The 72,089-nt window shown below is 41.6% G+C and overlaps 1 protein-coding gene across 2 annotated transcripts; it reads left to right on the forward strand.

Annotated features, from left to right (window-relative positions):
- The first annotated feature begins 9,601 nt into the window (after positions 1-9,601).
- Positions 9,602-55,013, forward strand: ERG (ETS transcription factor ERG). 2 transcript variants are annotated; one of them, XM_089512001.1, is made up of 9 exons: positions 9,602-9,814; positions 28,870-29,021; positions 34,594-34,797; positions 35,591-35,671; positions 42,424-42,495; positions 45,773-45,841; positions 46,762-46,818; positions 48,443-48,490; positions 52,721-55,013. In XM_089512001.1, the coding sequence occupies exons 1-9, from the start codon at positions 9,675-9,677 to the stop codon at positions 53,239-53,241; spliced, it is 1,344 nt and encodes a 447-aa protein (XP_089368127.1). In that variant the 5' UTR covers positions 9,602-9,674; the 3' UTR covers positions 53,242-55,013. The 2 variants fall into 2 exon arrangements, with proteins under 2 accessions (XP_089368127.1, XP_089368128.1); XM_089512002.1 differs by lacking the exon at positions 35,591-35,671.
- The last annotated feature ends 17,076 nt before the right edge of the window (positions 55,014-72,089 follow it).

The following is a 72,089-nucleotide window of genomic DNA, read 5'->3' on the forward strand; positions in this document are numbered from 1 at the left end:
AGATGACACCATGGTACTAGCAGAAAACGTCAAAGACCTAGAACACCTACTAAGGAAGACCAAAGAAGAAAGTACAAAGGTAGGTTTAATGGCCTGGGACAGACCACCCCCAAAAGGTGGCCTACCGGCGGCCTATTTCCCTCCATAGGGATGCTGCAGCCACCAAACCATGCAGCGTCCCTCTGCGGTAAAAAGAACCTGGGAAAACTGGGTTCTTTTTGGGCTGCTGGGCAGATGTCACAAGTGAGCCAATGGTGCACTTGTGACGTAAGCGACGGCAGCTATGTGTATATGCTGTGCGTCACGTCAAAATGTCGGCACCCATGTACATGGGATGCCGCCATTAGTCTGCCGCCACTCCGTATTAGGGTTAGGGACCGTGTGGTTGGTGCATGGTCCCTAACTCTAGAATCGGCGGCGGCACGGCGCTTTGGGACCGTCTGACCCACGCCAATGTTGAACAAAAGAAAACAAAAATAAATACCACCGAGGACCTTCACAAGTTGATGTGTCATGCATAGGGTGTGTGTATGATGTCGTATGTGTAACTTGAGGGTGACCAGATCACCTAACCACAAAGGAGGACAAGGAATGGCAAAATGTAAGACATTCAAGAAACATGCAGGACATTACACAATAAAAGCTAAAAACACTAACATAAATATAATTTCATGATTCTTGGTTATGCTCAAAATGGAAGGCATTCTGCAATTACTCCTGGATGGAAGGTTGAAATGTAGGACATATCCTGGGAAAGGAGGACATCTGGTCATCCTGTGTAACATACACTAGTAAATTTTATCAGTTTTTTTTTTTTTCCTCTTTGGACTGTTAATGTACAAGCTGTATTCATTACACTAAAACCAAGCTGTTTATCATCCAGAGAGATTTACTGGTTTCTAGCCCAGTGTTGTTCCTGGAAGCTGAAAACCCTTAGTGTGCTACAGTTGGGCTTCTGGGTGATTTTAAAACCTCAAAGGCTTTGAAATCATTCACAACATGCCTGCTGTATAGCTACAGTTACACATCTCTTCCCATTTTACTTGTAAAGTTCCTCTTTCCTCCTCCCCCTCACTTCAGGTCTCTTGGCAAAACCAAAACAGCAGGTTCTTTCTTCTTGGTACATTGCATTGTGCTGTGGAAGTGGGTTGCTTGGAGTTCACACTTCGTTTTCCTGCTGTTTTTCTGGGAAGTTGGCTGTGGTGCAAAAGATATGGGAATAATTTGTAGGAAATGGGTTTGTTTAGGGAAGCAATAAAAGAGCAACTGTTTGCAGGCCTTCTAAATGTAGGTGTTAAAGCACAACAGTGCTCATTGTAAGTAGCCTGAAGAAAATTATTGGTTCTTTGAGCACCAAAATTTTATTGTTATTTTTTTAAAAATTTACTTTGTTTTCTAACTTTTCTTCTTTGATTTTTAAGAATAGAAAATAAACACAATAGAGAGTATTTGTCTTTAAATATATCTTTTAAAATGTATATGATGACAGAAATCCAGTTAGTCTCACCTAGAGTAGAATTCTTGAATCAAAGGAGATATTGCAAGTCAACATTTATTTAAGTTCCAGTGATCCAAATGAGTTTACTCTGTTGGAACTAACAACTGGACTTGGAGATGAGCAAATTGTGGCCTATGGCCCACATGCAGCCCAAAGAAATTTTATGTCCCAAGTATCCCAGTGTCTTCCCAAATTGAGGGTGCCCTCAAATGGCCAATGATGTCTTCAGCTACAGAGACATTCTTATTTATTTTACCTTGTTTAGGGGCTTTGGGAGCCCCACTTGCCTTTTTTGAGTCTTTCTTCTGGGCAACAAAGGCCTTTGTTGAGAACAGAAAATAGCCAGAATGGGAAGCGTGTTCACTTTCTGGATTGAAAAAAGGATCTGCACAGGCTTTTTAAATAGACAATGAAGGAACATCTGAAAATGAGGCAAAAATGGCTAGTTGAACCTTCCTGCCCAAGGCTTTAGTATGCTATTGGCTATTTGGGGTCAAAAATTAATTTCAGGGATGTTCCAATTTGGAGGAAACAGAGAGAGTGACAGTCAAGCAGTGCAACCCTCCATGGCCTACAGGTCCTCAACCTCTCACAGTGCCCAATTTATCTGGTGCTATTTGTAAAAAAGGAGGAGGAGGAGGAGGTTTTTTAAAACCAGTAGCTGTTTTAAAATAATGCAATAGTTATTATTTTGCATTCTTGTTGTGTTGTGTCTGTACTCTTAGCTATGACACAGCTCCTACAACCCAAATCAAGTACCTGAATAACTTCCCAATATAAAAACCCTTCTTCTATATGGAATGCTAATATGCCAAGTTTGGGTGTGTTGTTTTTTTTGAAGTGTGGGAACAATGGTGCGTTACAGACCGCCAAAAAGCGGTGGCCTGTACCCGCCCCTTTCCCCGGGGTATCGGGGCCTCAGCGGGCAGAACGGCAGCTGCTGAGGCCCGGATCCGCAGCTTTCCAGGCCGCGGGGAAGCGGCAAAAGGCTGCTTCCCCGCAGCCTGGAAAGGGGTGTCCTTGGGGCTTCAAGCCCCAAGGACACCCCACGGTGTAAGGGAGGAGGAGAAAGGGGCCGCTTGGCCCCTTTCTCCCTTGCGTTGCTGGGTGCAGCCGTCTGAAGGCTGTGCCCAGTGATGCAAAGCAGCACCGCAAACCAGGAAGGAGCTCCGAAATGGAGCTCCTTCCTGCTCCGCGCAAAAGGCGCACTAAGCGCCCTCGCATGGAGCGACGACGTCACATCTGCGCCGCCCCATATAGAGGCGGCGCGGTCGTGACGTCGTCATGGCGGCCCCCATGTAGATGGGGCACTGCCATTTTGTACGGACTCAGTCCGTACTAGGGTTAGGGGGGTGCGGAAGCACCGCGCCTTCCTAACCCTAGTACAGACTGACTCCATACTAAAAGGCCCGTCTGTAACGGGCCAATATTTTTTAAAAGCAATTTTTTAAAAAGGTGAGCTTCACCTCAACCTCACTCTAAACTACATTAAGTAGTACAGTGGACCCTTTGCTGGGGTTTGATCCCAGGATCCTCTGTGAATAGCAAAATCTGTGAATACTCAAGTCATTATATACAATGGGACAGTAAAATGATGCTTCTTATATAAAATGGCAAAATTCAGGTTTGCTTATTGGAATTTATTTATTGGGGGAATATTTTCAAGCCATGGATGCTTTAATCCGTGGATATGGAGGGCCAACTGTATAGTGAAGAGTCATCTTTTTTCTGTTTATATAAACAGTTTAGCGGTACTTTACATTTCTATACCACTTCATAGTGAACTAAGCACTCTCTAAGTGGTTTACAAATGAATTAGCCAATTCTTCCGAACAAACTCATTTTATTGACCTGCAAAAGGATGGAAGGTGGAGTCAACCTGGAGCCCTGCAGGACTGAACTCACAATGTTGTGGCTGCAGTACAGACATTTAACCACTGTGCCACCAGGGCTCATGATATATTATATGCTAAACATGCTTTTAGATCCTGGCTTGTTTTGAATGAAACAAACAGTTGTGCATATTTTGATGTAACAAAGATCTAGTCAACATTCCATCCATAAGGTTTCAACTTCTCTTATCTACAGAAGTAGAAACAAACACATTCAATCATTCCTGTTACAATAAACCATGGTTTGTGATGTATGAAACCAGGTTTCTCTCATGCATATAAATCAGATCTTAAACTGGCAGCCACTGGCAGGCTGTTCTTTGGTTTGGTCATAAGTGGTAGTGATAGGACTACACTCAGCCTTTTTTTAAAAAGAAGAAGAAGAAGAAAACTGTACATTCATGTACATTTGTGAGTTAAGCATTCAAAGATTTAATTTTTTTTGCAGACTATTGTATTTGCCACTGCCACTGCCCTATATGCAACTTTTTAAAAAAGTTCTCTTTAGACATTTCTTCCAGAAGATCTAGAAATTCCTATAGAAGCATTCTCGCAGGGAAAAAAAATCAGGCTTATATTTTCAATTTATCCACTTTCATGGGGATCCTGCACCCCAATCCCTGCAAAAGTTGATGTCCAACTGTATAGCTTTATTGTATTTTTATATTATATATTTATTTAATTTTTAAAATTAAAAAATACTCTTCACCCCCCCCCCCACACCCCCTGAGAGGCATATTTCACCAACATTGTAAGTACCCACAGACCATTTTAGTGCCGGTAGAGCCTTCCTTTCCAAAACTGATAGTGATCAAAAATTCATAGAAAGTTGGGGGGGGGGGGGCTGTTTTTTATATGGGTTTTGCATACGATACCTGAAGAATTCCCTTTTCCTCTGTTTTACTACATCTTTTTAAAGAGCATAACTCTTGCACATATTTTGAAGTAGGAAACATGTAACTAGCAGGCTAAAGGAAGAGCCTTATGGCTACTCAGAAGTTTTTCTTTTAGATGAACAACCCACATCATCTAAAGCTAAGGAAATTGTTGCACATGCATTTTTTTCCTGATCTGGGCATGGGATGAGATCGGCCTGCCAGAAGTCCCTCTGGTATACAGTAAAATAGGTGATATCCCCATCCCGTTCCCTTCCCACCTCCTTCCGTTCCACACTGGGCCCATTCCCCAGGTCCCATGCGATGAGGTCCAGAATATAAAACAATTCCAGTATTCCGCTTTTTCACAAAGGAATCAAAGCAGATTCCAACAGTATAAATAAAACATCAGACAATTAAAAATTACAATTTAAACCCCCCCAAACCCCAACCCTCCCCCCAATCATAAAAATAGTGATCAATCCATAAAAAGAGATTAAACATCCAAAAATTTAAAACTATCCAATAGAAATACATTAAAATTTCGGGCAGTAAGTGCCCCCACATGGGGAGGATAGATTTTTCTCCCTACCAAAACTCTGTGGAATCCTGTCTATTAGCACTACCCCTATTAGAATCCCAGGACAGGATCTTCTTGTGTTCTGTCATCTGTGAGTGCTGTATTTTCTAAGTATTCTGTATATTTGCTATGTGTTTTATATGCATTTTCATGTGTCTATTCATAGAAGATTAGTTTTTAAATATCAGGCCTTACTAAGGATCCTGCCTAGACCTTGCAATGTTCCATTGACATCATCTGAAGTTATGAGTTAAGCATTTGGTGATTAGGAGAGAGCTTTCTCAGTTGTGACTCCCTGTATTTGAAATTCCTGTTCTAGAGCTATGTTTTAATTCAACCTTTTCAGTGAGAGGCAAAAAATACTTAATTTTATTTTCTCAGGCCTCTTAACACATTTCATAGTGTGCACCCAAATTGATTAAAAACATCAGAAAGTCCCACATTGTTATTCAGTTCTTATCAATTTTATTTTGGAGATTATACAGTCGCCCTTCCTTTTTCATGGGGGATCTGTACAAGCCCCCCCCCCCGCAAAAATAAAAAAAAATCAGTGCATATTCAAGCCCTATTGGCTTGAATGGAGCTGAGCTTGCATGGGGGTGTGCAAGTGTGTTCCCATGGCACATGCCCCATTTTAACTCCCTCCATTCACCCCCACAGATAATCGAGCGGTGTGGATTCCAAGTCTGCAAGAATGGAGAGAGGACTGTATGTACTGCTTATTCCAAAATATTTTTATCTGTTCCTGGTACAGAGAGTTTTTTATACCAGCTCCCCAGGTCAGTTGATTTTAACCCAATATAATGGCCCCTTTCACACCAGCACTTTTGCCCTGGGTAGATTCGGGCAAATTCGGGAAGCCAATATCCAATCTGTCAAGAATTGATGTTCCCACTACCCTTTACCCTGATGAAACTCCCTGGTGCAATTTACCCTGCTTGAAGTTCGCACTTCAAAAATAGTGATAAAAGATGGAGCCTCCTTATAGTTCATTGCTGTCAGTCAAATGATTTTCATATTCACTTCCACTGTCGTCAGTGGTGACATGTCTGGTATCTGCTGCAGCCTTTCGTCAATAGCATGGATGCTTCCCCCCCTTTTAAAAAAAATCTAGCAGCAATGTTTGTATATTCTATCAGTTTGTCAAAAAAAAAAAAAAAAAAAAGCAATGCCGGTCCCCGCAACATCTGAGAAAAACTTTTATTTTGGCTGCAGTTAGCTCAAGCATTCACATATTCTATCAATTTGCCTATATAAAAAAAAACAAAAAAGCCCGGCCCCAGCAACATCCGAACAAAACTTTTACTTTGGCTTCAGTTAACAAATGTTAGCACAAGCATTTGCATATTCTAATAATTTGCCTAATATATACTGGCCCCAGTGACATCCAAGCAAAACTTTTATTTTGGTTGCAGTTAGCAAATGTTAGCACAAGCATTCGCATATCCCATCAAAAAATGAAAAATAATTTTAAAAAAGCAAAGCGACCAGTGCAAGAGGGGAGGCATGTTCCACTCTGCTCACCCTCTGACCTTTATCCCTCCCCCTAAATGACCCGATCAGTTCCCATTGGCCAGCACCATGAAAGAAATGGGTTTTCTGAAAAGAAACGAGGGAAAATCCGATATCGCTGAGGAGAATTTGCCCCTGGTCGGGTGTGCAAAACTCCAATCCGGATGTGCAAAAAGCAGCACCAGTTGGAACAACCCAGTTATAAACTGATTTGCGATTCGATGGATAATGTAGTGTGAATAGCCCCAAAATTGGAAAAAACAGGAACAAAATCGGGGACTTTCACATCAGTCTGGACATGCCTATAGTTGCTTTTAACTTTCTTTTCCATTGTTCTTGGTTGTTGTTGTTGTTGCATGCTTTCAAGTCATTTCTGGCTTATGGTGACCCTAAGGTGACCCTATCACAAGGTTTTCTGGAGCTGAAAATATGTGACTCACCAAAAGTCACCCAGTGGGTTCCCATGGCTGAGCAGGGAATCAAATCCTAATCTCCAGAGTTGTAGTCCAGTGCTCAAATCACTACACCATGCTGGCTATTAATTAGTTGTGGCTTTGGCTCTCTGTGATTACTGAGGTATTTTGTTCTTTAATATGTAGCACTATTATATGGAAGGGCAGGCTATAAACGGAGAAAATGAATAAATATATATTTTGTTTCCAAATTAAAGCAGTGTCTTGGCTGAGCCTAAAGTGACAATTTTAAATCAGTGAGTTATATTTTCCAAACTTGCAAATATATTTATATATATATAGGGATGTGAAGACAACATCTGTCTTTCTTGCTTTTCATGGCAAAAGTTTTTGCTGTTCATCTGCTCTGTAATGAATATAGTACGTGGCACTTTATCTAATGTGATAAATTAGTTTCACTGAAGTAGAATATATTCCAGATGTGTGGGAACTCTTGACACAGGTGCTTGTATTTTCAGATTTGTTATCTGGACACATACTGGCCATTTTCACAAGTAATCCTTAAATTGTAGTGTATGTGTTGCATTTTATACATACATAGTTCATATCTAAATCCTAGATGGCTAGAATACATTGGATTAAAAAAAAAACTATCTTCCACTTTCTGTCCTACATAAACACTATTCACACATGTTGAATCTTGATTGTCTCAATAAAGATATCACTTTGTGGATTTTAGATGATCTTGTACTTTGCTATATGGCCAACATAGCTGCCACAGGATATGATAACACATGATAATTTGAAGAACATTCTTTGTATTACTTGTGGAGATGACTAGTATTGCAGACTTATTGTTCAATTCAAGGACATAGCTGTGTTAGTCTGGAAAATCAGTATGCAAAGGGATCTTGTAGCACTTTTGAGACTAACTGAAAGAAAGAAATTGGTAGCATGAGCTTTCATAGACGAGCCAAACATGAATCTGTGGAAGTAAGCTCAAGTCTATGAAAGCTCATGTTACCAACTTCTTTCAGTTTGTCTCAAAGATGCTACACCATCCCTTTGCATATGGACTTATTGCTGTTTGGTAACAGTGGGGGAATGGGGAAGATATGCAATATTTGATTTCATGTCAATTTAATATAATTACATTTCACCTCATTCTGATGAAGTCCAATCCATGGAAAAGTTATATCACACATTTATTTATAAGTAAATATTTGCTTTATTGATTTGTAAATATATATGCAGTAAATAGACATTAATGCTTAAATATCTCAGCTTGGGTAATTTTTTTAAAAAAAATAAATCTCCCCATAAGGCACCTACATCAATGAAGAAACTTCACATTTGTTAGTTTGCTTATGTCTAGCGTTACTCATAATTGAAAGGCTTTCACAAGCTCTGAAATAGCCTTGTGCTTCAAAAATGTGTATGAATGACAGTACAAAGAGTAAACCACAACAATTCATTTTGGGAGTGCTTCACAAGGAAAGAACTGAAATAATACATTTTTCATAATGGAGAGACACATCTGCAGCATCTGTTCCTGTTTAGTTAACACCTTCAGTCAAAAGATTTGGATTTTTTCCCTAGACAACAAAGGAATCCATCCTCTTCAGTCAGAATTTGTAATGCAGAATAATTTCTAATACTTGATTTGCATGCTTTTTTGTTCTTCAGCTATTTGTTTGATGGTCTCCTTAATCACTGAGGAAGTTTTTATAGGGTTTGTTGTTGCTGCTGCTGGGGAGGGACAGGTTTTTGTCCAACCTCTAAAACTGTTGCAAAGTGTAGTTCAGAGGTTTGGTATACACTGGAATAAATTTTTGCTAAAGTCTAGATTGCCAAGCAGATAGTGTCAAACATATATTGAACATATCAGAGATTTCAGTGAAGTTCATTAGACTTGGGCACAGATTTTAATTTGTGGGACTCATAATAGATGACTCAAGTAATAAAGAACCCCATATATGTATACCATATTATTATTATCTTTGCTTTTCTTCCTGTCAATTCAATGCAGCCCAGCAGCCCATGGCTTCATTCTGCAGAATACCTAGTCCTGGGCTGTGCCACACAGTGAAAATATGCCTGTCCAAATAGAAACTGTTAGCCAGAAACTGTGGAGGTTGCAATTCCTGGTAGACCTTGACAGATGCACTTGTTGGATGTGCTCTTCTCTGCCAGACAGGGACGTAGCCAAGGGGAGGGGGTTTCTTGGGGTCCGGACCCCCCTTCCATTAGAAAAATGAATGGTGTGTGCTGCTGCGCCGCCGCCGCAGCCAAGCCCCATTATAATGGTGGCACTTAGTCTGGACCCCCCCCCCCCTTCCTAAAATCCCGGCTACATCAAAAACACATTTAAAACAGTACAAATTAAATGTGATATAAAAGTATAAAACATAAAAAACAAGCAATTTAAAAAGTTAAAAACATTATGCATTAAAAATATTAAAATGTATTAAAAACTATATACAAATCTTAATCAGGGCTGAGGAGTAGTGGTAATTTTGAGGTTACCCCTTGTCCTACACTGGAGTAAGATTGTTTTCCCTTACTCCTGTAAAAACCTCTTACTCCTGTACTCCTTATTGCTGCTCCCCAGCCATAAGGAAAAGCCCCAGTTGTTTTGCAAGGCTGGTGTGTGTGTGTAAGAGTCTCTCTTTGCCTCCCAGTCCTTCTCCAGTGCAATATAATAAAAATGTTCAATCTATAAAAATAGAATGAAGCCTTAATAAAATGTCTGCTGTCTGTAAACTGACATGATGTAATTTACATTTATTCTTTTCATTTTGGTGCTTTCTCTTCTCTGGATTTCAGGAAGCATTATCAGTTGTGAGTGAAGATCAGTCTTTATTTGAGTGTGCCTACGGAACTCCCCACCTTGCTAAGACAGAGATGACAGCCTCCTCTTCCAGTGAATATGGGCAAACATCAAAGATGAGTCCACGTGTCCCCCAGCAAGATTGGTTATCACAACCTCCAGCCAGAGTAACCATAAAGATGGAATGCAATCCAAATCAAGTTAATGGTTCCAGGTAAGGAGGAAAGGTTTCATGTAATGAAATTCTCCTAAGATCTGCCTCGGGAAAAATTTCTATGGCTATTCTACTGAGTGTGGGATTAATAGAACAAGCAATAGAAATATGCTGAGTGATATATAGTATACTTAGGAAAAAACAAATAATAATCAATTGAGCTGCCAATTAAACAAATAGGAATGTTGTTTGTTTATCTACAGATTTTGTGTAAAGCCATATGCTGATAAGTTCCTATGCAGTTGGTTTTTCAAAACATTTCTGCAGAGACAGCTTTCCTTAGGCGGGATACAGACGGGCAAAAAGGGGTGTATTCATGACGTCATGAAGGTAGAGCCTTCAGACGGCCCTTACCTGAATGCCGTCATGAACGCGCCGCCCGCACGCCCCAAGCGGGAAGAAGCGGCATTAAAAAGGTGCTGCTTTTCCCTGCTTCTTTTTGATTTGCGGCGTACGTGCGCAGCTCCGTCTGTAAGCTGCTGCACCGGTACGCCCGAATTGCTACGCCGCAAATATAAGTTGCCTGATTAAAAGCTCCGTGTCAGCTGCGTCGCATAATGGGTCGGGGTCCGGGACATGCGTGGTTTGCAGTCAAGCTTTAATTGCAGCGTCCGCTGCCATGCAGCTGTGGAAGCTGTGGCACAGCTGCGGCGCATTTTAAGGCTCGTAACCCTAACCCTAGAGCTCCATGTGCGCATGCGTTGCTGGAATCGCGGGAAGTTGTAAGTTTTGCTGGCGGATGTTTTGGTTGTAGAAAGTGATAAGGGAAAGTTTGGAATTTAAAGTGACCCCCTACACACATTCCTGCGCAATTTTCACCTGGGAACGGGCACAGTTCGGCTGCTCCTGGCACAGCTGTGCGGCAGCTCCCCTTTGGCACCAGGCAGGATGGCACAGCCATCCACCAGCACCCTGAAAAAAGGCAGGGGGATGTCTTGGTCTCATGCGGAGACGGCTGACCTCATAGCTATATGGTCCCAGCCAAACATTTTGCAGAAACTGGAGCAGTCCTACCTGAATGCTAACACATATTGAGAAGTGGAAGAAGCCATGAGAGCTGCTGCACCGGTACGCCAGAATTGCTACGCCGCTAATTTAAGTTGCCCATTTAAAAGCTCCGTGTCTGCTGCGTCGCATAATGAGTTGGGGTCTTGGAACATGTGCAGTTTGCAGTCAGGCTTTAATTGCAGCGTCCGCTGCCATGCAGGTGTGGAAGCTGCAGCACAGCTGCAGCGCATTTTAAGACTCATAACCCTAACCCTAACCCTAACCCTAACCCTAGAGCAACATGTACGCATGCGCTGCTTGGAAAGTTTGGACTTTAAAGTGAGCCCCTACACACATTCCTGTGCCATTTTCACCTAACAATAAAAACCGCTAAAACTGTAAATATTTACATATATACAAGGGAGGTAATGGGGGATGGCAGGGGGACAGCGGTGGCAGCGGTGACAGCTGTGGCTGTGCATTGCAGATTCAGCAGGAGCGCGGGGACCAAAGGAGAGGAGGCATCCATGATGCTGTTGACGCTGGCAAAGTGCAAGCGGACAAGTATGCCAACACCAGCTGATCACCAGCTGGCAGGAGACCACCATTGTTCTTGGGCAGAGCGGGGGAAAAAGTTTTAAAGGGGCTTGGGCACTTTAAATGTGCCCATAGGCTTTCTGCCGCCGCTGCTTAGCGCTGCAGCTGCGCAGCTGCGCATCCGCCAGCCGGCAAAGGAAAAAAAAAAGCCCCGTTTTTGGCCGCCCGTGAGGAGGGGCAGACAGTCCCACAGGGAGCTCATGGAAAGGGCACTGGGATTTCAAGAGACGGCATTAGGATTTCAAGAGAGGACACTGGGAGTTCATGAGAGGAACCTAGAAGTTAATGTGAGGGCACTGGGATTTCAAGAGAGGAACCTAGAAGTGCAAGTGAGGGCAGTGGAAGTTCAAGAGAGGGCCGTTCAGAACCAGGAGAGATCAATAGACAGGTCAGACCAGGAGCAGAGGCGACTCAACACCACCTTGGAAGCCCAGACTGTTCTGAGGGGCAAATACTGGAGATCATGAGGGGAGGGCAGGGTGGCCCGAGACGCAGAAGGGTACGTAGGGAGCAGGGTGGAAGAGGCAGGGCTGTCCCCAGGGTCGTGGAGGAAGTGGTTGAGCAGCAGGAGCCCCCAGCAAGAGGTGGAAGTGCCAGGGCTGTCCCCAGGGTCGTGGAGGAAGGAGTAGGGCAGCAGGAGCCCCCAGCAAGAGCAATCCTTCCAGCTGAGGAGCAGGGAGTTGCCATGGAGGTGGAGTTATCTCAGCAGCCTCTTGCTGGGCCATCCTCCAGCCTCTTCAGTGACTCTGTGGCAGTCCCACCGCCCACACCCCGCCCCCAAAGGCAAAGGGCAACTAGAGGGGGCCTGGGATCAAGGGGCAGGGAGCACTGACAAGGCACTAGGTCCCATGATGTCCCATAAAGACATCATTTCGCCTCCCAGGGCATGTGTTCCCTCCCAGCCCTATCTACTCTAGTCTACCCTTCCTGTTCTCTCCTCCCACCATGCCTGGCTCACTGGTCCCCAAACCAGCAATGTCCAAACTCTGTCCTTCCAGGTGTTTGGACTTCATCTCCCAGAATCCCCAGACACCTTGCCCTGTGGTCTGGGATTCTGGGAGATGAAGTCCAAACGCCTGGAAGGACAGAGTTTGGACATTGCTACCTCCCAGCACTCCTGCCTAGCTTTAGACTGCACAGTTGTGCCTAAGCTGTCACATTCACACTCACAGCCACACTGCCGCAGTTGCGCATAATGAACCACACAAATTTTTTTTAAAAAATAAAGTTTTTTATTAATAACAACAATAAAAATCTTATTTACAACTATTTACAAAGGGAAGGGGGAGGGTGAAGGGGGTGGTGGTGAAGGGGGGATGGCAGAGGGGGCAGGGGAGGGAAGCTGCTTTAGGGAGGGGGAGGAGGCGGTGGGGCGGGCAGCCGGCGGAGGATCTCTTGCAGAGTCTCCTCCATGGAGGAGACTCTCTCCGCCAGCTTGTCCACCTTCTCCTCCAGGGCAGCGAACCTCCTCTCCGTCCGGTTCTCTGTGGGGGGAAAAGAAAGAGGATGGTTAGGGTCAGCCTGTGGAGCCCATCACCCACTCCCACAGGCAGGGTTTCTGGGTGCCCCCGCTCCCTTCCCTGGGTTCACCTCTGCACTTACCTTGCTGCCGGGCTTGGAGGACTCGATCCAGGGTCCTGGCATCGAGGGCCAAGTCCCCTGGCTCCCCTGGCAGGCGGCAGCTCGGGCCAGGCTCCTCAGCGGCGGCGACAGCAGCAAGGACTTCAAGCCCTGCAAAAGAGGAAAAAAAGGCCCAAGTTACCATGCTGGCATGGCAGACGAGGGCACAAGTGTCGTGGGGGCTGCAGTCAGGCAACCCCCACCCCTCACCCTGGGGACCTACCTGCCGCCAGAGGTGCCTGCTCTGGCTGTGGAGGGGCCACAGCAGCTGGTCCTGGCTGTGGCCCACCCTCGGGGACATCCTTGTCCCCCGAGGATGGTGGAGAGGGCGACCTGGCACGGTGCCCTCCCTCCCTCCGCCTCCGCCTCGGCCGCACGCCTGCAGAAGGGAAGAGGAGGGATGGCATTGGCACCATGCAGGAAGGAGAGGAGGGCAAGGGAAGGGTCAAGGAGGGGAGGACAGGGCATGGCAAGAGCTCTGGCTTACCTGGAGGATGGCGATCTTCCGGTCTGGGCCTATCTCCCCTGACCCACAGGTCCTTCAGCCGCTCAAAGAATGGTGGCCGCCTGTCAACCGGGGGGTGCTCCCCAAAGTCTTCGAGGGTTTCGAAGAAAGATGCCTTCAGAGTTTTAAACTTTACTCTGCACTGATGCATCTTTCTTCGAAACCCTCGCTCTTCGAGGGCACGGGACGCCTGGAGAAAATACCCCCGGTTCAGCTTGTTGGTGCTGGCCATCACCCTTCGAGCGGCTGTCTGTGGCATCAGGGAGTCCAGGAGGATCCCGACCTCCTCATCGGTCCAGTAGGCGAATCGGACCGGGACCCTCCTGCGTGGCGCTGCCATCTTGATCACCGTCCTGGGGTCTTGCACAGTTGCGCACGGGTATATATGGGCACCTGTGGCTCAGGGCCGTTAGGCCAAGGTGGTCCTAGGCCAATGAAAGCTTTCAGAGGAGCAGTTTGAATCTCTCCCCCAATAGATGCCCTCTGGGTGCCCTATTGATACATTCAAATGAGCCATTAGGAAAGCTTGAATTTGAGGGGGATTGATACATTGTCAAAGGGGCAATTGGCAGTTGGAGCTGATGTATCTTTTTGACCCAGGAAAACAGGCGCCAGGAGACCTTTTGTGTGTGTGTGTTTGTGTGTGTCCCCCTCAGGCACGTGGCAAAACATGCCCACAGCACAGATCAGGAATGATAGGCAGACTCAAACTGTGGATAATGGGATACATTTATTCATGTGCTTATGCTATTACAGGACATTGCACTCTGACATCACAGATGATGGCACAGGAGCCATCCTTCAGATTCTCCTTGTCAGAAAAAAATCTGCCAGGGCATTCCTCACATCCTCCCCTGCTGCCTTCTTGGCATCCTCTTCATCCGCCGTGATTGCTCCCAGGGTGGGCAGCACAAAACGGCGCCTATATCGCATGCCCTCATCCAGGACCCTGCCCTTGGTCTCACAGATGTTGTGCAGAATGACACATGATGCCAGGATGGGCACCACGTTCTCCTCTGCCACCAGCAGTGGGGCAGTGAGACAGCGCCATCTCGCCTTCAATCTGCCAAACGATCTCTCCACGGCCCCCCTCACACGATTCAACTTCTTGTTGAAGAGCTTCTGTTTGGGAGTGCGGGGGGTCTTAAACGGTGTCATGAGCCACTTCCGAATGGGGTAGGCACAGTCAGCCAGTATGAGGGGCCCGATCTGCTGGCCTCTGATGTTGATGCTGGGGTTCCCTTGCACATAGATGCCAGCCTCCATGGCCTCGTAGATGAGAGAATTCCGTGCCACCCTGGCATCGTGGGCTGACCCATGCCATCCGAGCTCCACGTCCATGAACCTTCCTGTGTGGTCACATGTCCCTTGCAGGATGACAGAATAGGAGCCCCTTCTGTTGACATAGGCATTCCTCAGCCCCAAGGGTGGTATGATCAGGCAGTGGCACCCGTCCATGAGGCCAACCACTTGTGGGAAGCTGCGCCGACCAAAGGCATCCATAATCTGTGGGGGAAAGGAAGGGAGAGAAAGAGAGGAATTGAGATGACAACTCTTTTACACGTGCGCAACTGCACCATAGCAAGAACAGCAAATGTACAGTGAGGGGGTGACACTTGACACAGAATATCACAGAGCTGCCAAAGATGAAAGGGAAGGTGGTCTGGCTGTCCCTACCTCACGTGCGTTCCCCAGGTACACGGTCCGTGACAGCAGCAGCTTCTCCATGGCCAGGGCAAACTCCACCACGATCTCCCCCACGGTGGCAACGCCAGTCCCAAACAGCGCCCCCGTCACAATGTAGCTGGACTTGTGTGCCAGTGAAAAGACACCAATGGCCACTCTCTTCTCCACCGGGATGGCTTTCCTCATCACTGTGTCTGCCTTCTCCAGTTCTGGGCGCAGGATGCCCACTAGCCTGTGGAAGAGGGCACGGGGCATTCGGAAGAAATGCCTACATTGCTCATCAGACCATATGGTTGACACAAAGTTGTCCCACAAGTCTTGCGATGCAGGGACCTTCCAGCATCGGCGGAGGCGTGCCACTCTGGCCAGGGCCATGGCACTGCCAACAGTAGCCTGATGAAGTGCTATGGCAGCCACTGCCGTGCGCTGTTCTGTGTCATCATCATCATCACTGCTTCTGTCATCCAAGTCTACAGCTGTTATGGTTGTGGATGATGGGACCTCCATTGCAGTGGCAATGGAGGCGCAGGGGCCGGAGGGGGCGGAGGGGGCGGAGGAGGCGGAGGAGGCGGAGAAGACGGCGGTGGCACCGGTGACAGCTGTGGCTGTGGATTGCAGCTTCAGGAAGACCACAGGGAACAAAGGAGAGGAGGCATCCATGATGCCAGTGGTGGCACTCACAATGCGCAAGCGGGCAAGGATGCCAACACCAGCTGATCACCAGCTGGCAGGAGGCCATCTTTGTTCTTGGGCAGGGCGGGGAAAAAAGTTTAAAGGGGCCTGGCGCTTTAAATGTGCACATGCGCATTCCGCAGCCGGCAAAAGGGAAATTGCCGGCTGGTGCTGGAGTGCCGCAGCTGCGCACTTCTCATGCGGCAAAAGAAAAAAAAAGGCGTGGTTTCGGCCGCCCGTGCGGAAGCTGCCCCTTTCTTTGTGGCGTCCTCCGAGGCGGCGGTATGGAAGCTACGGGTCTGAAACGGACCCAGGTGAGGCGTCTTCACTGCCCCCCGTGTGGAAGCCCCGACACCTGAAGCACGCCCCCGGGGCGGGCGGTCTGGAGGCTCCGTATTCAGCAGAATACACATCCAAGACGTCTTCCCCTGCCCGTCTGTAGCCCGCCCAAGTAATGCCCTTAGTAAAGCCTACCTTCACCATCCTCCCAATGCTGATGTTGCTTAAACACACACACACACACCCCTCTTCCAGAATATGAGAAGGAAAAGGAGCTGGGTGAGTGCAAAAAGCACTTGCAAAAAGGAGCATTTTATTCAGAGGCTTTTTAAATTTGGATGCACCTGTTTCTGGTCTTTCTAGTAACTAGGAAGAGGTGGTACAAAAGCATAAAGCTAGATTCTTCTAATTGCCTTGAAGTTTGGCTATAAGTGCATCTTGTTCTAGATTACTATAAATTATCAAAATAATATTTGTTCATTTGATTTCTGTTTATTCTGCCTTTCCCCCACTCTGTCACCCAAGGCAATATGCAAAAATTAAAATAGATACAGATAAGCTCACATCACTAAACGTATGCAGAAGTTAAAATATAATTAAACTATCAAAGGGATCTTGTTACAAAAAAAGTCTCAAAAGTGTTGCAAAATCCCTTTGCCTATTGATTTTCCAGACTAACATGACTATATCTTTGAATTAAATTATCAAAACTATCAAACTGTCAAAGCTACCTTGAGTAGTCCTCAGTTTCCCATAATGCTTAGAGGTATACACTGTGCATATGAAACAGAGCATGGTAAGTTAATTCTTAAAATATAATTAGTTATAGTTCTATAGTTTAAAATGTTAGTTACCATTTTAAAAATAGTTTTCTCAAAAGTAACTAAAATAGTTACTTTTTACATTTTTTAAATTAATGTTTTTATTTTGCAGCATAATGCATAGCATATAATTTAGCATGCGCCAATATCTGAATCATGTACCATCTAATTTGAACAATTTGAACCATGTAATGTTCCTTCTCCTTCTCCAAATCTCATGTAACTAGATAAGAACAAAAAAGTTAAAGTTGTATTTTAAAGAGAGTGATGTTGTCCCTTGTTAAGTTACAATCATTATGTAGCTGCACATGTAGCTGTACATTAATTATGTGGAAAAGAAAATAATTATAAATTACAGTTATTTCTAGCTAGTTGCTTCTAGCTGTGAGTGAAACTGTAATGAAATATGTAGGAAAGAATCATACATTCTTTAAAATCCTATTTCAGGAACTGATAAATCCCTAAGTCTAAAGTGTAAAAGTAGTGCCATACATGATTGTGCTGGTGTCTGCAGACTCAAAATGTCTTAAACAGAGTATCATTTCTATTTTCTGTCTTCTCTTTGACTTTGAACTTATGGTTAACTGTAGCACAATTTAAATAAATACAAGTGTAATTAAAATATAAGCAGTTAGTGGTTTAGTAGAACTAAAAGAGCCATGCTCCCCCCTATCCTGTCCTTAGTGTAGATTACCCACTAGAGTGATCCCAGTTCTTGAGGGTTCATAGCAGAGGGAGAAGATGTAAAGGAGAGGAGGAATTGTGTCCTGCCCTGTCTGGTGACAAAAGACTTTCCTGTGGTGGGAAATGTTGATTGGGTATCATCCAGTAGGTTTATCAATACTGAGTGGCTTTTTCAAACCAGCACCTGAATTGCCATGGACATTGAAATTAGGGTTTTAGGCAGCTGGTGGTAAAATCTTTAGGTAAGCATGTAAACAGTAAGTTTTATAATAGATAAAATAAAAAAGTAAATCTCAGTGATAATCTTGCATGTTTGTTCTGATTCATATAAACAGAAATAATGATAAGGAGTAATAAATAGGATCTCTGCAAGTGAAGTCATTACTGCCTATGTCCAACATCTTCTGCTTAGGCAAACTCAAATGGTATATGAATTTATACCCATAGAGGCAGGCATCAGAGTGCTACAGCTTCTGATGCAATCTTTATTTTATAGAACCACAAGCACAGTGTTCTCTAAATGAAATACAACTTGGAAAATGTAATCCATTGCCATTATAATGAAATTTCTGTAAAATAATAAAAGTAAAACTAGAGAAAATGAATTTAGAAAGTTTCAGGCCAAGTGGGAAGCTATTGTGGTTTTGGTCTTGGTACCAGTATATCAGATTACATAATTCTCCCAGCACCAATCTAACTGTAAATTAAGTATATAAGGAACATCATTTCATAACTGGCAGTTAGTGCTCTCACTCTCTTGGACTTTTCTTCACTCTAACCTCATGCACAAGAAATATTGACGTGTCTGCTCTAATGGAGAAAGGCTCATGTGTAGTAAAACTTAAACCAGCTGTTTCCCTGCACTGAAAAAAAACAAAACAAAGAGCAGTGCTAGTAATATTTATAGCTCGCATGGCCTCTAGTGAGCCAGACGCTGACTGCCTTAATTTACTGTGATAGCCTTAAGGCTCAAACCTGTTGGAATGTACTAGGGAACCAATGAAAGGGGGATGAGAGGACTGCATTCACAGAAGTTATATTGTATTACCAAAGACACATAGTGTCAGACATATAAGTCATTACAAGTTTACATCTCTTTGATTTAAAGTTATTGTTACTTGTCTGTAGTATTTGCTTATCATTCTGATACGTGAAATTTATCCATTAGTACAATTTTTGATCAAACATCACTATACAAGTAATTATGGACTCCAAGATGCTTGATCAGCTTTGTGCATTTTGCAGCCATAGACCACATATTATGGTTTCACCTCCAGCTATTGTGATTGGCTGACACTTTTTCAGAGCATGCACAGGTGCGCATACCAGACCCACAGCCATATCATTTAACTTCAGCGTGCTGGAGTCACAAAATTCTTTCCCTTCCATTTGAGCCCAAAGGTGAAGACTTTGAAGTTCAAAACAGCTTCTACAGTTCATTCATCTACCCACTCCTCTTTGAGAAGCCATTTGTACTTTATTACAGGGAACAGTTCTCTGTTGAACTATTGCAGTTGGACAGCAGACTGAGGAAGACATATATTTCACTTGTTCATAGCCTTCCTCATTCTAGTGAAATGCATTGTTTTAACATGTTATGTTTTAATTCATAATTGTTTTAACTTTTAAAATTGTTTAATTGTTTTTTAAATTTTATATTTATCCATTTTAATTTTAATTGTTTTTAAATTGTATTGTTTTTAAATTTGCTGTTAGCCGCTTTGAATCCCTCTTTTGGGAGAATGGCAGGATATAAGAAAAGAAAAAAATATTATTATTATTATTTCTCTAACTTTCTAATATCTGGTTTGGATCCATAACATTTTGGTAAAAATCTGTGTCTTTGGTGATGTGTAAGTATTGACCATAAGAGTAAGCAGTCACTTACTTTTAGCCCTGGGCACCTAGTCAATTCATCCCATTTTTGTATTGGAATTCCTTTATTTTTACCATTGCTGGTTCATGAATTCTAGTAGCAGAACTGGGTAACAGTGAGTAATGTATTTGAAATTCTTATTTCAAATACAATTTAAATTTGTATATCAAGTCTGAAATACTTACAGAAAGGACACTGTTATGTTGGTATAACACTTTTTCTCCTTGCATTTTTGCAATGCATAGAATATATGAGGCATAGAGGAAACATTTCCTAGATATTAAAAACAAACCAAAGTAGGTTGAAGTAGTACAGTGCACTCATATATATGACTGCTGAAAAGTAAATCTTACTGAGTTCAGTGGGGTTTACAAATACATTATGACAGTGTCCAGAGCACCTGCTAGCCAGGGATCTTGGGTTCAATTAGTGGACACGTTCAACCATTTCTAAACCTGACCTATATCCGTCCTGGTTGATAAGATCTAGCCGAGTTGGATTGAGTAGGTGGGACCAGAGGATGGCGATTGCATTATTTCAGAGATTGGTACCTACTGATTTGAAAGTGTTTATCAAGAAGATCTATCTGGATACAGAGAATTACCACCGTACTACAATTATCCCCTTTGACGGCAAATGGTTTGCACATTGCTGGCTGCGCAATTTCAGGCATTCTTGGAGGAAACCGATTATATGGATCTATTTTAGTGTGGTTGCAGCATGGGGTTCTGCATAGAAGCAAATTTGTTTGTCCTTACTGATTATTTGTTCTGGAAAAAAATACTACTGGAGTGGTGCCCTTTTGATCCTCCTCATATCCTATCAGACTGGCTCTATAGGATGACATTGGGAGGATAGGTACAGAAAGTGGCATTGGGAGACTGTGAGTCAGCCCCATGACTTTTAGTCTGTGGTTGATGCACAGTCCCAGTCTATCTCCCATTCTAAATATATTGTTGAGATTTTGGGAAGGCTCATCTCCTCCTAGAATTTCAGTCAAAAGAATACAGATTCCAATCAAACAGAAAGGGATTGGACTTCCGGATCTTCTTACATGTCATACAATATCTTATATTAATTTTTGGACTTATCCACTTAAAATTGGTAACCCACCAAGGTTAGATTTACCTTCATTTCTGGCAGCTTTACTTAAATGGGCAGCACTTGATTCTCATTTTGTTAACAAAGGGTAGTATTTTGCCAACAAATTCAGCCATTAGAATATTTGAAAACTGGTAAGGAACCATTTTTATAGAAGGAGTGGGATAGTGATGGGATTGTTGCATTAAATCAGATACTAGGTGGTGATGATGAGTTTTTGCCTTTTTCAGTTTTGTAAGAGCAGTTTAAACTACTTCGTATCAGTTGAATGGCAATATCTACAACTGAAACATTCCTTACAACCCAGATTTGGCACTGCAGCTATAAGTGCATCTGAAGTTAACTTAATATTAGGGATATTAATTGAGGCCTTCCAAGTATGCAGACCAACCATTTATGTAGGTAGGTAGGTAGGTAAGGAGGTAGGTAGGTAGGTAGGTAGATTTCTGTTATCTATAAATAAATGTGACACATGAGGTTTACAGCAAAAATGAAATAAAGATTAGGAATATAATTCTGACTGGTCCTGGAACCAAACTTCAGCAGATACCAAGGGCCCACTTTACCGACAAATTTACAGAAGGACTTACATTTGCACATTTCTGCCAAAATGCAGATGTTTGAGGAACAATGGTGTCCCACATCTCTTACACCCTTTAGTGATACGACTGCCCAGTAGGTTTCCATTACCAACAGAGTTGTAGTCCAGCACTCAAACCACTACACCATACTGACTTTTGTTATTCTGGAATATTATTGTATGTAACTACAAGACCTTTTGAAAGCAAATTCGAAATACAGAATTCTCAAAAAAAGTAGTTTGTGCTCAGTTAACTCATCAAGGAAAGAGGAGAAGAGGGTAGGGTAGGGGAGGAGTGCAATCTTGCTCTTCCCAGTAGATTACACCATATGGTACCTAAACTACTTTTAGGCCCTCTACATAAAAAGCCACCGTGGGGGTGTGGCGACCACCCGCCGGCTGCCCCAACTCAACCCTCACACCACCCACCTGATGAGATGGTGGATGACATTACGCTATGCCTTTGGCACAGCGTTTACACACGCTGCACCAAAGAAGCAGAGAACATCCACCACTGTGGCTAGGTCATCCTTTCGGTGGTGCAAAAAGGTAACATGGTAAAAGTGCAAACAATTTTAATGTAACACACACACACACACACACACAAAATACATACCAGCATTTTGACAAATTGGAAAAGTCTAGTAGGGGGTGGATGTGATATTTCTTAAAGTTATCTAAGGCGCGTTACAGACGGGCCCATGAGGCGCCGTCATCGCGCTATCATTACACGCAAGGGGCAGCGCTTCCTGACACGCCTTGCCCCTCGCGCGTAATGACTATGTCAAAATGCCGGCGGCCGTTCCACACGGCCACTGCCATTTTGACGTAGCGGACGCTCTGCGTCTGCATGTCGCACGATGGAAGTGACATCGCAAGTGTGCGATTAGCGCCTCGTGGCGTCTCTTCCGGGGGCCGAGGAAGGAGCGCGATTTTCGCACTCCTTCTTTGCTGCGTCCAGGAACCATGTGGTTTGGATGCTGCGGTTCCTGGATGCAGCAACCAGCAGCAGTGCGAGACTGCCCCTTCTGGGCCGTCTGTAACGCACCTAAGTTGCCACTTTATCTTTTTTTCTGATAAGATTCTTATCTTTTATCCTGCATGGTACTTAGGTGCAACAACATGGTCCAGTATATGCCAGCAGTAGATGAATCTGTTGAATTTGGCCAGTGCAGATGAAGAAGGATTGTGTTCCCTCTTTTTTAGATGGACATTTACTTACATTTGCAGACTTCTTCTTTTTTAAAAAAAAAAAAAAAAAAGTCAAATGAGGCAGAAAGCAAAACTGACAGATTAATCCCTGCTTTCTCTCACTCTCTCTGAGGGAGACCCAGAGAGAGAGAGAGATGGAAGAAAGAGAACAGTTGTCATGTATCTTTCAGGTGAGATGAAGTGAGCTCACAGCCACAGAGTACTAAAATAACAGGCCACTATAAAGGAAAACATCTCAAGTTACAGTTCAGGCCTGAAGTTCTAAATAAATCATAGCCAGATTTCAGTCTTTGCACTGGACACAGTTCTCTCTAGGGTGCTTTTCTTTTATTATCATCTGTCCTTTGACAATAAATCAAATTGTGCTTAAATAAATCCTAACTCTATAGGCACCCTCCTGACTGATATTCTGTAAAATAGTGACTGCTGCATGTTGTTCTTTCAGCTTCACATTGTGGATGTCAGTGTTCTGATTCAGTTAAGAACTTGGAGCATGAACTATCAGATGTCAAACACATATTCAGATCCTCTGAAGCCGAGTGTCTCCTAATGCCCTGCCAATGTTTTAAACTACAGCTACTCTACTGGCTGTGGTGGCTTGGACAGCTGAAATTTCAGTCCAATACATCAGGAAGGTGCTGGGTTCAGAAACACTTCTTAAAAGTTACTTCACTTTTCAGGGCAAAAATAGTTTATTGTTGTTGTTATTCCTGTCAGATCAGCTTCAACTCAGTGACGACCCTGGGCGTGGTGTCACCTGGTGCAGTGCACTGCTAGTGGGGTTGCCCCTTTCCCCACACACTTGCTTGGCTGCCCACCTATTCAGGGCTGTGGGAGGGGATGGCTGGGCAAGTGAGGGAGGGGACAGAAGGGAAGGGGAGAGAGGCTCATCCCACCTTCACCTCCATGTGGCCCCCTCCTCACAAGGAAGCCATACGGATGCAAAAGCAGGAGGGCTGGGCTCACCCCTCGTTCACCTCCATGCATCTTCCTCATGAGAAGGGAGCTGGGTGGAGCACATTTGCCTCACTTCCTCTTCCACTACCTTGGCTTCCTCCTCAGCAATGAAGAAGAAGGGGTGGGTGCCAGCAGCAACACAGCACCATTCACAGTGGAAAGCCCCCACCGGGTGTCACCCCTCTTATAGGGTACCAACTGGTGCAGGCTGCACCCCCTGCACTCCTCCACTGCTTTGACTTATAGCAACTCTATGAATAAGAGACTTTCCAATAGCCCCATCATCAACTGCACTGCTCAGATCTTGCAAACACAGGGACATGGCTTCCTTGATGGAATTAAGCCATCTGTGATCAGTCTCCTCCTTTTCCTCTTGCCTTCCACTTTATCAAACATTATCACCATTTCCAAAATATTACTTTGCTTCAAATAGCAAAAACCTCACTACTACTACATACCCAGTGATTGAGAGCCCACTTACATTTACATGGCTAGAATTTTCTGGAGTAAACATGCAAGATGGTGGTTTTTCCAATAATTTCTTCTATGTTTATTTCAAGGAAAGCAGATGATTTAAAGAGTATGAAAAACATTAATTGCCTCTTAGGAGGCTACTACACCAATCCTTTGAGTTAAATATGTGTAAGTAATCTGGCTGCAGTGCAGACGAGTTATCCTTGGTGGGTAGTAGAGGTTCCACATGTAAAAATACAGGTGGGTTACAGACTGCCTGTTTGGGGCGGGCTGCACCCATCCCTTTCCCCAGGGTATCGGGGCCTCAGCGTCCAGAGTGGCAGCTGCTGAGGCCCCGATCCGCCGCTTTCCAGGCTGCGGGGAAGCAGCAAAAGGCCCCTTCCCCGCAGCCTGGAAAGGGGTGTCCTTGGGGCTTCAAGCCCTAAGGACACCCCGCAGTGTCGGGGAGGAGGAGAAAAGGGCCACTTGGCCCCTTTCTCCTTTGGTCCGCTGGGCGCAGCCGTGTGAAGGCTGCACCCAGCGGACCAAACCAGGAAGGAGCTCTGAAACAGAGCTCCTTCCTGCTCTGCGCTAAGGGCGCACTAAGCGCCCTGGCGCGGAGCGAGGACGTCACGTCTGCGTCGCCCCGTATAGAGGCGGCGCGGTCATGATGTCCTCATGGCGGCGGCCATGTGGAACGGCCGCTGTCATTTTGTGCGCGCGGAGCGCACACTAGGGTTAGGGGGTGTGGAAGCTCCGCGCGTGTTTTCCTGCCCATTTGTAACGGGCCACGGTGTCCTCATTTAGTTCTTCTTCAAAAGCAACTTTCCTTATGACTTAGAATGTTTCCAAGGTTTATCGTTTCAGAGACACTTGGGTAGTATTTGTGTGCATGTGTGGATACTCTCGTGTGGAGCTCATGTGACATCTAAAGTCAGTCACTTTCCTCAGTTAATTGTTAAGGTAAATTTCTAGATCACAAACTTCTTGATTACATTAAGAAATGCTGATTTCTCCTTTTCTCATCTTTTCCTGTTTATATTAAGTTGAGAGACCCACCCTAGCAACTCTAAGAAGTCTGCCAAATGCTGATTGCTATCACAGTCTTTTAAAGAAAGTACTCAAAAATGTTTATTGTACTTTCAACGTGCAATTGTTCATAGCAGTCTAACACCTGATGATGTCCTTCATTGTTACAGCAAGAATTTTATATTACATTCCAAGATCTTTTCAAGGGAAATCGATACTGGTAATTTGAAGGAATTTCATTTATAAAAACACCACTTTATTAATTTTGGTCCCACAAAGTTTACCAGTACAATTATTTCACCTCTGCCTTATTTGGGGTGAAGATGTGGATGGGGACTACATCCTGTTGGAGAAATATGCCTTTACTAAACTGAGGAAATATTTTGAGTAACAGGTGACACACATTCTATGGGACAGACATAGAATGTTGATTCAGAGCACATGTGATTATGCAAACTTTCTGCAGAGGTTGCATCAAGCTTTGTGGCACCAGATGATGACTCATAGCCTACACACTATGTAAGTGGACCAGGTTTCAAGTTTTGGGTTGGTTGTGTTGTTTGTGTTGTTGTGATTTGAAGCTGGGAGTTGGTTTAAATCAGACACAAAAGTTGATAAGAAGTCGGAGAGGAGAGTTTGTATATATTTGTATCATATTGCAACTGAAGATAAAGCTTCCAAGGGCTTTGGATGAATCAACTGTGCCTGTGAGTTCTTCTTTAAAGGTTGTAAAGTCATCAGTGCATTGCCAATACCAAAAGATGGGAGCTTTTGTTTCCGTACTCAGCTATGATATTGTGTTGGCTGCATCTGAGTGCATCTTCCTCAGACTGTGCTGTAAGTTGGCTTGGTAAACTCAGCTGACACATCTGCAGTAGAATTTATAGTGCATTTCAGAATTAAAAATAATAAGTTGCAATTCTGTTTCTGTATATAAAGGTAAAGGTTTCCCCTTTGACAAGTTTGTCTAGTTGTGTCTGACTATAGGGTACTCATCACTGTTACTAAGCCGAGGGGGCCAGTGTTATCAAAGATGACTTCCATGGTCATGTGGCCAGCATGACTGCACAGAATGCTATTACCTTCCCACCAAAGTGTTCCCTGTTTATCTACTTGCACTTTTACATGCTTTCAAACTGCTAAGTTGGCAGAAGCTGGGACTATTGATGGGAGCTCACTCTGTCATGTGGCACTTGGTCTCAAACTGCCGGTATGTCAACCTTGCAGTCATCAGAGTCAGTGTCTTAACCACTAAGCCACTGTGTCGCTCCGCATCAGTTCTGTATATACTGTACTTGATTCCATACTAGTCATTATCTCCAAAGTGAGTGTGCTTTGTTCTCTCAGGGGTCAAGAATGTAGTTTAAAAAGGATGAAATGGCAGAATTAAAGGGAGCGATCAGAAGAGAAATAACTATTGTGTGTTTCACAACTGACAAAACATACATACATTTATGAAACAGATACATACACCTCTGCCCTGGTGAGACCATTAAGTCCAGGATCTAAAAGTACCATGTTGAATTGAGAGGAATAGGGTTAAATATCTACAAGCTGTGTTGCACTGGTGAATGGCCACTTTAGATATGTAAGAGGCAGTAATGGTGGAGGAAAGAGGCCAGAAATGAGGCAGAACTGCTGGTGACATTTTCCTGTGATCATCAAAAACATCCTCATGCTATGTAATTTCATTTCCCCTAGGAATTCTTAATTAAAATGTTGTTTGTTTAATTTAAGCTGTTTTATAGCTTGTGAATTTATAACCAATTGTTTCTGTCTAATAAAATATCATTCCCCTATCCAACAGAGGGAACATTGTGCTGCCATTAGAATACCACTGAGAGATTATCTGTGGAATGTTAACTTTAAAAGTTTTTGCTGAATGTATAAAAGCTGTGTGACTGCAGATCTTCTCTAGATGTCCATGCCTTGCCTTACACTACCCAGAGTCTGTCTGTCTGTCTTTCTTTCTTTCTTTCTTTCTTTTTACCCAGCTATTTCCTTCTGTGGGAGAGACGCATGTTCTTGCTACTATTCATCTATGCCCAGTTTAACATTTTAGATTTGTCACAGTATATGGATCAGCTCTTGAAAAGGGTTTAGAAGCTACTGATGGTACAGAATGTTAAACAATTCCCCACATTAACAGGAATATTCAGACCATAGAGCCAATGTGGTATAGTGGTTAGTCTGTTGGGCTGGGATTTGGGGGATCCAGATGCTCCTCTCTACTGAGTAATAAAATTAATCGTCACCCCATGTGCATGAACTAAAAGGCCTGCTTTCCTCCTGCTCTGATGCCATCCTGTCTAGAAAACACAGACATTAGCCCTAGGCTGGGCGCAGATGCCGATCCTGCAGCCCTGGACCAATCTCAGTCCAAAGAGACTTTAATCCATTCCAAAAATGCCAGCTCTTTGGTTCAGAGTTTAAAGAAAACTTTGTGGTGACAATGGGCAGACCAGATGGCTCCTCATGCACCTTATCTGTTGCTGTTGTTGTGTCCATCCTGAAGGCCCCTGTTGTGGCCTTTGATGTCAGAAGGGATTGCATGGCCATCTAGGTGTAGCCAGGCACCCTTTTCTGTCTTTATGTGCTGTAGCAGGAGCCTTTCAGACAGATACAATGGCAGCAGCTGGTAAAGGGCACACAGTGCCATGATGCAGCAGCAGGCGGATGAACACTGGACTGATCCAGGTAGAAACTGCAGGCAGGATACCATGGAGTTGGCCTGTGGTATTTTGCCCATCTGTTTTGGCCCTGAGTGATCTTGGGGCAATCTCTGTCAGTCTGACCCAGGCTTACAGGTCTGTTGTGAGGATTAAATGGGGAGGAGGAAACCCATGAGCATCATCTTGAATTCATTGGAAGAAAAGCAGGATATTGTTAACTGCCATCAAGTTGACTTTTACTTATAGCAACCTGTGAATATTGAGGCTTCCAAGTCACCCTGTCATCAACCACCCAGCTCAGGTCTTGCAGACTCGAGAACATGGCTTCCTTTATTGATACTATCCATCTGGAATGTGGTCTCATTTCCCTATTTCTCCCTTCTGAAGCATTATTGCATTTTCTGATGTGTCATGTCTTCTTGTTATAAGTCCAAAATACAACAGTCTCAGTTTAGTCATCTTGGCTTCTAGGGCGTGTTCAGGCTTGATTTGTCATAGGTATGTATATTAATATTTTTTAAAAAAATAAAAAAACCTAAGACAGAGGTGTGGTCCTTCTAAACTTGCCTACTTTTTTCAAGGCCCAATTTAAGAAGCTTATTGTTAGCTACCAATCTCAAAAGAAAAGAAAATGACCCAGTGTACCTTCTGGGAGTTGATCTTCCCAGACCATCTTTCCAACATTAATGCATTCTCAGGAGAGTCTGTATTGGATCCTACCTTTGTAAGACATTTAGTAGAGAAACATTCAGAGTGTTAAAATTTTCAGATAACAAATGTTCTGTAATTCTCTGGGGAGAGCTGAGTAAGTTTACTCTGTTTTGATATTTTAGCCATTGTGGCTACCAATTGTTGAGCAGTAGGGATTTATCTACTGCTGGCGTTAAGGCTGTTTTTTACATGTTATTATATGCTGAATTATCATATTTTTATTTTGTGTCTTATTGATTTTTGTACCAATGTAGTAAGACAGTGTACTTATTTTTAAAAGTTGGTAAGAACTTTATCAGGTCTAATATTTTAGCCTACACATCCATACTTAATCTTAGTTTCCATTTTTTCCATCATTTTCTTTTTCTTTTAATACACAGAGTCAAATGTTGTACAACATTAGTGTTTTATGGACTCTGCATCCACCAGGAATAGCCACCAGAAACAGGATTGTTTAACATATACTGAGATATTGAGAGTTACTATGGCGAGCATCATGCAAAAAACATCTTGCAACATACTTTTCTCTTGTGAACTGTATTTACTGAAAAATAAAATAAAAACACTAACGCTCATTACTTGTTACCCATGAAAACTTCAACTATTTCCATAGGAATTCCCCTGATAATTGCAGTGTGTCAAAAGGAGGGAAGATGGCTAACAGCACAGAAAACGTTGCTATGAATTATGGAAACTATATGGAAGAAAAGCACATCCCACCACCAAACATGACCACCAATGAACGGAGAGTTATTGTTCCTGCGGGTGAGAAAATAAATGTATTAAAATAAATATTTTGAATAGAATATGTCCCACTGATAAACAGTGGGGCCACAATCCATCCAATTAAACCTATTCTTAGTTTCATAATGATTTCAGATGGAGATTTGTGCATGTGGTTCATTTGTCTCTTTAGAAATCACTGGAGATTAATTTTGACTGTATCATGAAAAGACTTGGTATTCAAACTAATTGGTTCTTACAATGGGCCCTTGGTATCTGCTGGATTTTGGTTCCAGAACTTGCAGTGGATACCAGAATCCGTGGATGTTCATGTACACCACTTTAAAACATTATAAAACTGATTATAAATTATACTAAAGTTAAAAACAAATTAAACATACATCTGTATTAAATACCTTGCCTGCTTAAGCATGAAAACCATTCTTAAATAAGAATGCTTTGCTTGATAGTGAAAGAAAAGCAGGGAAGGTTCATGCCTTGCCTCCTACAGAAGGGAGTTCCAGAGGGTAGGAGCAGCCACTGAGAAGGCTCACTCTTGTGTCCTCACTAGGCAAGCTTGAATTCTGTGAATTCACTTTTACTTTCATTGGCGGGCTACAGACCGCCGCTTTGCGGCGGTCTGCTGCCACTGCCGCTTACTCTGTGCGGGAGCCGTAGCAGTCACACCGCGTGACTCCCGCGCGGAGCAAAAAAGAAGCTCCAAAATGGAGCTTCTTTCCGCGGCGCACTGATGACGTCGCGAAGCGCCAAGGGCGCATTCGTGACATCATTAGCGCCGCGCGATGTTCAGACGCTCAGCGTCCGATACGTCAATATGGCGCCGGCCATGTAGAAGGGCCAGCGCCATATTGTACGGACACAGTCCGTATTAGACCCAGGGGTGTCTAGAAGAGACGCCCCTTTTTTAAAATGGGACGTCCTGCGGACGTCCCAACTGCCAGTGTGTAACCGGCCATTGAATCATTTTGAGGACTGACTTGAGGATTTTTAAGGGAGACAGTATTTTGGAAGGCAAAAGGGCTGGAGAAAATAGTCAAACTGTCATAGAGGGAACAAGGCAAACAGTGCAAGCACCCAACAATGAGAGGCAAAAAAAAATTACACAGGAAGCAAGACACATGGTCTTAGATGTCTCTACACTAATGCACAGAGCATGGGAAATAAGCAAGATGGAACTTGAACTTCTAGAACAACAAAGCAAATATGAAATAATAGGCATCACTAATGGCTGGTGGGATGAGTCTCATGATTGGAATGTAGTAATAAAGGAGTGCCTCCTGATGGGGTGAGCTCCCATCACTAGTCCCAGCTTCCGCCAACTTAGTAGTTCAAAAGCATGCAAATGCAAGGACCGCATACTCATAAAAGATAAATATAGTAGTAATGGATAACTTTAACTATCCTGATATTTGCTAGAAGTCAAACTCAGCCAAACCTCTAAGATGTAGCAAATTCCTCATTTGTCTGGAAGACAATTTCATTGTCCAAAAGGTGGAAAAGGCCACAAGGGGGTCAGCTATTTTAGATCTGATCCTAATCAACATGGATGACCTGGTTAATGGGGTGCAAGTGGTGGGATCCTTAGGTGGGAATGATCATGTTCTTCTGGAGTTTGTTTTACAGTGGAAAGGAGAAGCCAAGCATAGTCAGACACACATTCTAGACTTTAGGAGAGCTGATTTCGGTAAACTTAAGGAAATATTGGGGCTGATCCCCTGATCAGGAATACTAAAAGAGAAGGGAGTTCAGGATGGATGGGAGTTTCTCAAAAGGAGATACTGAAGACACAATTTAAAACAGTTCCAATGAGGAAGAAAAATGGGAGGTGTCTCATGAAACCAGGATGGATGACTAAAGAACTTCCAGAGGAACTAAGTTTTAAATGGGAGATGAATAAAAAAAATGGAAAAGGGGGGAAATCACCATGGAGAAATGCAAAGAAAAAGCTAGCACATGTAGTGGTAAAGTAAGAAAGGCAAAATCACAGAGTGACCTCAGGCTTGCTAGAGAGGTTAAGAATAACAAAAAGGGCTTTTGGGGGTATGTCCATAGCAAAAGGAAGAAGAAGGAAATGATAGGGTCATTGTATGCAGAAGATGGCAAAATGCTAACAGAGGACAGAGAAAAGGCAGAATTACTCAATCACTTCTTTGCCCCAGTCTTCTCAGAAAATGAAAAGAGTGCTCAGCCTGAGAAAAATGGAGCAGAGGACAGAATAGGAAAAATGCCTGGTTAATCTAAATGAATTTACGTCTCTGGGACCAGATGAACTGCATCCAAAGATATTAAAAGAATTGGCAAATGTAATCTCAGAGCCATTGTCAACAATTTTTGAGAACTCCTGGAGAACAGGAGAAGTCCCAGCAGACCAGAGGAGGGCAAAAGGTGTCCCTATCTTTAAGAAAGGGGGGGACGGGGGCGGGAGAGGATTCCAACAATTATTACCCAGTTAGTCTGCCATCAATACCAGGAAAGCTTCTAAAGCAGATAATTAAACAGAGTCTGTGAACACTTAGAAAGCAAGGCCATAATCACAAAAAGTCAACATGGGTTTTTGAGAAACAAGTTATGCCAGACTAATCTGATTTCCTTTTTTGGCTAAAATTACCAGTTTGGTAGATGAAGGGAATGCTGTAGCATATTTTGATTTCAGTAAGGACTTTGACAAGGTCCTCCATGGTATTCTTGCAAACAAGCTAGACAATATAGTTATTAAGTGGATTTGTAATTGGTTGACCGGCTGAACCCAAAGAGTACTCAACAACGGAACCTCTTCATCACGGAGAGGAGTGACAAGTGGGTTGCCACAGGGCTGTGTCCTGTGCCCAGTGCTATTCAACAGCTTTATCAATGACTTGGATGAAGGAATAGAGGGCATGCTCATCAAAATTGCAGATAAAGGAGGAGCAGCTAATATCCCAGAGGACAGGATCAAAATTCAAAATGGCCTTCATAGATTAGAAAGCTGGACCAAAGCTAATAAAATGAACTTCAAAATGGAGAAATGTAAGGTACTGCACTTAGAGCAAAAAAATGAAATACATAGATATAGGATGGAGGATACCTGGCTTAACAAGACGACATGTGAAAGGGATCTAGGAGTCCTAGTAGACCACAAGTTGAACATGAATCAACAGTGTGATGTATTAGCTAAAAAGGCTAATGCTATTATAGGCTGCATCAACTGAAGCATAGTGTCTTGATCAAGGGAAGTAAAAGTGCCACTCTATTCTGCTCTGGTTAGGCCTCATTTGGAATACTGTGTCCAGTTCTGGGTATCACAATTCAAAAAGGATGTTGACAAAGGAGAGCCACCAAAATGTTGAAGGGTCTGGAAACCATGCCTTATGAGGAAAGACTTAGGGCGCTGGATATGTTAAGCCTGGAAAAGAGATGGCTAAGAGGTGATATGATAACCCTGTTTAAGTATTTGAAGGACTGTCACATTAAGGATGGAGCAAGATTGTTTTCTGCTGATCCAAAGACTAGAAAACAGAGCAATGAATGCCAGCTATAGGAGAAGAGATTCCACCTCAACATTAGAAGGAACTTCCTGACAATAAGAGCTGTTCAGTGGTGGAACACACTCCCTTGGAGTGTGGTGGAGTCTCCTTCTTTGGAGGTCTTTAAGCAGAGGCAGGCTGGATGGCCACCTGTCAGGGATGCTTTGATGCCTGGGAATTTGACTGGATGGCCCTTGTGGTCTCCTCCAACCTGATGATTTTAAGCCATGCAGCCCCAACAGAATTATTTCTTGAGATGCAAGAGTCCCTGACGTCACTTGTAGCATCATACCTTAGTACCAAAAGAAGGCTGGATGCATCATTTCTCACCATCCTGCTCCCCAGTGCCTCAGTATTTATTCTAGTGTCAGGGCTGCATGTATTAAGAGGTCAGTTTTTGAAGCGATCTGTTACAGGTACAGTACTAGTCCTGATGTAGAATCTTGACCATATCAATTATTCAAAGCCAGAAGTAGACTTCTGATCACTTTCACCTTAGTGCCTTGGTGGGGATGTTTGTGGGATTTTTTGACAATTCATGAAGCAAGGACTGGCATTAGTATGAGAGCACAACATAACAGTGACAGGATTTTTAGTTGGTCATGAAATTAGACATAACCAGTGTGGTTTACATGCATACCTCTCTCCAGAAAACTCTTTTTGTATAAAATAAAGGCAGGGACCCATGGTTTGCACTTAAAAGAATGGGAGTGTTACAACATCTGATTCCTGATGTGTAATCTGTTACTCAGCACAAAAGCCTGAAAAAGAGGAGGAGGGGGAGCTGCAGAATCCCACAAAGGAACATCATCAGATCACAGATTATATTTACAAGACCCACATATTTCTCTGAAAAGAATTACAATGAACAAGTAGATGATAGTCCAGGATGCATACTGGCTAATGAAGAAGAGGGAACTAATGATCTGCCAGCTTTTCTTGTAATTTAATTTTCAGCACAAAAATGGCTTTCTTGCGTACTGTGCATTGTTGGTATACCTTGTTGCTGTGTATTAAATGGATGGATACTTTGTGGATGGGGGGGACTGTGTTCACATGAGGCCAAAGTAATTCACAGCAACAATATTTTCAATAGTGACATACACAGGTGGCCACTTGTATGGGTCAAAATATTAATGGAAAAGAAGGGTTTACTCAGAATACTATAAAAAAGAATTAAGTGAAACATTTTTTCTTCTTGCTTAATATTCTTGCAGTTATGCAGTAGCAAAAAACTGCAAGAACATTAGCTGTGGCTAACATTGCAAGCTGTAATTCTGTCAGTTATTTGTCAAACTATATGCTTCTTGCATAATCTACACAGTCATATAGGGCTTGATTTTTTTCAGAAGCAGGCTGTGAAATCATATTCTCTCCTAAAGCATTTTGTTCTTGTGGGCTAAAAAACCCTCCCTGAATATTGATACATATCCCAGTTTTTGAACTGCAACTGGTCATAAACAGTTTCATCTTATCCACATCTGTTTTAAGCATATATACAGTAGATGCAAATGTACTTCAAGGAGCAAGAGGTCTGTGGGCATAAGCAGCTGTCTGCTGAGCTGAACAATAAATATGTGGATAAAGCTCTGTGTCTGACTGCCAGATGTTTTCATTTATACACAGCCATTTCAGTTTGCAGGATGATGTGGCAAAACAAAAGCAAACACATGTGTACATATGCACATATACACATATTCACATTCCCTCTCACATACCCATTGCTTAGCTGTGAATTATTAGTCTTGTAAGATCAGTGGATAGGACTTTGTCATAATAAAATTTTCTCACCCCAGTTATATTTTTTGTGCATTCTTTCTCTCCCTCCCCTCACCTCACACACACACACACACACACACACACACACGAGGTGGGGGGAGAGAAAATTGTACTATGAATTGGATGAGAAAATGTAATGAAAATCAGGTCCTTAAAAATTCAGTTGATTTGCTTAAAGGTGTAAGTTTACTGCTGGATGGTCAAACTAGATAATACACATATACCATGGAAAAAATTCCAGCCAATCAGTTTTGTAGTAGTAATAGTAATCCAGAACATAACACTATGAAACTTTCTGCCTTTCAAAACAGATCCCATGCTGTGGAGCACAGACCATGTACGCCAGTGGTTGGAATGGGCTGTCAAAGAATATAGTCTCCCAGATGTGGATATTCTGTTGTTTCAGAATATTGATGGGAAGGAATTGTGCAAGATGACCAAAGATGACTTCCAGAGGCTCACACCAAGCTATAATGCAGACATTCTCCTCTCACACCTACACTACCTCAGAGAAAGTAAGAACTTTTCATATATTTATAAATATTTAAAAGTTTTTGTCCACTGTATTTTTTTACTCTAATGCTTATTACAGTTTTCAGCTTTAAATACTATGCTCACAGTGTTCTGTGTCTAGATTTCAGATTAAGAAAATATCAACTATTTTAGGGATTGCAAAGACCCAAAATTAGGTTGTGAATATAATCTACATAATTTGTAGTAATGTTTTTTCTGGTCACATATTTTTTTCTGCTTTCTGTTACTGAATCAATAATTCTAAATAATGACATGGGCATATTTATTTGTAAAGGAATTCCAGGCATGATTAAATATATCTGTTCTGCACTGCACAAAGGAGCACTTTTTCAGACTCCCATTAAAATGGAAGTTGCATGGTTTAAGAATTAAAAAAGAGCCCCCTAAATATAAATAAAACAATTCTTATAAGCAGTACTTACAGGGAGGAGAAGGAGTAAATTGGTTATTTGAAGAATAGTGAAACATATTGCAGATTATCATCATAAAATATGAATAACCAAACTTATATTCTTTAAAAAAAAAAAAGCAGGCAATGCAACACCAACATGACATTGCCATTTTCATAGGCTTACTAGTCACCAGGCTATGTCCATATGTTGAATTAAATTAATTCCCAGCTTCCAGGGGTATCATAAACCCAAACCCCAAAAGAGCAGAATGAATGGATGCTAGAATCACCAAAAATCAATCCAATTAGAATAAAAGAAAGTGGTTATTGAGATACTTCTGAATATCTTTTTTTAAATTTTGGTGTTGCTTTTTGTTTTGTAGCTCCTCTTCCACATTTGACTTCAGATGATGTTGATAAGGCCTTACAAAACTCTCCACGGTTAATGCATGCTAGAAATACAGGTAATGCTGCCACTGCTCCCCCTTCCTATAGGCCATATTTTTAAAGCTCAGGATTTCTGTTTAACAGATGCATGCTAACTGTAAATTTAAGAAGGATGAAAAGGCTTAAGAGTGTAACATGCTTTCTAGAATTGATGTGACTTTCTCTCACAAATACTTACAAACACACACACACCATAAATAGGGAAAGTATTTAGGGGCAGATGCTGCAGACACCATTTTCCTCAGTCAGAAAATTTCCAACCAGAACATTTAGTGCCCCTCAACATTGAACAGGGATGGCTTGGTGCCAGGGGACGGAACAGAGCCTTTTGGAGGACACTTTGGCGTGCGATAAAATCTGTTTTTGGCACACAAGCATCCTCCTCCCGTACCCGTAATGGGGGGAAACGGGTGCAGTAAAGTTCTAAGTCTATGTGGACAGTGCGCCATGTGAAGAAGTCCTTCAATATGAATATTGGCGTCTTGGGGAGAAAATGTCCAGTTTTCTTACATATTCATGAAGAAGAACTTTAAAAAGTTACATGTTGGACTACAAGCCCAAGAATCCTCTAACCAGCATCCCTCCTGATTGAGGGACTATGGGAAATGTTGTCCAAAAAGTAACCTTTTCAAGCTCCAGCATGGACACAAACACACACAGAATATGATAGCCATTGTTTCTCACTCTTCCTGTATCCTATAAATGAATCAAAACAAAAGAGAAAGCAGGGGCATGCAACTTTTTCTGGGCTGTAGCATTTCCAGTAACGAATTTTGTATTAGAAGGGTTTCCCATTATTTAAAAGAGAACAGTTCCTGACCATGTAAAATAAGCCAGAGAAGAGGGATCTACCCTAGCCTGCCCTCTAATCTCCTGATTCTCTATGTGTATAGTGAGGTTGCAGAAACCTGTTAAACAGTTCATCAGCTGATTGAGGGAACTTGCCCTGGGATACAGGATTGAAATGGGCCCTCTGAAGGACCATAGCAAATTTACTAGTTTAGGTCCAAAGCACACTTCAGAAATAACTGCCCTGGCTCAGTACTAGGGAATCCTTGGAAGTGTAGTTTATATTTGCACCAGAGCTGTCTGACAGAGAAGGCTAAATATCTCACAAAACTATAGTTCCCAGAATTCCTTAGAATTCAGCTAGGGCAATTAAAGTGGCCTCAAACTGTATTATTTTGCAAGTATGTTTTGCAAGTATGTTCCACAAATGGAACTGCAAATACTTTAAAAACTGCATAATTTTTTAAAATTTCTTGCAGTTGGGAGAAAAATGCTAAAATTATTTGTTGCTCTCTTTAAGAACCAAATGAATGAAGAATTATATGCGTACATAGCAAATGTCCATAACAAATCCGCAAAGTAAATACAATCATGTCTGGAACTCCCAGCAGAGATGTGCTTTTGCATATAGTTCCCAGCCTATGCAAGCCCTCAGCAGAGATTTTGATTTCTATAATTTTCATGGAAGACAAATCCTTTAAAAAAAAAAAAATTCTAGATATTTTCAGACATTTTATGCCACACTGTATTTTTATTTCTTTTTCTTTCCCTCTCTTTCCCTCTTGGTATTTATTAACTATGCTCCACTGCTGCTCTTTCTATTTTAATTTATTTTTATGTATTAATTATTTTAGTTATGTAGTCATTGTTAGCCACCCCAACAGCACCACTGTGAAATATCAATGTAAAAATAAATAAATTGGCAAGAACTGTGAAATGTCTAAACTTGACCTCAGAGCCAGGCAAACCTTCTTACATCCCAGAGGATACGGTAGAAGAAGGCTCTAAGGGATCCTACTTACTCTTCCACCTCCACCCCTTCCCCAGTACAATGTTTGCATTATTGCAAAATTGTTAATACAGTCGGCCCTTCTTATACACGGATTTTATATACACGGATTCAAGTATCCACGATTTGAAAATGTTCAAAAAAGTATAAATTTCAAATATCAAACCTTGATTTTCCATTTTTTATAAGGGACACCATTTTGCAATGTCATTATATTTAATGGGACTTGAGTATACACAGATTTTGTTATCCACAGGGGATCTTGGAACCAAACCCCGGCGTATAACAAGGGTCTACTGTATATTGTGGTAGGCTGCAGGAAACAAACACCACACAAGTAACCCCAATGAACTGCTGCTATGGGTACATTCACTTGAGTAACAGAGGTACAAGGAGAAAATGACATGAGTGACTATTGCTGTTTCAGCTACAAATGGAAAATAATTTTAGAGGTTTTGAGATTCTTACCAAAATTGTTCATTGTGAGACAAAGAGCATTGTGCCTCTGAAATGTGCACATTTATGAAAGTTGTATATTTCATATGCATAGAATCGTACATATATTTTAAACATGGGAACTCCTCAAAATTCTTTCATTCGGGAAAATGTGTACAGAAGGGACAATTATGAAAAGAGTAGAAATGAAATGGAAAATATGTATGAAAAATTAATCTCCATTCTCCTGCCTTGTCCTCCAGTGGCATTCTGTACTCCGGCTCAGCTGGGGGCAGAAAATAGGCTGAGTTGGCACTTTGCCTAACTCTCCCCTGCCTCTCTAATGGTCCTCTTTGTCCTCCTACTCAGCTGGAAGGGCTAGGGTGGATTCAAGCCCTCTTCCCACCTCTCTGTTGTATCTCCGATGTTCCTTAAGGAATGGGGGGACTGGGGTGGATTGAAGCACTATTCCCATCTCTCTGTTGTATCTCTGATTCTCCTTAAGGAATGGGTGTGAGGCAGGGGCTGCACAAAAATGCCTTGTGCACATTTTGTGAAAGTAATTCACAAACTGCAAATAGTCTTTTAAAAACTGTAAAGTTTTAAAAATATTCTTGCAGTGGGAAGAAAAATGCTAAAATTATATGCTGCTTTCTTTAAAATTAATGAAGAATCCATTCCTACATCTTAGCTCAAAGGATACCATGAGCTGATTATGTATGCAACAACTCATCAAATCAAGTCATAAATTTGGGGGGGGGGGGGGGGGGGAGAAAAAGACATGTTATTGGCTTTCCGGTCTAATATTACTTGCGATTCAAATTGGACTTTTAGATAAAAAACGAAAAACAAAATGAAGCTCTTCTTAAACTTGTGCATCAGAAACCAACAATAATATTTGAAAATAATGTCTTCAATGTGATGAAATAAATGTTGTCATGCCTGAGAGTTTTAATGACTTACAGTGACCAGAAATAATACTACATAAGAATGAATAGTTATTCTTGGCTCTGGGCATCTTTTTTAGAAACTCAAGTACATTTTAACTGATAGTTCAGTGCTGTGTTTTCTACATGTTGTTATTATTTATTGAGAGGCAGCATGGTATAATGGTTTGCGTGTTGGACTCTGGAAGACCTGGAGTCATTACCGTTCCATCACCATTCAGCCATGGAAACCCTGTGAGTGACCTCAGGCAAGTCATATTTAGCAGTGGTACCCTCCTTTGAACAAATCTTGCCAAGAAACCCTATGATAGGATATGAAGGCACATATAAACAATAACAATTATTATTTACTACATTTATCACCCTCCTGATTTCTACAGTAAAATTCTACACAGTTTGCATAGAATTCTCAAGTGGTTACTGACATATAACATTTAATAATACAAAACACAATTCTCATATTTCTCATGTGTTCAGAAGCATACAAAGAGACAAAATATTATATCATTAACAATTCATTTACATCTATCCATAATTTTCCAGAGAAGCATGAGAAATTAGCCCTAACCTGAATCCAAAGTACCTGTGCTTTATAACTTTAGCCATCTGTTTTAAGAAAATAATTTTTGCTCTCTTCTTCTTTGTAAGTATTCATAAATACACTCTTGCATCACAGACAGAAGGGGACTGTGCATGCCGCCACAAGAACCCTGTGAAGCAGCAAACATCAAGAAATAGTCTTGTGACACCTTAAAGGCTAGGACAGGCTTTGGGGTTGAGACTGCCATGGTTGCCTTGACCGACGATCTGCATCTGAACATTGACAGGGGGAGTGTGACCCTGTTGGTGCTCTTAGACCTCTCAGCGGCTTTCGATACTATAGATCACGGCATCCTCTTAGACCGCCTGAGGGGGTTAGGTATTGGGGGCACTGCTTTGCAGTGGTTCCAGTCCTTCCTCTCGGGCAGGTCTCAGAGGGTGCTACTCGGGGACTGTAGCTCCAGTAAGAGGTACCTCACTTGTGGGGTTCCTCAGGGGGCTATTTTGTCCCCGATGTCATTTAACATCTATATGAAGCTGCTGGGTGAGATAATATGGAGTCATGGTGCTGGGTGTTATCAGTACACTGATGACACCCAAATCTATTTCTCCGTATCTCGTTCGTCGGCCTCGAATTCTGATGGCGTCTCTTCTCTCAATGAATGTCTTCAGGCGGTAATGGGCTGGATGAGGAAAAACAGATTGAAACTGAATCCAGACAAGACAGAGGTGCTCATGGTAGCGGCCCCGAAACCAAGAATTGGGTTGCAACCTCCAGTCCTGGATGGGGTCACACTCTCCTCCAGTGACTGTGTTCGCAGTCTGGGGGTGCTCCTTGACTCGTCGCTCCTGATGACAAATCAGATAAATGCGACGGTCAGGAGTGCCTGTTATCAGCTTCGGCTGATACACCAGCTGCGCCCTTTTCTGGAAGTAAGGGATCTCGAGACGGTTGTGCACGCGCTGGTAACCTCATGCCTTGACTTCTGTAATGCACTCTACATGGGGCTACCCCTGTGCTTGACTCGGAAATTACAGCTGGTTCAAAACATGGCAGCCAGGCTTGTCTCAGGAACATCTAGGAGGGACCACATTATTCCGGTTTTGAGGTCCCTCCACTGGCTGCCTATCAGCTTCCGGGCCCAGTACAAGGTGTTGGTTATCACCTTTAAAGCCCTAAATGGCTTGGGCCCAAGCTATCTCAGGGACCGCCTCCTCCCGTACAATCCTCCCCGTGCTCTCCGGTCCTCTGGGAGGAACTTACTGCAGCCTTTAAAATCTAGGCTTGCGGCGACCTCCCAGAGAGCGTTCTCTGCTGTCGCCCCCAAACTCTGGAACGACCTGCCGAATGAGATCTGTCAGATAACATCATTAGACAGCTTTAAAAAAGTGGTCAAGACGGATCTCTTCTGGCAGGCCTTTCCAGATTAACCATCCCGGCCCAGGTTCCCTGACTCCCTCATTCCTCCCGTGGCCCCATCTTAGTGATGGTTGAGGATTAACAGAGGGATATCAGGGTTTTTAGTTTTTAATTGTTGTTTTTATGCTTTGATATTGTGTTTTTAATATGTTATACTGTTTAATACTGTCTTAAGCGGAGGGGAGGGATAAAGTGTTTTTAATTGTTATATTTTATATTTTATTGTTGTCAACCGCCCGGATTGGTTTCCCATAGGGCAGTATACAAATTATTATTATTATTATTATTGGAAATTTTATTTGATATAAAAGTTTGTGAACTGCCGTCCCTCATCAGCATCTGGAAAATGTCCACAGAAGCATTGGCTAAATAACATTTGTAATTCTTTTACGTGTCACACTAATGTTACTGTTTAATGTGTTACATAGAGCCAACATGGTGTAGTAGTTTGAGTGTTGGACTACAACTCTGGAGACCATGGTTTGAGTCCCAACTTGGCCATGAAACCCACTGGGTAACCTTGGGCAAGTCAACTTCAGGGAAAGACAAACCTCCTCTGAACAAATCTTGCCCAGAAAACCCCATGATAGCCACCCTCAGTCCCAGTTTTTGGGAAATGGCAGGAAATAAATAAATAAATAAATAAATAAATAAATAAATAAATCATAGGTTTGCCTTAGGAAAGTTGGAAATGACTGAAGGCACACAACAACAACAAAACCAACAATGTGTCATAAGACTCTGTTACTTTTGCTGCAACAGACTAACAAGGCTTACCCTACTAAAAAAACCTGAAGTAATTTAGACAGAGATATAGAGAAGGAGAAGGAGAAAGAGAGAAAAAGACAAGTCCAAAATTAAAGCAAGCTTCATGGCTCAAGGGATTTGAACCAGAGCTTGAGAATGTTCTTGGACAATAACTCCTAGACTCCCCAGCAAGTTAGACTTGTAGCTCTTATTTAAACCAGGCTGTACCACTCTTGAGTTATGCATACTAACCACCCCATCTTCTCCATGATAAAAGAATAGTAAGGAGTGTACATGCCCCCTTTCTATTCACTTTTTCTTTAGACATATAATGTTCATTTGCCCAAATACTTGTGATCAGCAACTCATTGGCTCCAATAAAAAGTTGAGTAGAGCAACAAACAGTGGGTGAACTGGGCAATAGGTAAGCAAATGAAGCCTGAATCCACATGTGACTTCACTTGGCTTCATTGCTCCTTCCCAGACCTGCCCATGGTGGGCTACTATACAGCAGCAGCTAGATCTGTACATGGTAGTTCAAATAACTGATATAAGATATGCCTACCAGACTTCATGTTGCTTATGTCTCTTCTGGACAAGTGACTTGCACAAAGATAAAGCAAAGCCAATATGAAATATGTTGTCATGTTAGTACAGCTTCTCCTACTTGGGAAAATACATGGAGATATTCACTGTACCTTCTCGCTTGATTTTCTGGCAGTGTATTATCCTGCAATAGAAGTGGTTTCTAGTAAACACCTGATGCGAGATCAAATGCTCTGTCATTCTCTAACATCAATATGCATGTTCATAAGCTTCATTCCAAGAGATACAGTAAATGCAAAGTTATCCTGATTTCTGTTCTCTTCTTCTTGTCTCCAGGAGGTGCAGCTTTTATTTTTCCAAATACTTCAGTATATCCTGAATCAACACAAAGAATTACTACCAGGCCAGGTATGCGGGATGCATGTTTGGGGCTTTAAATAATATTGCAATCTGGTTTTCTAAACTTTCAATCTTTTTCTTAGATTTTAGGCTAAAACAGGAGTCCTGAATATATAAAATATATAAGCATATGTTAGAAATACTACTGAGAGAAGCCCAGTTAAGCATTTCCTTACTGTAGACAATTTTAAGAAGTTTTTAAGATGACAGAGGACTACTGATAGAATTTTTGGAATTTTCTTGTCACCTTTCCACCCCCCACATGCAGCCCCAGATTAATGGAAGGTTTGCCAGTTGCTAGAGTGGGATTTGAGGTCACAAAAGTGGCTACAGTAGGGAGAAGGAATCCTCCCTCTCTCAGTTCTATTGAATTTCACTGACAGCAGAAGACCATTTTTGAATGTTGCCCATATAACAAAGGTGGTTTCCTTTGCAAACATCTCAACACTATTCCTGTGGCTAGGAAATGAGAACAAACTGAGTTTGTTACATGTGGTATCTCTGTCAGTCTGCCTGTCTATCAGAAATATATACATAGAGAGACACATTCACTATATAACTAATATTTATAACACAACCTGTGTAAATAGATAGCTCAGGAAACTTCTAAAAGTTTATGATGCTTAGCTTTTCCTTACTTGCTAATTTGGCACATGATATTATACACTGGATTGAAAATCATTTCACCTAGATAAACAGTATAGGTGTTTCTATGTAGATGCTTCCTGGTATACCCTATGGCAAAAACATGGTAATATCCATGGATATGTCTCGGGGTAGGCAATAATTTATTATATTGCTTGTGTGCTCTTGAAGAAATTCCACTTTCATTAAAAACAATAACAGTATCTTGCTTTTCAGGTTATAGACATATTTTGCCTTCTTGTTTTCAGGCTTATAGTAAAAGATGTTTAATAAAAATAATAAAATTAACATTTATGGTATTGAAATACAGTATGAACATATGACTGTTATACTGCAGGGGACCTTATAATACCATGGCAGATGCAATAACACAGCCAAACTATGAGCCTATGCAGACCGGCCTATATGTGCCGGCCTATGGGCAGAGTTAGGGTGCAGTAAACTATCAGTGGAAAACTTTGTATTCAGAATAAAAAATTTTACATGCAAGTGCTCGGTGGTGTTATTGCCCATGATGAATACAGCATAAGCATGCTGTGATTGGCTTATATAAGTTACCACTTTGAGGTTGTTGTTACTGGAAGTGTAGGGCATTCTTGTTGTTACTGGAAGTGTAGAGGAAAGAATGGAAGCAAAACAAAAGGAAAATAGGAATAAACTAAGAACCATGAATGCAACAGTAACCACTAGTGCGAAAAGATAAAGAAAACTACTACAATGATCAATTCAGAGAAAAAGAAGACAACAACAAAAAGGGAAGAACAAGAGACCTATTCATAAGATCTGGGAAATTAAAGGGAAGTTCAAACCAAGGACCGGAACACCCTATGACCAAAAAAATAACATAATTCAAGACCAGGAAGGAATAAAAAGAGATTGGATGCAATGCATAGAAGAGTTATATAAAAGAGATGACAATATGAAGGACACATGGAATGAAGAGCCATATGAAGATGAAACTCAAATTCTAAAAGCAAGATGGAAGCTGCAGTAAGAGAAATGGCAAAAAACAAGTCCCCAGAAACAGATTATATTCTAATCAAACTGCTGCAATCCACATTGACAGACTCAATCAAGTGCTAACCAAGGTATGTCAACAGATATGGAAAGTGAAACGATGGCCAACAGATTGGAAACAATCAATATACATACCCATCCACAAAAAAGGAGACAGAAAGGACTGCAATAACTATAGGATCATAGCACTAATCTCCCAAATAAGCAAAATTATGCTTTAAATTCCGTAACATAGAAATGTCCCAATAGGGTTCAGAAAAGGAATGGGCACTAGGGACCACATTGCAAATATAATGGAATACACCAGGGAATTCCAAAAGAAAATCAGCATGTGCTTTATAGGACTATCAGATGTGTTGACACTCCCATGTCTTCAAGGACATTCCATAGCCTGTCATGATCTATGCAGTCAAAGGCTTTGCTATAAACATGACAGGCTATGGAATGTCCTTGAAGACATGGGAGTGCCAACACATTTGATAGTCCTGATGATGAATCTTTACTCAGGACAAAAGGCTGCTGTCACAACAGAACACAGAGAAACAGAATGGCTCACAGTTGGCAAAGGGGTCAAACAAGGCTGCCTCTTATCACCCTATCTGTTCAACTTATGCAGAACATATTGTAAGAAAAGCAGGCTTGGACACAGAAGGAGGAGTGAAAGCAGGAGGAAGGGATACCAACAATCTAAGATATACAGATGACACCATAATACTAGCAAAAAACTTCCCAGACCTGGAACAACTACTTAGAAAGATCAAGGAAGAAAGTGTAAAGGCAGAATCTTGACAAATTCAACTTAGACAATCAAGAAATAGAAATGGTAAGAGTTCACATACCTGGGATCAAACATTAATAGAAATGGGGACTGTAGCCAGGAAATCAGAAGAAGATTAAGAATGTGGAGAGTAGCCATAAAAGAACTAGAAAATTCTAAAATGCAAATATATACAACCCAGCACAAAGTTGAGAATCATAAAAGCCGTTGCATTCCCTATTACCATGTGTCAATGTGAGAGCTGGACAGTAAAGAAAGCGGATAGGAAGAAAATCAATGCATTTGAGATGTAGTGCTGGAGAAGAGTGCTGGGGATCCCATGTCTGCTGATTTTGACAATCAGAAAACCTCTCTGAAAGCAACAAACATCTTTCTTTCTCTGTCCAAAGGAAATGTAGGGAGGCCTCTGGAAAATCGGTGGCTGTGCATTGCATGAGAGATCTTGGGAGTCTCCTTGGGGCTCGCAGGCTACAATTTGCCCATCCCTGGCAATTCCATATTTCCAGTCACAACTATGTGCAAGATACTGTATGCCTATTAAGAGTGTCTTAAAATTTTAAGAATGAAGTGAAGAAGAATTCAGTTTAGATAGATGGTGATTAGAAGCTAGACAACAGATTTGATTATAACTCTAGGAAGAGATTATTTATACAGAATAGTAGTGGGGTGGACTGTTGCATAAATCAGAATTTAGACTGGGTAGAATTCAACATTCAAATATGGTTAATATTTTAGAATCATGAGCACTGTTTGCTCCTGGAATAATACTATGTGGAGAGGTTTGACATCTAATTGTTTTTCCTACTTTTGGCTGTACATATTTGATATAATTTTGTTTTTACACAGATATTCCTTATGAACCAGCCAGGAGGTCAGCCTGGACAAGCCACAGTCACCAAACTCCACAATCAAAAGGTAGACGTCGGGGTTGAAATTGAAAACATACTGAAAATAATATGAAATGTTTGACCAATTTGGCCCTGTAAATTAAATTTTAGACTCAAAACAACTGATTTCAGCTCCTGAATAAAAGGTTTTACTTCATAACTCACATGTATGTCATTTTGAAATTGTCCAGACTAGATCCTTATCAGTTATTTTTTTATGTCCTCAATAGAGGTTAGGAAGGTGGTGATAATAAAGAGAGAGACCCTGCCTAGGGAATATTGCCCCCAAAGAGGCTTGTTTTTCCTCAACGTTATTATATTTTCAGTGTCAGATTAAGGCATTTCTTTACTCCCAGACATGTGATGGAAAGTGATTGGTTACTTTTAAAATACCAACCTTAAGACAATGTGTTAGCTCTGTAATTTCTTCTGGGGTGGGAGGTGCTCTTTATATATTGTTTGTAAGTAACTTTCTATATTTTTACTGTAAGGTGTTTAGAGTTTTCTTTATAAAATGGCAAGAAATGGAAATAACAATCCTTCTTTTGTGAAGTCGAAGGCTTTCATAGCCAGCATCCATAGTTTTTGTGGGTTTTTGGGGTATGTGGCCTTGTTCTAGAACATGGCCACATAGCCTGAAAAACCCACAAAAAACAATCTTTCCTTTTCTTTCCTCCTCTTGCTCTCCCCCCTCCCCTTTGGGGGTCCATAGTATACTCTATAACTGTGATCAACAGCTTCATCCATTCAGTGGTAAATACTTGCTCTTCCTTAAGCAAATTATGAAATTAGCAAATATTTAAACTTGTATTTTATTAAGGTCGACAAAGTCCACCTTAATAAAATACAGTCAAATTAATAATTTTTGACTTTTTTTAAAATCATGTGTGTGGGGGATAGTCAAAGTGGGTTTCAAGTTGGAAAGACACCTACATATTTCTTTTCTAGCTGCTCAAGCATCATCTTCAACAGTACCAAAAACAGAAGACCAGCGTCCTCAGTTAGGTAAGCCTAGAGATCATACAGTTAGAGTGCTGTACTCTCCATCTTTCAGGTTCCTTAAACAGAGGCTGGATGGGCTTATTTCATGAGTGATTTAGCTGTTTAGTTATGTATTCCTCCATGGCAAGGGTTTGGACTCAATTACCTTTGTGGTGCTTTCCATCACTAACACTTGATAATTCTATGAATTATGTTTTGTATGTGAAGGCTCATAGAAATTGCTCATGAATCTTATAACAGTTTGAGCAGATTTGGGCAGTTATCCATTATTGGCAAGAGCCTATAATGAAATGGAGGAGTTTATCACACGTCATTTTTCTCCCAATCCAGGTGGGAACGGGTTTGAATGGGTGTTATCACACAGGAAAACACCGCCAATGCCACCAGGAGAATACAAGCCATCCCCCAGCTGCGCTTTGCCCACCGATTTTTAAGAACAGAAAGCTTCCATCCTTCAAAATCAGCAGACAAGGCAAGGCTGGGGGATGCCTTGTAGTCTCCTGGCAGCATTGGTGGCATTTTCCTGTGTGATTACACCTATTCTCACTCGTTCAAGCCTGTGCCCAGCCTGTGCCCGGATCGGGCGAAAAATGACATACAATAATCTCCTGAATGTCTGCTCTAAAATGAAACTGTTAGTTTATGTAGTAAAATTTCCAAAATATTTCCTATGCCTCATCAGTAGGATAGTTACCTATGGTAACCACATTTTTGATGGTGCTTCAGTGGGGACATTGGATGAAGTGCAAGCTTTCAGCACTGGTGCATTCATTGCTAGCTACACCTAAGACAACTAGTTGGAATTCAGGAGCTTCTCAATAAAGCAGTTATCCTCATTTAATCAAAGAAACCTATTGCTGTCTGTCATTCATCTTTCCAACGCTTAATAGCTGAAACACAGAGGCAGCAATCATACATAAGACTCTTCATTGATTTTTACACGACTGCATTTTGTTAAAACATTGTAACTCTATGCCAGTGCAGAAGCTAGGACATGGGGTGCATCTACACTGTAGAAATAATGCAGTTTGACACCACTTTAAGTGCTGTAGCTCCAGTCTATGGAATCCTGGGATCTGTAATTTTACAAGGTCTTTAGTCTTTTCTGCCAAAGAGTTCTGGTGCTTCACAACACTACAGATCCCAGGATTCTCTAGGATGTGGCCATGGCAGTTAAAGTGGTGTTAGCCTGCATTTTTCTACCCATGATCCCCAATGGGTAGAGAACACACTTAAAACTGGCTAATCCGTTGTACCTTCTCCATTGTGCCCCAACTCTGCCTGTTTCCCTATCTACTCAAGCCTTCATAATTATGTTATAATAGCAGTAACAATGAGGTGAGGTTATATTCCTGCACCATCAAAACTTCAGTATGCCATTGTAACCTAGGTTTGCACTGGCACCAAGAATTTAGTGTAATTTCTGTCTACATCCAACCAGCATAACTGAAGGTTATTTATTGCAATATAACTATCCTTTAAAACAAAGATCTTGCATTATATTTACTTCTTTTAAAATGACTTATTACTGCAAATAATATATGTCATGTTAAAACTGATTTCTGATTTCTGATGAAAAACATTAATGTCATAAGCAATAATTTATGTCTTTTTTTTCTTTATCTAGATCCCTACCAAATTCTGGGCCCAACCAGCAGCCGTCTTGCTAATCCAGGTATTAAGAGATAATACTGTTTAGGATTTTTATCGCCAAAGGGAATATATATTGCCAATTTAACACTATGGTGAAGCTGATATTCTTGTATTCTACAAAAAGCAGAGGCAGCTATGCTGATCATAAGGTAGCCATCTGATTGGCTTAGGTGATATCTTTATTAGGTCAACTCAAAGGACACAATGTTGAATTTAGGCTTTCAGTAACTCTAGGCAAGATATCACAGAGATGTCAAGCAAGATGTCTCAAAAATAGGAAAGGGACAGGGAACTAAATTCTTTAGGTCATATTGTCTGTGATAAAGAGTATGTGTTTGCCTTAGCTAGCAATGCTGATTAAAGTGTAAAGACACCAGTGGCTAAAGGAAAAATACTAAGGATTTACTGTAAGTTTGTAGAAGCCAAATATTAGCCTTTGTCTTTCACTGCAGCCTGACATTGTTATTCAATTCTATTTGACTATAATTGGTTAACCCACAAACAAACTGGAACAAAAATGAAAGTAGAGACAGAAAAATAAGTAATACAACAATCAGCAACATTCAAATTTGACTACTGAAATGTATGAGACTGCCCTTAAAGACAAATTAGAAGCTGAAGTTAGTGCAAAATATGAGATTGCTGACCAGAACATCACACAGTAACCATATAACACTGATCTTAAAGGAACTGCTCTGGCAGTAAATATACTTCTGATTTTAATTCAAGGTTCTGATGATTATATTTAAAACCTTAAAAGGCTTGGGATCTCAGTAGCTGAAAGAGTGTCTCTTCCTAAATAAACCTGCCCAAGGATAGAGTTCTGCAGAAGAGGACCTATGGGGACAATATACTGTGGGAAGACATAGGAGAGGGCCTTCTGTGCTGCAGCACCTCGGTTAAGGAATACTCTCCCCTTAGAGGTCCAATTGGTACCAACACATTAAAAATGGGTTGTTGTGGGGGTCTTTTTAATTAAAGCATCTGATTTTATCCAAATCTACAAGTAGGTTATGGTTTAAACAGTTTAAACTGATTTAAATTGCTCTGTTTTAATATTTTTAATTTTTTATAGTTGTTAAAATTATTTCCTACTATTCATATTTTAAATTGGTTAATCTGGTTTTATTGTATACTGCCCTGACATCATATGATGTGGAGAAGAATATAAATGTTTCAATAAACAAACAAACAAACAAACAAACAAATAAAAACCCTACTATATCACATACATGTTTTTAAAATTCCATTCACTTTCAAAAGTAATTTGCTACATGGTGTGAGGGCTGCTACTTGAGAGACGCAAGACCAGCCTCAAGGGACTAGTCATATGATTCCTTGAAACCTACACTAAATAGCTTGCTTACTTAAAAGTGTTGTCATAGAAATAAGCCCTATTGAGTTCAGTAGAATTTCTTCCTGTTAAAAGTATGTGGTATTTCAGCATAAATAACTCTAGTCCTAAAGTGTTTGTGGTAAGAATTCTTGTCAAGACATAGGTCCTATTGAACTATACATTTTTTCCAAGTCTTATTATAAGACAGATATTTGTTGTAGTAGTTAACTTCAAGTGGATCTCAACTCATAGTGACCCTTTGGATGAGACATCTGCAAGACTCCCTGTCTTCCACTACTCTTCTTAGTTCTTGCAGATTCATACCCGTGATCTCCTTAATAGAGTCCATCCATCTACTGTGTGGTCTTCTGCTCTTTCTACTTACCTCCACCTTTCCTAGCATTATTGTCTTTTCTGATGAGTCATGACTTCTCATGACTTGGTCAAAGTACGACAGGCTCAGTTTAATCATCTTGGCTTCCAGGGAGATTTCAGCTTGATCTGTTCTAGGAACCATTCTTTTGTTTTTTGGCTGTCCACATTATCCTCCAGCACCACATCTCAAATGAATTTATTGTCTTTTTATCCATTTTCTTAATCATCCAGCTCTCACATTCATACATGGTAATAGGGAATGTAATTGTTTATATGATTCTAACTTTTGTGCTTAGTTGTGTATCTTTGTTCTTTAGGATCTTTACTAGTTCTTTCATAGCTGCACTGAGAGCCTTTAGGGCTGAAGGGTGGGGTATAAATACCATAAATAAATAAATAAATAAATAAATAAATAAATAAATAAATAGCTGTCCTCCCAATTCTTATACTTCTGATTGCTTGACTGCAGTCCTTATTCTGATCTATGTTTGACTCAAGGTACAGGAACTTTTGTACTATTTCCTCATTGCCTAGGCTGAATTTATGTAGATCCTCTGTGGCCACTACTTTGTTTTTGTTATGTTCAGCAGTAAGTCTGCCTTTGCACTTTCTGCCTTTACCTTCCTAGTGGTTGCTCTAGGTCTTTGATGTTTTCTTCTAGTAGTATGGTCTTGTGTGCATATCTTAGATTGTTGATATTCCTTCCTCCTGTTTTCACTCCTCCATCTTATATGTCCAAGCCTGCTTTTCATATAATATTTTTTTGCATATAAGTTGAACAGATAGGGTGAAAGGATGCAGCCTTGTCTGACTCTTTTTCCAATTAGAAACCATTCTGTTCCTCTTGTGTTCTGTTCTAACAGTAGCCTTTTGTCCTAAGTACAGGTTCCTCGAATTATGATGCTATAAATTAGTTTCTAAGCCCCTATAAAGTTAGGCATTTTAAAAGGTGGGTAAAAGGCTTTCTTGCAATGATATAGTCCTCTTTTTTTAAAAAAAAAATCAAAATGTAATCACATGCAATATTTTCATTAACATAGATTATATGGCCACATAAATAGTATTAAATAGTAATCTCTGTCCTATTTAATAGTATTAAATAGTAAAGTCTATATTACTGTTTAATTGTTGGTTAGTTGTTAGTTTAACATAGAGAATTTTAGTTTGTACTAATATAACAAATAATTCCCAGCTATTATTAAACAGCAAAGCTCTGCTTGAATGCTATTGGGAAATGCTACCCTAATCTGTCAACTACTTTGTTCTGTTCTCTTATTTTACAGCTATTGATATTAGTTTCTTGGATTATCATTAAATTCTACCATTTTAAATTCAGAAACAATTCTCCCATGTTTCATAGGAAAAAAAGCTTGCAAACTTTATTCTCAAATATCAGATAATCACGCAGAAAAATAATGGGCTTCCTCATTACTCAACTTCTCCAGGCTTTATATATTTTAAGTTTAGTGCATTTTCAACATTGAAATTTACAATTCCAAGACAATATTTTGAGGCCAAGATTCTAAAACAGCAAAGGGCATGTCTGTCATGACTTTGACCAGATTCTACCAATTAGCTACCAAAATGTCACTGGCAGATATACAACCAGAAAAACATTGGCAAGTTTATTTTCAGAAAATTAAATGAAATTTTCCCAGGTAGGGAAAGTAGTATAGCACTTCATGTTGTTTCTGATTTATGGCCACCCTAGGGCAAACCTATCACAGAGTTTTCTGAGGCCGAGAGTGTGTGATTTGCCCAAGGTCACCCAGTGGGTTTTCATGGCTGAATGGGGATTCAAACACTGGCCCCCAGAGTCATAATCCAACACTCAAACTACTACACTGTCTTGACTGGCAGTATAAGTGTCTATACAGTGTGCCCATGTTATACATGGGTGTGGCATATGCTGGAAGCCTGTGCTGGAGGAAGCCTCAGCATACCAGAAAGAGGTAATGGGGCATGCCGCAGGCACGAGCCCCATTACTTCTAATGGAGCTTGGTCATATGCATTTTTTTTCTTATGCAGGGGGGCTGGAACAGATCCCTGTGTAAGGAAAGGGCGTGCTGTAGTTTGATCAGACTAGACCAAGGGTGAGCCCACTTTCTAGCCCTGAAGTCTATGTGTAACAGTAGTCAAAAAGTCAAGTGCTGTATACTGAAATGGATGTGGCTGATTCTGATGTGGGACCTAGTCTCCTTGTCTCTTCCTTTCACACATACAAACAAAAGCAAATATGTGAATACACACATTCCCACACACCAAAGGAATCAGGGCAAAGCATGTGATAGGGATTCTGCCATCTCATCATGAACTCTCTTTCTTTCCTGATGCAATCAGCTGTTTCCAGTACTAATAGATGGGCAGCAGAGAGGCAAAATGGGAGCAGACAAATGGGTTCATGGAAGTTGTCTGAGGGCTGCAAATGCCCATCAGGCTGTACATTGCCAATATCCCTCAAATATTGTGTTGAAAATGCATACCAAACAGTTTCTACATATTCTTTTCCCCATATCCCCCCTTTTCTTTTGTACCTGCAGGGAGTGGGCAGATACAGCTATGGCAGTTCTTGTTAGAACTCCTGTCAGATAGCACCAATTCTAACTGTATCACCTGGGAAGGCACCAATGGAGAGTTCAAGATGACTGACCCTGATGAAGTAGCCCGGCGTTGGGGAGAAAGGAAGAGCAAACCGAACATGAACTATGACAAGCTCAGTCGTGCTCTCCGTTACTACTATGACAAAAATATAATGACTAAAGTCCACGGTAAGCGTTATGCTTACAAGTTTGACTTCCATGGAATTGCTCAGGCCCTGCAGCCACATCCTCCAGAATCATCCATGTACAAATATCCATCAGACCTGCCCTACATGAGTTCATATCATGCACATCCCCAAAAAATGAACTTTGTGGCTCCACATGCACCTGCTTTGCCAGTCACTTCCTCCAACTTTTTTGGCGGACCTACTCCATACTGGAATTCACCAACTGGAAGTATCTACCCTAACACTAGGCTTCCAGCCACCCATATGCCTTCTCACCTTGGCACTTACTACTAAAACAAGAAGATTCTTTTTAAAGGACCTTTCTTCATGGAGTACAATCAATTATAATTAAATTTTATTTGAAAAATGTGCAAAAGTGCCTAAAAGACATGCCATGGTTGACCAGGACCAAAGGATGTCATAGAAAAATGCTTTTTTAATGAAAATTGACAGGAAAATGTTAAAGAAGTTTAATGATGCTACTATATAAACTAAGCTGACTTCACATCTACAGACCAAACAATGAAATACTTTTTCCAGGTTAAAAAAAAGAGGTAATGATAAACTACAGCACAGGAGTCAGAAATGGTTTATAAGCTTTTATGTCATGTTGGTATGCTAGTGAAAATTGGGCCTCTACAACAGCAATATAAGGATAATTCTGTTACGACCTAGGATACAGTGCACGAATATATGAATGCATAAAAATACTACCTGCATTTTTAAAACAAACATAGAGAACAGTGTCATAAATATTTGTCTAGAGCAAGACCTGATTTTGAGCACAATAATTTTAGTTGGAATGAACTTCAATGCATTCCATTATTAAGAGGGAGGAATCAGCTATTTCATAATGTGAAGACAATGCAAGCTAAGATTTCTTGACAGTGTTAAAGAGCTCTGAGCCAAATATTGGGACTGAGAATGTGCTAAAGGGCAAGAGTGTGATTGTAGACTAAGGGCACAATACATCAGGAAGTTCTCCTGTGCAAGCCCTGTTGAAATGAATGGGTGCTGCACAAGAGCACTAATGTGAGCCTGTGTCTGATACATGAAGTGGAAAGGGGTCAGACTGAGGAAAAGAAAGGCAATCATGAGTGAAGGCAAAGACCTTTCTTCTAGAGAAGTGGGAAACTGAAACTGGACAGTATTTGAACTATGAAGAATTACTTGTTCGGACTTGAGAAATATTGTGTTGAGTATTATACCATTTCCAGTATTATCAAAGAAAAGACTTGAGTTTTTAAGGGCCAAAATGGGAAAGTAATCATATCAGAGTATACATCTCTTTATAAAAATGTAAAACTGGAATTGTCTAATATTTAAAAGTAACACAGGACCTCATTCTTCTTAAGGGAAATTGTTTTCTACCAGTTGAAGGTAAAAGACAATCCCTACTTGCCAAAGTCTGAACTCATATAGATATTTTTGTTAGGCAGCGCCAGTTTTTCTTTTCTGAGTCGCGAACGCTGTGCGTTTGTCAGAATGAAATATACAAGCCAACCTTATTTTTTTCCTTTTTATATAATAATTATATAACTTATGCATTTATACACTACGAGTTGATCTCGGCCAACCAAAGATACAGAAAGGGACAATCAGAAATATTGTGGCCTTGAATTTTAACTCTGTATGCTTCATGTTTACATTATGAACTTAACTAGTACTTAGAAAGCAGAATGTATGTAATAAAATAAGCTTGGCCTAGCACGGCAATTCAGATTGACAATGTAGTCTGCATTTTCATCTTGTGACTTTGATGCCAGCCATGTTTTGTTCCAGATGTGTGATTTCTTTCTTTATTGACTTCAAAAGGTTTTGTACATTTATAAATGTGGTTAATCTTACAAAAGGTGGACATCTGGCACATACTAGAGATTAAAGTAAAAAGACACATTAATTGCTGATTCATTTCCTACACAGTTCAATATCGGTCATCAATACAATTCAGCAGGCCAGGTGGAAGTGACTGCCAGCCCAGACACTGATTGACAAATGCTATAAAAGAACATAATGTTATTGGTATGCCCATTCTGCTTTTATTGCTAAATTTAGGCCTGTTACAGACTGCTAAAATAAAGCTGCTTCGGGTCTCTTTGGAGGTATGCTATTTAAATGATGCATGGGTCCTAAGAGTCCGAAGGTCGCGCCAAAGCCACACTCCATTCCTAAGCACTGGAGTGCAGCTTTGGTGCAGCTTCCGGATTCTTAGGGTGCATGCATCATTTAAACAGCATACCTCCAAAGAGACCCGAAGCAGCTTTATTTTGGCAGTCTGTAACAGGCCTTAGACTGGGAAATGCACCTAGTTCTAGAAGATTTGCTTTCAATATTCAGAAGAATTTCTGCTGGTGAGATAAAGGAAAATCAGGATTAGCTATTTCAGTAAGGAACTGTGGCAGACAGAATAAACTATAAACTGTAAGAACAGGTACAGAACTAATTAATCTCACTTTAACAAATGTTGGTGCCATTAAGGGAGAATTTAGATTTAAAATTGTGTGGCTGTCAACAAAAGCAGCACATTCTTCCCTTTGCCTTCGTACTATCTTGTAAAACACACTGTGTGGTGTATAAGGTCGCCATACTGAAAAGGTCTCCTGTAACTTTAATGAATGTGTAGAAGAAAGATTTTGAAATGTTGCTTGTCATGCAATTAAGAAGAAATGCCTGCTAAAATACCCCCTTCTGCACCACTATGAAATCTATAGGAATGCTCTCCAGCTTTTGTTCGGGCAACCCCAAACTGGTGTGTGATGTCCTTGTTTTCTTAAATTTCCTATTCAGTTTCATTGGATTTGGCTTATTGGAGCATCTATATTGTAAATGATGTGAAGCGTCCACCTCTGTTCCCCATTGTTAGTCATTGAGTGAGTGAATAACCAGGATCAGAAGCAGAAGCCAGCCTTCTCCATATGTCTCATTTCAACCATAAGGAACTACAACTACAAAACTGCTGGAATGCTGAGCACACAAACAGAAGCTATTAGGAGCTGTGCAGCCTGGGAGTGGAGTTGGGACGTGGCATCCATACAATGCACTCCCTGACTCCACCCCCATGGTGGCATGATGCTGCGCACTGCTCTACATGGCACGTGGCATCATGCCGCTCCAAAGGAGTCTCTTAAAGCCGCACTGCTGCAGTTATCGCGCCCTTTCCTGATCTGGAAAGGCCAGATCAGGGTCACAGCATGCAGTTGCCACAGCCCCAATATCGGGAAGATGGAGGTGGCTGCAGGCTGCCCCTTCAGGAGCGGTCTGCACAGCCTCTTAGTAATCAGTAATAGAACTGTGTTAGAAATATGTGTCTGGGTGATCAGACTTGCAAATGAAGCCTGTGTTTAATATCCAATAAATTGTCACATTTTTACTGATAAAGTCCTTCAGTATTCCATAAATCTGTAGTCATCTTTTGTCTCTGTGGGCCTCTTCTACACAAATAATCTATTTGTTCTCACTTGAAAAGTGTGTATGTATTTTTGTGTGAAGGAGGGAAGGGAGAAATAAAGGTGTTTCATCATGAATCCTTTTAAGAGACCATCCCTTCAATAGTACGAGATGTCTTTCTCTAATCTGTTTTTCTCCAAACAAAGTTACCTAGACTAGAAAGAAGGATATAAATGGAGAAGATGGATTTGTCCTGTGCTTCACACAATAAATGGAACAATCTGGAGATATCTACACACAGCTTTTAAACCATGATTACAACTGGATAAAAGTGGCTTTGGTGCTACTTATCATACAATTCCACCTGCAGCCCATAGCTGCTGTTTCCCCAATGCTTGAGTAAGGCATCCATTTTCCTTGACAGGAGAAACCCATCAATGACCTCCCAATTGCACTAGCCTCCAGATGTGAAGCATCACTACAGGGCAGTTGTGATATTGGCAGTCATGTGGTCTCAGTGTCGCCCCCTGTCCCCCTTCCCATCACTATTCCCAAGCAACCTGATTCCTTTTATTTATTTATTTTCTATTTATTTTCTTTCTTTTTGTTAAAAAAAATTAAATTGTAGTAGCCGAGCTCCAGACTAGTATGAAAAAGTTAATTTAAAAATAAAATAAAACAAAAGGCATGCTGGGTAGGGCAGGGAGTCAAAGTTAAGGGGGAGTCAGGAAGAGAGTGTGATGGCACCAGCTGCAGCCCCAGTAACACAATTGCAAAGATGTGTGATAATGAATGCTCTGAAACTTGTTTTTGGGTTGTTGTTTTAACTGACGCAATTGCTGCAAGAATGGGGCTTGTGTGGTAATACTCTCTGTCAGACAATGTAAAACCAGGGGAGACAGAAAACTAGACATGTAGGGTAATGCTTATTCCCTGTGATTAACCCATTTTATCATGCATATTGGAAGATGAAATATAAGAAAGAGGGGAGAGACAATCAGGATTTCTATCCCAGTCACACATTTCTACAACAAACACAAAGTTCAAATGACTGATATGAGGATATAAAAAAAATTATGCTGATATTGTCTGCCCAAAGAAACAATTATAACAGAAAACAGAAAATGTCTGCATTCTACAGATGTTCATTTACACACTCCATTCCACCACAGGAGTATACAGATGGAAAGTTTTGTTTTGTTTTAGTTAACCCATGGAGGATATGTGTGAAGATCATAACCCTGCAAGCTGGTTTGGGATCCACAATCCAGCCCTTTAGTGCAGGGTTATTTAGCCACCTAATTTTGTGAGCAAGGGGTAAAACCCATGTGTGGGTTGGAAATGCACACCATAAATTAAAAGATGTCTTCAGATAGAATGCCTATTACTAATAGAAAATGATTTTAATTTGGTGATGCTGATTGTTTATTATCCAAAGCATTTCAGTTTGGGGACAGGGAAAAGTGTTATTTTCCTTCCCCCAAATCCTCTACCTTTTGGAATGTACTCCTCCCAACATATTGGGCAACTCAAACTGTCACATCTGGGAACTAAGGTTTTCTTTTGCAAAGAACAAAAGAAGGTGTTAAAGACATTGTGCAGGAATGTCAGAAGTGGAATTCTCTTTCATTACAGTTGCAACCTGCCTTAAGAAAATATGGGATGAGATGAAAATGGAGGTAAGCTGGATTCTCTGTTATTTAACTCCATGATAAAAAAAACTGAGAGTTGGCACTGCATGAGAAATAAAGCATAAGAAATTAAGGATGTTCGGTTTTAGGAAGTTAAATGCTTTTAGAATTGGTCCTCTTTCATCCTCACCACTTTGGGGAGCACCTTCTCAAAAAGCATGTCCAGTGTCTCATCCACTTTGGTCCTTAAATAATTTTGATTTAAAACACTACTCTCCTTGTACACCTAGAGCCACATCCATCTCCTCAGTGCTTGTTTCACTGGATTCTCTTCCGTACTTTTCACAAGTAGTATGCAACCACTCATATCTTAATTGCTTTAAAAATAGACATGCAGCTTCTATTAGTTAAGGAATTCAATTGAGAATATAGGCAGAAACACAAGGGCCCAACACATATGGGTTGACACTCTGCATTGCATTTGCAGATTTGTAACTTAGTGTTATGGATCTGTAACTGCTCCATATTCACTAGCAATGCCTTTCCAAATCTACTTTAACAGGCAGCCACCACACCAAGAGATAGAGATTGTTCTTCTGGTGATTGGGGCTGCAACAATCAGAAGCAAGACCCTTGCCATGATTCCTTGTCATTGTCTTGCTTGCTGATGGAGGTGTGTGGAAATGTCATCTTCTTGTGCCCTGGTCACCAGCCTAACAGACCTCCATCTCTCAGTGAGGTTGCTACCTGGCAAAGTAGGTTTGTGGGGGATCAACCCATGAGATATTACGTAGTTATGTGCACATAACAAAGTAGACAGTGTAGAATATGGGCTGTTGCTGTTATATTTAAAAAACAAACCAACTTGCAAACAATAATTTTCTTACAGATGCCTATTTTAAATGTGTTTTATCTTTATATTTGCCCCAATGAACTAATTATAGTCTGTTATGAAACATTCTGGTATTTTCAAGAAATATAGGCATATAGAGAACTTTGTTTCTTTCTTGGCTTTGTTTGTTTCTCATGCCTCCTCCCACTCCAGATGGTAGCTGATAGATGTAATGTGCAATCAGTTCTATAGAATTAAAAGAACTGATTCTCATACAACCAAGCAACGCATGTTAATTCAAAGCATGTGCTTGCTATCAGCAAAAAAATCACATTTCATATTGCAGAGTTTTAATGATAACCTATACATTGAACTGTTCATCCATTCTGCTTTTATGTTTTTATCTGAAAAGAGAAAATTTGTTACATCAAACCACTTAATAGTTAAAGGGCTACATCCCATTGTTCATCCCAACTAGAGTTATTTTTCAATGTGTTCACTAATTAATTCACTGGGTTTACTATATTTGGGACTAAACAACAAGATTCCAGCCAAAATTTAATCCTGTCTTAATTACTACTTAATTACTACCATGCAAGAGAGATTCAGAGCATGCATTGCTTCCATGGAACCAGGCCATCCTAAATGCCTGTTGGCCCAAGATATTTTGCTGTGGATGCAGAGCCAAACATCTCCCTCTGGATGATAAGTGAAGCAGGTTACTAGCTGTGAGCTGTGGTTTTTTTAAAATATATAACTTGAATACTTTGACAATTGGCTAAAGTAAATGTAGTGAAGGTGAAGACTAATCAGAAGATTACAACTAATAGCAGGAGAAAGAAGAATTATCTTTATAATCAGATATTTCCTATGTAAGAAGGAAGATTTAACATGTAATTAGATTGGTTGTGATGGAACATGAGTTTAAAACCAAATACTCTGATCTAACCGTGGCTTGTCAGGTGTTGCCAGATCTGTTAACCTCTCTGACTCATAGGATTTCATGAAGGAAATGACCTGGCTCAAAAATCTGGCAGATCTAACTAGCATTATGCCATCTAATTCTTAGTATAGTAGAATATAGTCAAAGAGGCTAAAGAGTTGACTCTACACTGGCCAGAATACTCCAGACTGCTCCTGGAGTATTCTGACCCCAGAGGTGCGCTGAATTCCCCATGTTACCTCCACATTCTGGAACAATTCCAGGCACGTGTCTACACATATACCTAGCTGTGCAGCTTGCTGCTGATGCCATTGGCAAGGGGTTGGTCTTTATTATGACTTCAGAAGTAGGTTCCTCATTGTGACCTCAGAAGGGGCATGTGAGCAGTGCTGGCACCAGGCAGCACAGCAGTACACATATGTAGACAGCCACCCAACATCACTCCAGAGTGCTTCAGACTGGAGCAAAAGGGAAGTCTTTTTAAAGGAGGGGTGCTTGTGATTTGATGTTGAATTGGCTTCACTTCACGTTGTGAAGACAGTCTGCAGTCAAATCTGGGCTTTGGCCCTGTATCCTGAAGACAAGTTGTTGTGAAGGCAGGGGGAAACAGGTTCATCTTGCTCAGGTAGACATGCCTAGTGTCCCTCAGTTTATACCCAGCTAATTTCAAATTCAGTTCCATAACAAGAAACTAAAAGCTGAATATTTAAAGCTTTTAATATTTTAAATCCTACACTACAGTGCAAGCATGCAGCGTATGTTGGTTGGTGTGCCTCTGACCTCTCCAGTTAGTTATTTAAATTATTGTTATTGTTTTGTTGTTGTTATTAACTGCCTTTGAGTTGACTTCAACCCATGAATGAAAGACCTCCAAGTCACGCTATCCTCAACCGTCCTGTTCAGCTCCTGCAGATTCATAACCATGGCTTCTCTGATTGAATCTATTCATCTGGAATGTGATCTTCCTCTTTTTCTCCTGCCATCTACTTTACGAAGCATTATAGTCTTTCCTGGGGAGTTCTTTCTTCTTATGATATGGGCAAAATACAATAACCTCACTTTAGTCATCTTTGCCTCCTGGGAATGTTGAGACCTGATCTGCTCTAGGACCCATCCATTGGTTTTTTTTAGCAGTCCATGGTATACATAAATGATAGTATTCTTATCTGTACTTTGATATCAACAAAAATGACTCTTTTAACTTTGAACCTGATAATTTTTTATACTTATTGGGCTTCTTTTTTTTTTAAGTATTGCTACTGAAACAAATCCATGTCTCTATAGTAGAATGATGACAATTTCTTCCTGCTACAGAGAAGAGGAGGAGAGAGGTAGCTGGACAGCCATTTTAAGTGGTGACTGTTTAATTGTTTTTTTAAACTCTAGGAAGAGTGTGCTTGTAGTCACATCTTCAGTGAGTCACACCTGTGAGTCACTAGGGGTGGAGCTAGCAGACTAGCTCTTTATTTCTTCTCCCAGAGCCTCTGCAGAGCAGTTCCTGCTACAGAGAAGAGGCACGTGAAATTTTATTTCAATTTTTATTTCATTTTTTTTAATCCAAGGAAATCTACAGCAAAGGCAGAATTGATTGAGCTCACTGCCACAAATTGTTGAAGCATCAGGGGCTTAGCGTTGGTGTTTTCTGGAGGATTCTTTTTTTCAGGAGGAAGCCCACAGTCCAGTTCCAGTAATTTCCTAAGACTTTTCAGTATGGACACTGACGGAACCACGGCAGTCACCTGCAACACTTGTGGGATGTGTGTCTTCTTGCCTAAAGAAGTGGAGAACTTCACATGCCCCAAGTGCAAGTTGGTAGCCCTCTTGGAGGAGAAAGTGCAGCAGTTGGAGTCCAGAGTAGCTACACTTCAGCATATTAGGGAGCAGGAGGATTTCCTGGACAGAACAGAACTAACAATCCTGGATGAATACCATGCAGAGGAAGATGCTAGAGCCGAGGAGGTCACTTCACATACACAGGAGGAAGACAGCTGGAGGAATGTCACACAGAGAAGTAGGCCAAGAAGGGATTGTTCGGGGAGCTTGCAGCTAGAGAATCGATTCAAAGCTCTTTCCTTTATCAAGGAGGATGAAGAAGAGCAGCATGGACAGACTTCAGGGACAGAGCAGGCAAGCCTGAGCATCCCACCCAAGGGAACAGCTGCTGCTAAATCTCGTAGGAGGCGTGTGGTCGTAGTGGGGGACTCCTTGCTGAGGGGTACAGAAGCAGTGATTTGTAGGCCTGACAAGATGTCTCGAGAGGTGTGTTGTCTCCCAGGGGCAAAGATCCGTGATGTGACAGAGAGGCTGACAAGACTGGTCAAACCTACTGACCAATACCCCTTCCTCTTGGTCCACGTGGGAACCAATGATACTGCAAGACACAGCCTGCAGAACATCAAAAGGGATTACGAGGCGCTTGGTAGGAAGCTGAAAGGAATGGATGTACAGGTTGTCATCTCGTCTCTTCTGCCAGTTGAAGGGCACGGTCCAGGAAGAGAGAGGAAAATAGCGGATGTGAACAACTGGCTTCGCAGATGGTGCCGCCAAGAACAATTTGGATTCTTTGATCATGGGCTGCGGTTCCATGAGGAGGGACTTCTTGCAACAGACGGGTTGCATCTCACACCAGTTGGAAGAAATGTTTTTGCCAACAGTCTCAAGAACTTGATCAGGAGGGCTTTAAACTGAGTTCCGTGGGGAAGGGAGACAATATTAAGGAAGGCAAAAGGGCTGGAGAAAATAGTCAAACAGACATAGAGGAAACAAGAAAAAAAAGTGCAAGGATCCAACAGTGGGAGGCAAATAAACTTGCACAAGCAAAAAGTAAATGGGACCCGTGGTCTGCGATGCCTCTACACTAATGCACAGAGCATGGGAAATAAGCAACATGAACTTGAACTCCTAGTACAGCAAAGCAAATATGATATAATAGGCATCACTGAAACCTGGTGGGATGAGTCTCATGATTGGAATGTGGAAATAGAGGGGTATAACCTTATTAAGAGAAATAGGCCAAACAGGAAAGGAGGAGTAAATATCAGAGATATTTACACCAGTGAAGAGATCCAGGACATCAATCATGGAAGCCAGGTGGAGAGCATCTGGATAAGAATCAAAGGGGAGGGAAACAACAAGGATGTTACAGTGGGAGTCTACTACAGACCCCCAAGTCAGACGGAGGAATTGGATGATATCTTTCTAGAACAGATGACCACACAGTCAGAAAGGAGAGATGTAGTAGTGATGGGCGACTTCAACTATCCTGATATTTGCTGGAAGTCAAACTCAGCAAAATCCTCAAGGTCTAGCAAATTCCTCACTTGCCTGGAAGACTATTTCATGGTCCAAAAGGTGGAAGAGGCAACAAGGGGGTCAGCTATTTTGGATCTGATCCTAACCAACAAGGATGACTTGGTTAATGGGGTGCAAGTGGTGGGATCCTTAGGTGGAAGTGACCATGTTCTCCTGGAGTTTGTTATACAATGGAGAGGAGAAGCCAGGCATAGTCAAACACGCATTCTAGACTTTAGGAGAGCGGATTTCAGTAAACTTAGAGAAGTATTGAGGGTGATCCCATGGTCAGAAATACTAAAAGAGAAGGGAGTTCAGACCGGATGGGAGTTTCTCAAAAGAGAGATACTGAAGACACAATTTCAAACAGTTCCAGTGAGAAAGAAAAATGGGAGGTGTCTCAAGAAACCAGGATGGATGACTAAGGAACTTTCAACCGAGCTAAGTTTGAAACAGAACATGTATAAGAAATGGAAAAAGGGGGAAATCACAAAAAAGGAATTCAAAGAAATAGCAGGCATGTGCAGGGGTAAAGTCAGAAAAGCTAAAGCGCAGAATGAACTCAGGCTTGCTAGAGAGGTTAAGAACAACAAAAAGGGCTTTTTTGGATATGTCCGCAGCAAAAGGAAGAAGAAGGAAACGGTAGGGCCACTGCGTGGAGAAGATGGCAAAATGCTAACAGAAGATAGAGAAAAGGCAGAATTACTCAACACCTTCTTTGCCTCAGTCTTCTCAGAAAAGGCAAAGGGTGCTCAACCTGAAGATAATGGAGCAGAGGACAGAACATGGGAATTTCAGGACAGAATAAGTAAAGAGATAGTAGAGGAATACCTTGTTAATCTAAATGAATATAAGTCTCCAGGACCAGATGAACTACATCCAAGAGTATTAAAAGAACTGGCAAATGTAATATCGGAGCCATTGGCAATAATCTTTGAGAACTCCTGGCGAACAGGAGAAGTCCCAGCAGACTGGAGGAGGGCAAACGTTGTCCCCATCTTCAAAAAGGGGAAAAAAGAGGATCCCAACAATTATCGTCCAGTCAGTCTGACATCAATCCCAGGAAAGATTCTAGAGCAGATCATTAAACAGAGAGTCTGTGAACATCTAGAAAGCAATGCCATAATCACAAAAAGTCAACATGGGTTTCAGAGAAACAAGTCATGCCAGACAAATCTGATCTCTTTCTTTGATAAAATTACCAGCTTGGTAGATGAAGGGAATGCTGTGGATATAGTATATCTTGATTTCAGTAAGGCCTTTGACAAGGTTTCCCATGATATTCTTGCAAACAAGCTTGTAAAATGTGGGCTAGACAAAGTAACTGTTAAATGGATCTGTAATTGGTTGACCGGCCGAACCCAAAGGGTGCTCAACAATGGCTCTTTTTCCTCCTGGAGGGAAGTGACCAGTGGGGTCCCACAGGGCTCTGTCCTGGGCCCAGTGTTATTCAACATCTTTATCAAGATCTTTATCAATGACAGAATTGGGAGCACACTAATCAAATTTGCAGATGACACCAAATTAGGAGGAATAGTTAATACTCCAGAGGACAGGACCAACATTCAAAATGATCTGAATAGACTAGAAAGCTGGGCCAAAGCTAACAAAATGAAATTCAACCAAGGACGTAGCCAGGATTTTGGGAAGGGGGGGTCAAGACTAAGTGCCACCATTTTGAGAGGCTAAGAGCCCCCCCCCCAAGACACAAAAAGAGGGTCGAGCGTTTACCCTCGACACCTTGACGGCACCACTTTAACTTCCGTTATGGCTTCGTGCAATGGAATCTTGGGAACTGTAGTTGAGTCATCTGTCAGGTACCACAACAAACTACAAATCCCAGCATTTCACAACATGGAACCAAGGGCAGTTAAAGTGGCATCAAACTGGATTATTTTTTCAGTGCAGATGCAAACTGAGTCCTTCCTCTGAAGGTGTTTACATCAGATAAATTCAGCTCGATAAAGCAAAGTGCAGCTGCTCAAGCAATGAGCGGCAGCCACTCTGTTCATGCTGAGAGACACTCTGCTCATGCTTTGAGACACTGTATTCCAACATCTGAGCTGAGCTACGAACCCAGGCTGCATCCACACATTTCATTCCCACTTCCAAGAGGGATTTTTAATTTTGAGATACACACACACACACACACACACACACACACACACCTTTTAATTCCAAGACCTACCTACCTACCTATCTATCTATCTATCTATCTATCTACCATAATTTTTAATTCCAAGCCATTATATATTCCTTTCTTTTTATATTAAACAAACCCCTTTAAGAGAATACTATTTTGGGAGAAAGGCAGGGTATAAAATCAATGAATAAAAAATTATAGTGCAATAGTCCATCAGTGCATGGCTTACATTATAAGACTTTATACCTTTATACATTTAAAAACTATTAAAATCACAGTAGGCTCTGAGTGCTACAGAATCATGGAATCATAGAGTTAGAAGAGACCCCTAGAAGGGCCATCCAGTCCAACCCCATTCTGCCATGCAGGAACTCCCAATCAAAGCATCCTCAACAAATTATGTAATGGAGGTGTCCATCTACATTGTAGAAAGATATACTATAGATTAATGCTATGGAAAATCACCACCTTGAGTCTGTATATTGGGAGAAAGGTGGGATATAAGAAAATAACAACAACAATATCTGGGTATTGTAGTTTTGTGAGACATTTAGCCTTCTTTGTCAGAGAGCTCTGGTGGCACAACATACTACAAATCGCAGGATTTTCCATAGCATTAAAGCAGTGTCGAACTGGATTATTTCTGCAGTGTGCAGCCTTATTAAACTGCAGTTCCCATCAGTCTGTGGTGCTGCTGGATGATGGGGCCTGCAGTCTAGCATTGCCTGGAGCAGGGCCATAGGACTCCACAGCCACAATTCATCATCTTAGATTGATTCCATATATTAATTAATTAATCATAAAAACATAGAGTCAGAAGAGACCCCAAGAAGGGCCATCCAGTCCAACCCCATTCTGCCATGCAGGAACTCTCCATCAAAGCATCCCCATTGACATGCTGAAAAAGGGCCAGCTAATTGTATTTTATTCTATTTGTCTTTTAAAAAGAGAAAAAACAAGGCTGGAAGGAAGCCTCTTGCCTTTTTGCATCACAGACCCTCCTCTTTTTTGTTGTTGCAAAAATCCAGAAATGACTGTTTTTGAAAACCTGAATCCATTCTCAGGAGAAATGTCCAGAGTAGAGTCTGAGTCTCCTTTCTCTGGACTTCCAAAACCCCAAACTGACCCTGAGAGCATCTGGTCTGACCCTCAACTCAAGGAAACTTGGAAATCCTGAAGGTTTAGATCAATTACTGAATTATTGAATTATACAAGGCATAGTGGTCTCAGGGTTTTGCTGAAGCTCAGTATGCAGAAGCACAACATTATTTTAAAAATATTGTGCATTAAATTACCTTCAGTCTATGTCTATGAGATGCATATGAAACATACAGGGATCCCATCTCCCAGTATATCCCATTAGACATACGGTATATAAATATACCAAAATCTGAAAAACTCCAAAATCCAAAATACATCTAATCCTCAGCATTTTGGGTAAGGGATATTATTATTATTATTATACTATATTGTACATGGATATAACAGCTAAAAGTTAGAAGTCACCTTTTCCTTCTTTTCTTCAGTTCTCCCTGAGGGAGGAAGGGGGGGGGGGAGGAGGAGGAGGAGTGGAAGCTGGACTCTGAAGGAAACGAAAGCGAAAGGAGTCATAGGGACTCTCTCTCTCTCTCTCTCTCTCTCTCTCTCTCTCTCTCTCTCTGTGTCTCTCTCCCCCTCCCTCTCTTCCTCCTCCCTCCCTCCTCCATTAAAGCTACGGAGCAGAGGGAAAAGAGGCTTTTGTTTTGTCTTTTCTCTGTTCCCTCCCTGTGGTTTTAATGGAGGGGAGGGGGGAGGAAGGAGCTTGAACGCCCCCAGGGCCTGATAGGGGGGGTTCCGACCCCCCAACCCCCCCCCCCCCCGCTACGTCCTTGATTCAACACAGAGAAATGTAAGGTACTGCACTTAGGGCAGAAAAATGAAATGCACAGATATAGGATGGGAGACACATTGCTGAATGAAAGTACATGTGAAAGAGATCTAGGAGTCCAAGTAGACCATAAGTTGAACATGAGTCAACAGTGTGATGCGACAGCTAAAAAGGCCAATGCAATTCTAGGCTGCATCAATAAAAGTATAGTGTCTAGATCAAGAGAAGTAATAGTGCCACTGTATTCTGCTCTGGTCAGGCCCCACCTGGAATATTGTGTCCAGTTCTGGGCACCACAATTTAAAAAGGACATTGAGAAACTGGAGCGTGTCCAGAGGAGGGCGACTAAAATGGTGAAAGGTCTGGAAACCTTGCCCTATGAGGAACAACTCAGGGAGCTGGGGATGTTTAGCCTGGAGAAGAGAAGGTTAAGAGGTGATATGATAGCCCTGTTTAAATATCTGAAAGGATGTCACATTGAGGAGGGAGCAAGCTTGTTTTCTGCTGCTCCAGAGAACAGGACCCGGAACAATGGATGCAAGCTACAGGAAAAGAGATTCCACCTCAACATTAGGAAGAACTTCCTGACAGTAAGGGCTGTTCGACAGTGGAACAAACTCTCCCGGAGTGTAGTGGAGTCTCCTTCCTTGGAGGTCTTTAAGCAGAGGCTAGATGGCCATCTGTTGGGGATGCTTTGATTTGGATTTCCTGCATGGCAGGGGGTTGGACTGGATGTCCCTTGTGGTGTCTTCCAACTCTATGATTCTATGATTCTATGAATTTTCAGTAAGAATAAAGTTTAAAAAAACCTTAATATGATAACACTTCATCTTATTACTTCATCTTAAGCTTCATGATAAAGTTTCATCTTAAAATCCAACAATTGCAAATAGGTTTAGCAGAAAAATGTTTCACATTTCATATCGCCTTGAGAGGTCACAGTCCTGGGGGAGAGGGAACAATCTCACTGACTATACTTGAGAAACCAGACAAAAAGGCTAAACAGACCAGTGATAAATGACGGCATCTGGATGGAGTTGGGGCATAGCAACTGACTGCCGCCTACCCTGACTCCACCCCAATGCCAGCATCATGCTGCCTGCCCACCCAGACTGTGGGTGGTGTCGTGCCATTTCTTTGGCACAGTGTTATACGTGCTGTGCCAAAGAAACCCTGAAAAGCTGCTGTGGCAGTAGCAACAGCAGCTTTTTGCTGCTCTAAAAAGGAGCAGCAATTTGCCAGCCCTTTTTGGACCAGCAAAGCACCAGATCAGGGCTGCAATGTGCGATTACCGTGGCCCCCAATCTGACACTGAAAGGGATAGCAACAAGATGCTCTATCAGGATAGTCTGCTTAGCCCCTAAGTAGAGGTCACAGTTCCTGTACCTTTCAGCATCTGTGTAGAAAAGGAAACTTCAGCAGGCACTGCAGGTACCATATTAGTTCTACAGAATTGGAAAAAGTCCTACACCATCATAGGTTTTGTTTGGTTAACATATATGTAGTAATACAATTTCCTCTTAATTTTCAGACAACATTCAGCTGTGTAAACCTAATTTGACAGCATAAATCCATATTTCTGCTTTACACCTTTTTTTGCACCCCTACTGTTCCTGGTCCTATGCCCAGTACAGACGGACCTCGTGGCATGTCTTGATGACGTGCTAGGGTTGCCTCGGGGCATCGCTTACAGACATCCCACAACCCTAGCACGTCTTCCGTATGTCAAAATGGCAGCATCCTGTACAGATGGGTGCTGCCATTTTGACGCGACGGATGCCTAGTGTCCGCACGTCGCAGCACCATAATGACATTGCAAGTGTCATTATGGCACCGCAAGAAGAACCCGCTTTTTGTGGGTTCTTTTTGCTTCGTGAGAAAGCCGCATGGTTTGTCCACTGCGGCTTCCTCGAGGAGCAAACCAGGGTACCGGCAGACTGCTGTTTTTGGGCAGTCTGTACCGGGCCATAGATTCTCTATTTCAGAGATAAGCCTCTTTGTATTGTATCTAACATATTAAAATGAATACAAAAGAGCATTTGCCTAGACATTCCTCTTTAGTGACATGTGCTATTCACTCTCTGCAGGCTAATTTTCTCTATTTTGTTTGATTTGCACATGTTTTGATATAGATTGCCTGAAAGAAAATGAATTAGAACTGTACTGAAATTTCACAATATTCCAAAGTGATGATTTACCAGAAAAAAAATACTGATATACTTTATTTTTAAACTACATTTTATGAAACCTATAACCTAAATGTCAATAATCTTTGAATTTTAGTTGTTTTTCTGTTGTACTTCAGAATACATTTTGACATAAGTTTCATCTGTTTTAATTTTATACTTCAGAAGGATTTAGATGAGAGAACAGCACTTCCATTTTTGGAAGAAAACTGCAAGCATTCTATTGCTTTTACTGCTTTCCATCTGATTTATCATGTTGTTCCTTGTTGGAATATTATAACATACTTTTCAATTACATTTCTCAGTCCTCACTCCTCATAGTATATGGCCAGAGTCCCTTTTCATTCTGAATTTTATGATGGTGGAGAGAATCATTCAGCCCTCTAGATGCTGTGGGATTGTGATTCCCAATATTCCTCAATATAGGCTATGTTGGCTAAGACTGATGAGACTTGCAGTACAAAAACATCTGGAACGTTACATGGCCCAGGACAGACCACCCCCAAAGGGCGGCCTGCCAGCAGCCTAGTTTCCTCTACAGGGACAGCGCAGACCCCAAATGGCGTGCCATCACTGTGGAGGAAAAAGAACCCGGTATTTCCAGGTTCTTTTTTGGGCACCACAATGACGTCGCGATGGCGGCGCCCGCATGGACAGGATACTGCCATTGTTAGGCCACCCTCATGTACTAGGGTTAGGGAGTGTGCAGTTGGTGCACGCTCCCTAACCCTGGAATTGCCCCAGTATGTCGCTTTATGGTGGTCTGTACTGCGCCCATGTTTCCTACCCTTGTTCTAAGGGCTCTAGTTTTGCTCTGCTACTGTCACACCCAGACATGCAGCCTGCCACAGCCTTGACCCCTGGACATCTTCTACCACATGTTGTAAAATGTGCAGAAGACATTTGATGCATCAAAGTGAATGCTGATGAGGAACAGAAAATGTTGAGTTGATGTTAAAGCATCAAACATGAGTCCTGAGTTGTGGGAACTGGGCCTACCCATGACATTTTGCTCACTGTGGCAAAACAGCAAATGATGCCTCCCTCAGATTCAGGGAGTTTTGCACTTAAACCTACATCCTTAGAATAATTGAATCATAGAGTTGGAAGAGACCACAAGGGCCATCCAGTCCAAACCCCTGCCATGCAGGAACTCTCAATCAAAGCATCTCCAACAGATGGCCATCCAGCCTCTGCGTAAAAACCTCCAAGGAGGGAGACTCCACCACACTCCGAGAGAGTGTGTTCCACTGTCAAACGGCCCTTATTGTCAGGAAGTTCCTCCTAATGTTGAGGTGGAATCTCTTTTCCTGTAGCTTGCATCCATTGTTCCAAGTCCTGTTCTCTGGGGAAGCAGAAAACAAGCTTGTTCCCTCCTCAGTATGACATCCTTCAAATACTTAAACAGGTCTATCATATCACCTCTTAACCTTCTCTTCTCCAGGCTAAACATCCCCAGCTCCCTAAGTCGTTCCTCATAGAAAGAAAGAAAGAAAGAAAGAAAGAAAGAAAGAAATCAAAAACCTAAGTAAATAACAGTTTTGCAACTCTGACATGACATCCAAAATATGGCTTTGGAAGCACTTGCTTGGTTTGGCATCACCTAAGGCAAGGTTGAGCAACTTTAGTCCTCTGGAGGTTTTTGGCCTTTACCTGCCATCAGCCCTACCCAGCATAGGCAATGATGAGGGACTGTTTTAAGTCCAAAAACTTCTGAAGGATCTCTGTTGCTCAGCTCAGCTCTGTGTTTCTCAGCTTTCAGCCAAGATTTTCCTTAGCCACTACAGCAACAATTATTTATCACAGAATTGGTCCACATGCTTGTTGTAACAAATGTTAGATTATGAACGTACTCCAAATGTATGGTTGGCATCCTATTAGTGAATTACACTGGTGTAAGTCAGACTTATGATATCCCAATTCACTTTTTGATCATCTCAGAGGTCAGAATTTTGCTCCTATCATGCAACTACTAAAATTTCCCCTAAGTTACTTTAGCATCACAGATCCACCTCAACACAGCCATGTTCCACTTTAACTGCCATGGTTCCATCCTATGGAACCCTGGAACTGGTACTTTGGTAAGGTACTAAAGCTCTCCAGATGAGAATTCGACATGCCCCTCCCTACATTGCAAATCCCAGGATTCCTTGGGATGTTGCAATTGAAGTTGAATGTAGAACTATAACAGTAGAGTGAAAATGGGTGCCTGGGCAATGGAAAATGGGATGAGTACAACCCCCAAACCCTGAGTGTCTGGACAATGCAAATGGGCAATCAAATAGACCACAGTAACAATGGTATGGATGCAGTCCTCCACACGTCAGATAGCCCCCTGTGAGCATGTTGCACAGCCTCCCCACTTCCTCTGCAAAGATCTGGCATTAATACTGTTCAGCAGAAATTGCAGCCTCATTCTTAATGAAGATTAATGCTATTGAAATCCATTTGTTCCATCTAAACTTACAGACAAATTATAGTTCTCTTCCGTTTATGGAAACAGTATTTCATAAAAGATATATTGCAATGTTATAAAGTCCTATTGAGTTTAATTGGGCTTGTTGATTTGTTATGCTGAAAGTCTAACTGTGGAGAACACAGACAATTTAGAATGTTGAGAACAGCCAATGGGAGTGAAGTTGGAAAAGGTAGTTGCTGCTCCCAGGAGCAGGTATAAATAGAGAGGCAGAGCCGTGTGTTAAGGGAGTGTGCCATTGTACCCCGAGGGATTAGTAGCCAAGGAGGCTGAGAGAGACTGCTGTGAGATGCAGTTAGAAGGGGTTTAGTAACCCAGGTTAAGAACTAGAGGAGTCCAGAGGTAAAGTGTATGTGTTAATATCCTGCAGGATGTGTGTGTGTGTG

Source organism: Sceloporus occidentalis, unplaced genomic scaffold, assembly GCF_023333645.1.
Source record: "Sceloporus occidentalis isolate IW3139 unplaced genomic scaffold, rSceOcc1.0.p SCAF_2, whole genome shotgun sequence".
NCBI lineage: Eukaryota > Metazoa > Chordata > Lepidosauria > Squamata > Phrynosomatidae > Sceloporus > Sceloporus occidentalis.

Excerpts from the sequence above, each read along its gene's own strand:
- ERG (XM_089512001.1), top strand. The coding sequence starts at position 9,675 with ATGACAGCCTCCTCTTCCAGTGAATATGGGCAAACATCAAAGATGAGT. Across the intron at positions 9,815-28,869 it reads AATCAAGTTAATGGTTCCAG|GAATTCCCCTGATAATTGCA; the intron begins GTAAGGAGGAAA and ends CTATTTCCATAG. Across the intron at positions 42,496-45,772 it reads AAGAATTACTACCAGGCCAG|ATATTCCTTATGAACCAGCC; the intron begins GTATGCGGGATG and ends GTTTTTACACAG.